Source organism: Zeus faber (assembly GCF_960531495.2).
Source record: "Zeus faber genome assembly, chromosome: 17".
Lineage (NCBI taxonomy): Eukaryota > Metazoa > Chordata > Actinopteri > Zeiformes > Zeidae > Zeus > Zeus faber.
Window position 1 is genome coordinate 23,254,215 of NC_137204.1, and position 72,089 is coordinate 23,326,303.

Genomic DNA, 72,089 nt, shown 5'->3' on the forward strand with positions numbered 1-72,089 from the left:
AAGCCTCTTCAGGAAACAAGCCGCCTCTGGCTCTTCCTGTAAAGGGCTTTTATGGCAAGTAGCACCGGCGACTCGGTCCAGTAACAGCCCGATTGTGCGAGCCGCAACTGATTTGATCGGGCTGCCGTCGTGTGCAGATATGGCTCTGCATCGTTTTCAGTTTGCATTCTTCCTTCCCCCTTCCGTGACACTACTCACAAAGTTAGGGATATTTGGCTTTAGGGTGAAATTTATGTGATATTATATCATGAAAGTACCACAACAAAAATGTCAATGTCTCAATAACTTGCCATGTGCCCTTGAGCATCAGTTACAGCTTGACAAGGACGTCTCATGCTGTTCACAAGTTGACTTATTGTCTACTGATGGCCCCCACTCTTCTTGAAGGGCAGCCCTCAGGTCATTGAGGTTCTGGGGTACAGAGTTACGAGCCTCTACACGGCGACTCAGCTGATCCCATAGGTTTTCTATGGGATTCAGGTCTGGAGAAAGTGCAGGCCACTCCATTTGAGGTGCCCCAGTCTCCAGCAGCCGTTCCCTAATGATGCCACCTCCATGAGCTGGAGCGTTGTCCTCCATGAAGATGAAATGAGGCCTGTGTTGTTCATGCAGGGGCACAATGACTGGATTAATGATGTTATTCAGGTAGTATGGGCTTGTCACTGTACCATTCACAAAGTTTAGGGCAGTTCTGTATTGACTAGACACACCTGCCCAGGCCTGTACCACCACCAAAGGCTCGTCTGGTGACAACAGTGGCTGATGCATAGCGCTCTCCTTGACGTCTCCCAACATCGTTGGCGTCCATCATTTCTGCTCAATGTGAATCGACTTTCATCAGAGAACAGCACTGAAGCCACTGGTCCCTCGTCCAGCGTAAACGCTGCCTGGCCCATGCAAGACAATGATGCCTGTGCCTGGTGGGTGGTCAGGTACCCTTGCAGGTCGTCTAGCACGCGGACCATGCTGATGTAAATGGTTTTGAATGGTCTGACGTGACACTTGGTGCCTCTCACCTCCCTTAAATGTGCCTGGAGTTGAGTGGCATCATCATCCAGTTCCGCAGGGCACAGGTCACAATGAAGCGCTCATCAGTGTGGGATGTGGCCAAAGGACGTCCACTTCTATGCCTTTCTGTGACTCTTCCAGTCTCTGTATCTCTGTTGCAAGCTGCTGATGACACTCTGTGAGACTCTTAGCTCAGTGGCCACTTCCCTCTGAGAACATCCTGTTTGAAGCCTCCCAATGGCGAGGTACTGTTGATCAGTTGTTAGGTGTCGTCTTGGTCTCATGAAGTCAAAACGTGAACAGCATGATGAAGAGGACTGTTTAAATACCAATTCTAATTGAACCAGGAAATGTATTGGTCGATTCATGGATCAAACACCTGTTGTGAATTTTTCCGTTCAGCTCCTTGTTAGAGAACAGCAGGTTGTGCAAAAAGTACTGAAGCGTTGAACAGTTGGACATGTGCATTAAAAAGTTTAGAGAAGGTCAAATTAAGTTCACCTCTAAAGGTTATAGTGCATTTTAGGTTCATCCTGAAAGTTCACCCAAAAGCCGAATATCCCTAACTTTTTGTGAGTAGTGTATGTACATTTGGACAAAGCTATACCTTAAGAATAATTTGACTTAGAATTAAATTTCTATATTAATTCTATAGGGATGATGCAGTACTCTTAACGCCCTTGTCCTATCAGTGGGACATTTGGTGGGGGGGGCGTGGCGAACTTCAAGGGAAAACAGGCCTTTTTATATTTATTTTTTATTATTATTATTCTATTATTAATATTATAATGTGAATTACCTCATAATCCTGTTACAAATAGCTCTTTTATGATCCATTTAAAAGGTGCAGTGTGTAGAATTTGTGGAACGGCCTACGTCATAAGTATGTTTTAATCACTGTATGATCCATGAAGATAAGAATTGTGTTTTCGTAACCTTAGAATGAGCCGTTTTTTGACATTGGGATGGATGGATGGATGGATAGATAGATGGACAGATCGAGAGACACAGATAGATAGAACAATAGAGAAAAAGTTCAAAATCTGTGGAAAAACATCCAAAAAACGGCATACTATACTACGTCGAAAAATGCCAAAATATAATATGCTGAAAAACAGACGTACTAACGACGTGTCAAAAAGTTAAAAATATACCACATTAAAAATTCCAAAAAGCAACATACTATATACTATGTCGAAAAAGTTCAAAATATACTACATGGAAAAATGTCAAAGCAACATACTACAGTCGACATACTATACTATGTCGAAAAATGTCAAAATATACTCTGCTGAAAAACGACATGTACACTGTGTCGAAAAAGTTCAAAGTATACTATGTCGAAAAACGCCCAAAAGTGACATGACGCAAAATGTCAAGATACACTGTGCCGAAAAATGACATACAATACTATTTTGAAAAAGTTCAAAATGTACTACATGGAAAAACATCCAAAAGTGACACCCTATACTATGTTGGAGAAGGTTCACAATATACTATGGGGAAAAACTCCAAAAAGCGACATACTATACTATGTCGAAAAATGTCAGGATATACTATGTCAAAAAAGTTCAAAATATACTACGTGGAAAAATGTCCAAACACTACATACTATATGATGTTGAAAAATGTCAAAACATAATATGCCAAAATACAGACATACTTAACTATGTCAAAAAAGTTCCAAATATACTACGTGGAAAAACATCCAAAAGTTACATACTATTTTGAAGAAGTTCAAAATATATTATGTGAAAAACATAAAAAAATGCCATATTATACTATGCTGATAAACATTGAACAATTTGAAAAATGACATACTATACTATGTCGAAAAATGCCAAGATAGAAGATGTCCCCGGCCCTCAGCCATTCCTGCTCAGAGGCCGTGAAGTGGCGTCTCCATCCAGAGGACGTTCCTCCCAGAGGACGTTCCTTCCGGAGGACACTTGACTCTGACATGTGGGGTCAGAGGGAAAACGTCCTCCCAGAGATTAAAATCAACTTCTTTTTAAATCTACCTTTTACAGTCCAGACCCCCACTGTCCCACTGTCCTACTGTCCCACTATCCCACTGTCCTACTGTCCCACTGTCCCTCTATCCCACTGTCCCACTGTCCTACTATCCCACTGTCCCACTGTCCTTCTATCCCACTGTCCCACTGTTCTACTATCCCACTGTCCCACTATCTTACTGTCCCACTGTCCTACTATCCCACTGTCCTACTGTCCCACTGTCCTTCTATCCCACTGTCCCACTGTTCTACTGTCCCACTGTCCCACTATCCCACTGTCCCACTATCTTACTATCCCACTGTCCCACTGTCCTACCATCCCACTGTCCTACCATCCCACTGTCCTACTGTCCCACTGTCCCACTATCCCACTGTCCCACTGTCCCACTGCGTTCACAGTAGAAAGAAGAGCTCAACTCAGCCCTGTTTTCCATAGTGTTTATCAGGGAGGGACAGGGGCCTGGTGCACTGAGGTTTGGCTTTCTCACACTGCGGGGCCCTGGATTCCACTCAGTCCATGGTGAAGGTTGTGTGTATATTTTGTATTTTAACTAAGCTTCACTCATTTGTATATACAGTATATCTGTTTTGACAGCAACATTTAAAATCTTCTGTTTTAATTTGACATTTCGCACATTTTCCCTTTTTTTTGTTTTTCCATTTGCTTTGGCAATGGGAACCTATGCCAACAAAGCGTTGTTCGTTCGGATTTAACTGATCTTCTGTGATTGCCATGTGGAATAATAATACACCAAACTGCACGTGCAATATTGAATTATTCCTTCGCAAATTTGCAAGAATGTCACACCACACAACCCCAAAGCTCCTCCAGGCAGGTAACCTCTTGTTCCGACCTTTAGGCAACACCCCGTTTCAAAAGGTGGAAGGGGGAGTTATGTGGCCCGGTCGTGATCAGACATGTTGTGCCGGCGCTTCACACTCCACGGCTCCCCACGCCCTAAAACCCCTCCTCCTCCTCCTCCCTCCTCCCTCCTCCTCCCTCCCTCCTCCCTCCTCCCTCCTCCCTCCTCCTCAGCGGATCAAGAGGCGGCGGCGGAATGCGACCGGGGAAGGCCCGTCCCCAGCCCTCTGTATCTCCTCTTACCTGCACCCGGGCTCCCCCCGCCAGGGGACGCCAGGGGACGACTCCTTGTCCTTCTCCAAACTCAGGCTCACCAACAACCAGAACGGACACGTGAGACGCCTCTTTATTCCGATTAAAAAACAAAACAAAACAAAAGAAACAAAAAAACACCCGATGTCACTCGAGTATCTTTAAACGGTTTGTTCGTTAAGATTCAATTTTAAGATGCCGGTTTGTTGTCCATGTTGCAGCATCAAAGACCAAGCAAATCAAGCGACACCAGCGCTGCGCACGTGACGTGAACGTCCGCCTGCAACACTGACAGGGGGGAAAAAAAAAAGCCGGCGTTCCTCCGAACAAAAACAATAACGACAGTTTGTTTTGGGCGACCCCGACCCCGATATTACTTGGTATCGGATGAAAACAGATTTTGCGGTAGCGCCCACACCCCGAGTGCTCTGCGTCGGAGCGGCCTGCACTGCGGAGGTCAGCGACTCGGCCGCCGAGCCCCGAAGCCCCGCCCCCGCCCCCCCCCCCCCCCGCCACCGCCCCTGCTGCTGCTGCTGCTGCACAGATCTGAGCAGCCGAGCTGTTCCCTTGTTTATTGACAGTTTATAAATATTACACGTTGCGCGTTCAAACTGGACGCTGCACGTCCTTGGTTCCCCGGTGATACACCCGCCAAGTGGGAAGTAGATCGGATGCACGGTTGTCGAGATAATCGACGGACATACATACAGAGATACGTATGTACTTCCATGTAATGTTATAATTGGATGGGAAGTATACCGTTTATAAAAATAAATATTTAAATAAATGGATACATTTTAAAAGGTAATAAATACACAAATAAACACAAATTATAAAATAAATGAACTGGAAATGTACACCTTTGTTGAAAAAAGTGTGTGTGTGTGTGTGTGTTTTTGCATTCCATGAATGCATTTGGTTTGTTTGATTTTCTAAGGTGTCATTCTAACAAGCATCCCAACAGCGATGAGAACGCAGCAAAACTGGCCCCAAAATAACCTCCAGGTAAGAAAATACACAAAATATCGTACGTATGTCCACAGTACGCAGGCGATCTGTGTTATTTTACACTCTGCCAGTATCATGTTTTAAAACCCTGCATTTCCCTCCCACGCCTCCAGAGGGAGACCTTTCCTAATTTGGAGAAGTTCCTGGAAGAGACCAAGAGCCTTATGGAGGAGCCCCAGTCCCCGGCTCTGCAGAGCAGGACCCCCCGCTGAGAGCCTCCACACTGACGGCCTGGAGCTCCACCTGCAGGGCCACGGCTGTGAGGAGCAGATGGTGCCGGCCTCCACCCACGACCCGCCCTCCAAGTATTTGCAGTGGATCTCCCAAATGTGAGGTTATCTTTGCTCGTTGCTTGTGGGAGCTTTAAAGTGATTAATGTTGTTGACATCATTTCTATTGGAGTATTACGATTACAATAAAATTTACTTTAATCATATAAACCAAAATAAAAACTCTTAAAATGTTCATGTAAATAGTAATAACAATAATAATAATATAATAAATATAGCTGCAGGCAGAGTCCAAAGTAGGCTGCTCTTCTTTAAAGTTCAATGGGAGGGTGTGCTTTGGTTCTCTGTTCCGGTGTGTTTTGTGCTGCGGAAGTTCATTCATCCCAGCCCGGGTACAGTGCATTTCTATGACAGAGCGGCGTTTGCAGTGTAGTCGCTTCCCTACGCCGCAACTAAAGGCGCTTATCATTCTGAAGTAGGGCTGCGTGATTATGGCTGGAGGATATTAATGACAATCACAATTGTTTTAGTCAATATTGTGAGCACTTTTTAAATCAACAGAAAACTGCCTTCACAATGATGATGTATTTTATAAACCTATAATTAAATAAACAAAGTTAAGTGGTTTGACTGACTTCAGGTGTAGAGGATATATAGCAAATTTTGCTTACTTCCTCCAACAGGCTGAGTTAACAAAAAGGTCACTTTTTTTGCCAATAAAAACATAAATTGATTTGCATCTGACAATTCACTAAAAACAGATATAAAACCGCTCCCATAACTTATAGTCAGTCAACATATCAGTAATAAAAGTTAATTTCTGGAATAACATAAAAAAAAAAAATTCTCAATACATCCAGCAACTGATAAAAAATATTGAGGAAAACGAAAGACAAAGAAAAAACAGAAAAGAAAAAGCAATACAATATAAGTAAAACAAATATACCATTTCCAAACTCCTCGTATCAAGAACAAAAAACAAAACAAACAAACAAAAATTAATAATAATCCAGGGACTCTTTCTCATAAGCTTTTTTTCACGGGTCTCTATTTTTGGCAGACCTTACTCTGATGCGTTCTGCAAAATAAAAACCCAATCACATCACTGTCAGAATTTCTAGATCTACCAGAGATATGAATGTATACAAACTTCCTTAATTATAATTACTGGTAACAATAACCATAAGCAATACATACATAATACATATGCAATTATATAATACAAGGATCATGTATTTATTGTGTATGTGTTTTGAAATATTTTTATTCTTTGTTTTTGGTGTAGCCCACTACACATCATATATATCATCATATATCCCCTACGCACCAGTTGTCCTCAGTAGCGTAAATACAGTATTTATGGCTTTTAATACGCTGCCCTTTGTTAAATCTGATTGTCTTCTGGTGATATTTGAACTTGTTTTCTTTTCAAACATGATAAAGGTAAATGGTAATAAGATAACACCTGTCACGTTGTAATAATACCTGTCACGTATGGTTAAGAGTGTGTATCTTATATTCCTTTAGTTGTATAAAACTATATCTGGGCCTCACAGTATCTCGGTATGGTTTGGGGTATTGACCGTCATGATCTGTGAGCTCCCTCAGCTTGCGCATGCAGGCAACGACTTCTCGGTTGTAGCATACGTCTGTGCGTGGCGCCATCTTGGTGAGGTTGCGATTGTTGATCGCACACTCCATCACACGGTACCGAACCGATCTGGGTGAAACTCGAACGGCGCCATGTTGGAACGGCCCCCGAATACAAATCTTATTCAGATTGTCTGTGCATTCGTCGGATCCATGACATCCGTAAAGCTGCCGCATGCCGCCATCTTGGTGAGGTCCCGGTTGTTGACAAATCATGAGACTGCAATGCTATCATGTACTGCACGGAGTCATTTGCTCATGAGCGCACGTGATAATGAGGCAATGATAGATTAATCGTTTTTCACTAAATGAATCCAAAATGATGGACCGATCTGGATCAAACTTGGATGAGGGCATGTTGGAACTGCCCCAAATACACATTTTATTCATCTTGCCTGTGAGTGCAGCGGATCCATCACATCCATGGACCACTGACGTCAGTTTTTCATTAACCAAAGCAAATTCGGGGCTGGACCCCTAAATGTAGCTGCAGGCAGCAATACACGGGGTCCAGGCTGGATGGTAATGATGTGCATGGCCTATTTGCAATGCTATAGGTGACATACAACCAAATAAAATGTTTGTAATGGAATACACACGTAGGTAATATTTTCACGACACAAACTGATATCCATCTGCTCTCTGGTTTGTTGTTAAGTGAACTTATGTGCTGGTGATACTTATTGTAATACTTAGAGATGTCTGAGGGATCGACTTGTAGCCACACTTATTATGGAAACCAGGATGGAACATGTCCCAGCAGCGTGAGACAAATTCCCGACCCAGGTTTTGGGCCCCTAGCTTAGGCCCCGACAGATGAGGTTTTTACGTTTTGCAGAACAAATGATAGTCTTCCTGGACAACTTTTTGGTGCATTTCAAATCTTTCCTGTAACAGTTTAGGTGCCCCCAGATTAGGCCAGGACAGGTGGGACTTTTACTTTGTTAAATGGGGGCTGCTCCACCTTTTCATTTTCAGTCTCGCTCGTGAATTAACTTTTTTTTTTTTTTTTTTAATCACTTATTGTGGCCCCAGCTTCTGTTAACCAGGTTAACCAGATAACCTGGAGGAGACGCTATCTGTCCCCCGGGGCGTGCCGAAACGCGCCCGGAGAGCAGGCGACGGCGGGAGCGTGAAGCCGACCCGGTGGCGCCATGGCTTCACGCACGTCGCCGTTTCCGTCTCAGGTACCGATTTCGCCAACGCAGTCACCGCGGAGGAGGTTCCTTTAATCAGACGATCGGAGCAGACGACGGCGCTTGCTGAGACCCGGCGGCTGGAAAAAAAAAGTTAAGCCTCCGGACGGCGACCTTGGCGTCACAGGTTCGAGGGTTCGACTCCCGAGCCGCCTTGCGGAAGCCGGCAAAGCCCAGGGCACGTTTAAAAAGCGCCCGGAGAACTTCTGACAAATTGTTAAAAAAATATATACGCGTTTGTGTTTTCACACAGCTGTTTCACTCAGTGTTGTTGAAATACCTGTCCCAGGTTTCGGGCCCTTTGGGCAAGTCATCTGAATTGGAGCAGGTCTGTGGATTCTGCTGCTGACCGATCGTCGGCAGGTGCCGGCCGGCGCACGTCTTTTAAGGAGGAATCCAAGGCGAACGTGCAACCTCCGAGCAGAGACGCTCCGCCGAGGCTCCGACACACAAATGTCTCGCTGTTGTGGGACGACAGCGCCGGGACGCCGACGCGCTCGGGGGCACCCTGTTACGCAGGCGTATTGCGTGTGTGTGTGTGTGTGTGTACTGCATGGGTGTGCACCTGCACGGCGGATCGGGCCCGAGCGCCCGCCGCCTCGCGGATGTGAACCTCAGCGGGGCGTTCACGCAGGACGCAGGGCGGGCAGAACAAAGCGAAACAGGAAGCCACTGTAGGAAGAAATATGCGTCACCGCTTGGCCTGGTTTCGCCGGCAGACGGCTGGGGGTGCGCGCTGTGAATGATTTAAAAGGGGAGGGAGGGAGGGAGGGAGCGAGCGAGGAAAAAAAAAATTTGGGCCATGGGTATGGTGCTACAGGAGACACGAGGAGATACAGTAATAGCACCCTAGTTTACATCACACCCGCAGTGAGGCTGGGCTGGTTCTACTGCAGTACCTGTACACGCTACACAACTGCAAGGACCCCGTTCAGCACATTATCATGACAGTTTTTCCCTCCTCGCACCCGGTGCTGACGACGTGTCTTGATGAACCACCAGGCTGCCACTCCCCATTTCAAGAGCCCCACACCAAAGACGGTGAACTCTTTTAGTTATTATCGTCTGACTCTAGCGCAAGGAAAAAGACGAGGAAGGACTTAATCCACTGAAACATCACATTTGATTGAACTGATATTGTCTTGCTGACGACTCCTGGATGGAGAAGCTCTCGTTTAGAGCCTTAGAGAGAGAATAACACATAATATATAGCAGTATATCGACTAAAAGCATTTGAATAAATGGACCATAGAAGCAGTTCTGTGCTCCTTCAAACATCACATTTTATATATTTATATATTTATATACTGTATGTGCTGCACTGTAGGTGACCCATTTTGTATATGTGCAGTTTGATACTGCATCCGTGATGCTAAATGAGGCAGAAATACATAAAGCAGAACGTAAATAGCTGAATATCCATTTCATTACGTCATGCGTCTCAGTTTCTAAAAGGGGAACAAACAGTCAGAGGTTTCCTCCATAATTTGCATGTTCAATATTATTATTATTACCCTCTATTATGATTCCCAGAACAAACACATTTCCTGCGACCAGGACAGAGAGCAGTAACGGGACAAACCAATATGGACCAAATGTACCATTACAACCGAAATGAAATGGATCCTACAATGATTTGAACCAAAATACGTATAACCACACACACACACACACACACACACACACACACACACACACACACACACACACACACACACACACACACACACACCAACCTCGTAAAGCCTGTTTATAAGATATTGAGTTACATACAATGGTTCTTTTTCACTCATATACTTGGACAAACATAACTAATTGACGTTAGCTGTGAACAGTACGCAACTGTTCCGACTTACCTACAGCTTGAAAAACGGAACCAATTCGGAACCCGGGGACTGCCAGTACTGGATATAAATATGTATCGAGGGAGATGAAAATATTAGGTAACGACCACTTTCTGGCTTTTATCAGCAGCAGTGAGGGGCCGCGGCAGCCACAGCACATCTAGCTCTAGGGCCCGAGCATTAATGGACTGTGGAGAGGCATCGACCAAGCACGGACACACGTTATACAGTATATCCACATGGCGACCACAGGCCCATGGTCACACATGCACCGAGGCAAACGTGGCGACAAACACACACCCACACACACACCTTAACATGCCACCCACCAAACACACATACACACTTTTTAACCAGAACACACACAGACACACACGTTATATGTCCACATGGTGACCACAGGCCTACGCTCACACATGAACCAAGGTAAAACATGTGACGCAAACACACGCACACACTTTTACAAAGACGTATTACTCCTACTCTCTCTGCAGCCACCAACACACATTGACTTAATGTTAATACAAGGACCCTTTAACCTGGTATAAGCGTATTGAGAAAAAAAATTGACTAAAGGGGATAAAAGAGACCGTGAAGATGGATTTTCAAACTCTTTAAAACAAATGATTCCCCCAGACGTTCTGTGGTGCATCTGAAGGGCTTATGATCTGCAGCAGCAGAGTAGGAGTGTCCTACTCACCAGACAGATGACACCACACCTACACACCGCTACGCAACTGGTCGTAATTATACCAGTGGCTGGGGGCGAACCAGCCAGTTTCCATGGTATTCCAAGTGGCTTGGCAATCCCCGCCCCAAAAAGATATATACATACACACAATATACATACATACATACATACATACGCCCTACAGTATTTACTGTATATAATTTAAATAAATAGGTATTTAATGCCATTAACATGCAAAAAAAAGAAACATGCCGATAGTGTAGACATGTCTTCTCTATCTGTGTCAACACACTGAGAAAAATAACAATATATAAAATTTACAGACGTGAACAAATTTGTTTGTACCCTTACTCACTGAAACAATGCTTCATTCCTTCTGAAAAGTGATGGAATTAAAAGCAATTTTCTCATGTATATCTGCATAACTTCCGTAGGTTAAGTAAAGCAAATAAACTGTGAAAAGAGATAAATTATTGCAAAAGAGATCAATTATATTGTAAAATGGCCTGGACAGATTTGTTGGTACCCCCTAGAAAACATTATAAATAATTGGATTATAGTGATATTTCAAACTGTTTTCGTTAATTGGTATCACACGTCTTCAATCTTATAATCAGTCATTCAGACTATTTGAATCGAGAAAAGTATCACTCTGCTGTTTGGTATCATCATGTGCACTACACTGAACATGGAGCAGAGAAAGCAAAGGAGAAAGTTGTCTGAGGAGATCAGAAAGAAAATGATGAAGCATGTTAAAGGTAGAGGCTATGAGAACATCTCCAAGCAGCTTGATGTTCCTGTGACTACCGCTGCAAATATTAAGAAGTTTAAGGTCCATGGGACTGAAGCCAACCCCCCTGGACGCGGCTGCAAGAGGAAAATCGACCCCAGATTGAACAGAAGGATAGTGCCAATGGTAGAAAAAGAGCCAAGGACAACTTCCGAAGATGTACAAGCTGAACTCCAAGGTCAGGGTACATCAGTCTGATCGCACCATCCGTTGCTTTTTGAGTGACGGTGGGCTCCATGGAAGAACACCCAGGAGGACTCCACTTTTGGAAAAAAAAGCCGGACTAGAATTTGCTTAAATGCATATTGACAAGCCACAACGCTTCTGGGAGAATGTCCTTTGGACAGATGGGTCAAAACTGGAGCTTTTTGGCAAGTCACATCAGCTCTATGTTCACAGACGAAAAAAAAGAAGCTTTCAAAGAAAATAACACCATCCCAACTGTGAAACATGTAGGAGGCTCGGTTATGTTTTTGGGGTGCCTTGAATCTGTGTAGGGCACAATGAAATCTCAAGACTATCAAGGCATTCTGGAGTGAACTGTAGTGCACAGTGTCAGAAAGCTCTGTCTCAGTGGCAGGTCATGGGCGCTCCAACAGGATAATGACCCAAAACACAGTTAAAAGCACCCTGAATCCTATCGAACATCTATGGAAAGAGCTGAAACATGCAGCCTGGAGAAGGCATCCTTCAAACCTGAGACAGCTGGAGCAGTTTGCTCAGGAAGAGTGGGACAAACTACCTGTTGACAGGTGCAGAAGTCTCACTGAGAGCTACAGAAATTGTTTGATTGCAGCGATTGCCTCTAAAGGTGGTGTAAGAAAACATTAGGATAAGGGTCCCATCACTTTTGTCCATTCCATTTTCATTTGTTTTAATATGTAAAATATTCTGTTGAATCAAAAGAAAAGTCTGATTTCAAGTAAGTATGGAATAAACAATTGTGGATGCCAATTACTTTTGTGAGTTTCAAGTTATTTCAGAGAAAATTGTGGGTTCTTCTTTCGTTAAAGGGTACCAACAAATTTATCCACCTCTGTAGCTGCAGTCAGCAGGGTCCAGTTTAGTTGCTGCAATTATACAAATTACCCAAATTTGTTTTCTGAGTTCTTGGAAATGCTATGAAAATGCTATTTCCGTTTTCAAAAACACGTTTCGTAAATCAAAGTCATGGTCAATCATTTCAAAAACACCAATGCCAATCAGTGGAACAATTGAAGACAGTTCAATCAATGTTAAATGCCCCCTAGAGCCACAACCTGCACTTATCATCCAATATGTTGTACAGTACAGTATATCATATTGGATGATGTCACAAAGCGACCCACTCCACCATCCCCTGTACCTTCGCTGCTCTATTTCTGCATTGGAAAAACGTTTTTGTTTTTTACCAACTACCCCTACAAATATAGACCAATTTGGATCAAATTTGGACCACGGTGTGCGTGGACTGCACTGAATACAAATCTTAGCCAGTCATCTCCGTGGGTGTGCAGTTTCTGAGAGCCAGGCCCTTTAAAATGTGATAATGGCCAGGAGAATAATACAAATCTGGAAAAAAAAAAAAAAAACAGGGTTCTCGCCACTCGGGCTGGACCCCTAAATATGAGTTATGGCTACTATTTAAGAGTTTAAGAATACATCATACGTGGCAGCCTACTTTAAATGAGTTGTTATTTTTGGCTGCTTTATAAGAAGGCCAGGTCTAACACCAAACCACTTTATTTGACATTAGGGGACCAGCACCAAGTAGGCTTTTGTCTATGGACGTTTGGGAACGGGGCGTCCTACCACCTCCAACTCGTTGCGGGTTGAGCAGGTGGACGCTGCATTTCATGTTAATTCATTCATTAATAGAGGAATACACTGTTTGGGAACCTGCACAACCGTGCGATGGAGTGGCGTCTCATGCTTTTAGTAAACTGGGTTAGGCTCCCACGACCTTGAACAGGAATAAAAAATAAAAGGAATATTTTTAGTGCTACATTTCAGGTACTCACATTTTTATATACAGCGTATTTAGTACCGGCCTGGGAAAGTACATGTTTGGTTTGTTATCTATAATCTTTGGGTTTGCGCGGCTCTGATTGCAGTAGAGTTAAAAGAAAAATAACAAAAAAAAAAAAAAAGACAAGAAATCTAAAACCTTGTCCTTGAAAAAGTTTTCCAGCGCCTGGCTCTGTAGGTCAGCGAGACGTCTGCCTTCTTTTATTAGCTCTTCATTAACATTCATTAATTGCTTCCCCTCTCTCCCGGGTGCAGCCCAAATCACAAGTAGAACTGATGGAAGTAAAAGATGGAGGCGCAGCCGTCCCGTGCTCCAGATAGAAGGGGGGAAGGGAACAGGCGTAAAGAAGACGTAAAGAAGTAGACGTAAATTTTATTTACTTGTTCTGTACATAAAGGGTCCATACCAGCACGGGTGTTAACCATGGGAAATATTAACACATAGAAATGGTATAAGAAAATAAAAAGGCACAATTTTTTTTCCATTCTTGAGTAAAAGGACAACACGGAGGCTTTTCCTAGAACGTGAGAAATGAGTACAGTAATACTGTTAATGTTCTGACCAATAAAATAAAAAATGAACTAAAGCACAACTAAAGCAAGTGCACCCGGAAAAAGAATGAAATGAGCTGTAAAGGGGGTGTGGTGTGTATTGCTTAATTCATTAGTCGGGATTCTCGAAAAGGTTTGACGGGGAAACCAAAACGGGTTTGATTTCACGGAGCGGGCGGCATTAAGAAAAAAAGTCATTTTATTTTAAATTTTTTACTAAAAAGGAGAAAAAAAAGAAAAAAAAAGACAAAATGAGAAAAAGCAGCATTTGAGGTGATGCACAGAGGCAACCAGCAGGCAGTTCTCCCTTTTCAAAGTCACCTTCGGTCTAAGTTTGTTTTTTTAATCAACATTTATATATAAAACAAAAACAAAGGAAAGAAATTTTATCAATAACCGGCTACGAAAAATAGGGATTTGACCATTGAAAGTTGCACAGCGGGGAGACGGGGCGAGGGGCATCTTTACAGCAGAGAACAGGGTTTGGGTGGCACACACAGTGAACATCCTCAGCTCATATTAAGGAGATTTAAGGAGACGGCGGAGAGGCGTAGTTTCCAAACTGTATTAGACACGGCTTCACTTTACTACGTCAGGTTGAGGAAGCACAAGGAAAATATAATAATTAAAATTAAATAGAAAATATCGCGGCAAGACATTTGCATCGACGCCATAACCGCCTTAGAGCCGACTGAAATTCTCACTACGCAAGGGCTTGGAAAAAATAAAGAAACCCAAACAGATAATTTGAAATGAAAATAACCCAGCAGGGCAATTGCAATGACGCCATAACCATCTTCGTCATTTCAAATCCTTACTCCAACAAAAAAAAAAAAAAAAAAAAGGTAACTAACCCGGCAAGACATTCACACTGATTCAGAAGTAGAAAAAAAATAAAATAAAATCGAAACAAAAAATAACTGAAGATAACCCAGCAAGACGATTGCACCGACGCCATAACTGCCCGAAATCCTTACTACACAGGAATCGCTTAAAAAAGGGGGAGGATTGCGTGTGGGAAACAGTCGCATTTCTGTGTGTGTGTGTGTGTGTGTGTGTGTGGGGGGGGGGGGCATTAATGGGACGTCATTGGCGTGGCCGAGTCAATCTCCCCTCCTACTCCTCCATCGTCACCGTCCAAGCCCTTCGCCCCGGCGCGTCTGTCTGTCTGACATGCTGGGACGGATGCATAGCAGCACCGCCTGTGTGAAAACCTGGCTTCTAGTCGAGAAACCTAAAAAGATAAAATGACCCCCCCCCCCCCTCAGAGCTACACCCTGCACGTCACCTCAGCAGGAAGTAGAAACTCTTCATCTCGAGGCTCCAATCCTTTCAGTCAACCTGAGCGGCCAAAATAACACATGCGTGTGTGTGTGTGGTTATGGTACAACAGTGAGCTGACCCAATCGAGTCGAAACCATCTGGCCGGCTCGGTCCCAACCCCCCACGCAGCACGCCCTCAGTGCTCGTCATCTCTGTTCTGGTCGTTAGGAGACACCCCCCCCTTCCCCCGCGCGCATTTGTACAAAGCCGGTCAGTTCCACAACAAACTTTGTGTCCCCCCCTCCAAAAAAAAAGTATTAAAAATGTAATAAGACAAAAAAATTAACCCAGTTATGACACAATGTGGTAATCTTGCGCACACGCACGCACACGCACACGCACGCACGCACACACACACACGCGCACACACACACACCAGAAATGAGAAGAACACTGACGCAAAAACAAAAAGCTCCTGGAGCTCAGTCCATGACGGGGTGGGGGGGCAGGAGGATCGGGGGTCTTATTTTTATTTTGATTTTTTTTTGTTGTTTTTTTTTTTTCCTTTTTGTTTGTTTTTTTCCAGTCCGGAGTTGTAAACAGTCAGAAAGCCTGGCGTGACAGTAGTGGGCGGGGAAGGGGGAGGGAGGGGCAAGCGCGTAACCATAGCAACGGCGCAAACAGCCAGCGGGGTATATTGAGGGTTTGTGTTTGGGGGGGGGGGGGGCCTCAGGGCCCGAGTCAGTCACTCTCGTCGGGGTTCTGGGGGTCCATGATTTTGACGTGCGTGAAGGGGAACAGGCCCCGGCGGCCGTTGACCTCCCCCTCCCACTGCCCGCTGATGTTCATCCTGGTCACCATCACCACGTCTCCCACCTGCCGAAAAAAAACAACACAAGGGTCAGGCCACGCGGCCCATCGCTTTTTCAATGTTCTGGATATTTGGCATGTTGGGTATTTTTTGTTGGCTATTTTTGTATATTTTTTTCTTTCGTGCCCCCCCCCCCCCCCGAAATATTTTTGATATACATCAGTGTTTCCTCTATAATTGTACAGGTCAAACCCACCAAGAACCCCTGGCAGGACAAAATACATCTTTATTTTTTAACACTAAATATTTATTCATTATCAGGTACCAGCTGGAGAGAGAGAGAGAGAGAGCGAGCGAGCGAGCGACAAGGTGCCCACGTAGCCCCGCCCCCTCTGACTCACAGTGCTCTCTTCCTCTCGTTGCGGGTGTGTGTTGCCGTGGGGCGAGGGGCCCCGCGTCCTGCACCCGGGGGGGCCACGTGCGGGGCTTTGGTCGCAGAGTGCGGGTTTGTGGAGGTCGATGTGGCTCTGTTAGCCGCTCTAGCCGCCCAGCCCGTAGGGAACAATAGGAAACCCATGCCAAAGCTAATGCTAGCTCGTGGGCCCTCTGGTTGAACTGAAACGATCACATTGAAATACTCAAGTACATTTAGTTTTTTTTATCAATTTGATTGAATTACAATTATCGTAAAAAAAAAAACCCAACTTTAATATTATAATTATTTTTTTATTTAAAATCAAATAGTTTGATATGGCCACAGAGGAATATCAAAACAAAGCTAAAACATAGTAAATATCAGATACTATCAGACCATAAATAATATATTTACAAAAGTAGAGATGTGAATGAGGCTGCACATATCAATGTCAAAAAGTTGTATTGTTAATGTTTACTACAGTCCTTCTGCTGTTCTCTGCTACGAGCCAGGAAAAGAAAAGTTGTACCTCGTCATGTTAGAGACTTAACTTTTAATCCAAAATGTTCTTCTGAACCTGTTTCTTTGGGCAGAGCAAAAATATATAATTATTTATTTCCTCAAGATTTTTATGGTGTTTTCATTATGCTACGGACAACTACAGAGTAAAGAAACAACTTTTTGATTTTTGGACAGTGGTGAAACCAAGTTAGTCTGTTGCCCTGAACCTCCGTGTCGTTGCCTGGGAAACTGCACATGATGCTGCTATCACAGTCACTTTAAATTACTATCCTTAAATACAAGAATTCACCAAATAAAGATGAATTTTCACTTTTTGTAGGTGAAAACACTTGGGAACAGGCGGCAGGGAGAGCACGGGGGGGGGCCTGCATGAACATTTCCATATGAGGAGGCCACGATGGAATTTTCTCAGAGTCAAAGAAGATAAAGTGCAGCAAGCAATCATGCACACTGTTCATGATGTGCTAATGTTTTGCAAAGGTCATTGGTTACAAAGCTTATTATTATGCGATAAATGCAGCTTATAAAGTCACCCTCTTAAGTCACCAAAAATTGGAATTTGGTAAATATATCATACTAATATACTGCCTGCTGCACCATCTGACTGCGTTAATGTGCCATTCCGCGCCCTACCAGGAGACACCACACACACACACACACACACACACACACACACACACACACACACACACACACACACACACACACACACACACACACACACACACACACACACACACACACACACACACACACACACACACACACACACAAAAATGGGCAAGCATAAGGATCTGAGCCACTCTGACAAGGACCAAATTGTGATGGCCAGACGACTGGGTCAGAGCATCTCCAACACAACAGGTCTAGTGGGGTGTTCCCGGTATGCAGTGGTTAGTACCAACCAAAAGTGGTCCAAGGAAGGACAACCAGTGAACCGGCGACAGGGTCATGGACGCCCAAGGCTCATTGATGCTCGTGGGGAGTGAAGTCTAACCCGTCTGGTTCGGTCCCACAGAAGAGCTATGAGCACATGAGCGTCAGAACTGGAACATGGAGCAAAGGAAGAAGGTGGCCTGGTCTGATGAGTCACGTTTTCTTCTACATCATGTGGATGGGTGGGGTTGGGGTCCGATCTCATGGAGCATCCGTGGGATGTTGTGGGACAACAAGCCTGATCCATGAGGGCCCCGCCTCAACTTCCAGGACTTTCAAGGTTCTGCTGCTGACGTCTTGGTGCCAGATACCACAGGACACCTTCAGAGGTCTTGTGGAGCCTCCACGGGTCAGAGCTGTTTTGGCAGAACGCGGGGGACCCTACTCTACGCTGTATCCGTTATTTTTTAGTTTTATTGGCCTATTTTATTTGCCGAAAATGTTTTTTTTTTTTTTTTGACTTTTGTAATGCTTAGTCTGTACAACAATTCACCATTCATTAAATGTAAGATGTTAAGTTATTTCAATACTATACATCTACATGTGAATCACAAAAAATGACTGATTTGTTGAAAGCTCATTTGAATTATACCTTATACCTTATGAAGCAAAAACTTTGATTTCAACTGCGCAGAGAACCGAGGAGAACCAGACGCTCTCCATCGGGATTAAAAAAGTGCAATCGTCCAGTACATGATTAAAAAGCACACTGCTTCAATTTACCCTCAATTGTCCTTCTTAACTTTTAGATATGCACAAAGATGTTATCTGACCCATAATCCCTTTAATCCCTTTCTGGAACCGAAAGAATAGGTGTGATAAGCCGCCCGGGAATAAGCCTGTTTGAAAATGCACAGTAAGGAACTTTAAAGTTAAATGTTATCATGTTGCGATAAGGGAAAACTGTGTTTAAGGTGAATGAAAGCAATAAACTGTTCAAAAGAACAACCTCTGTTAAGCACGTGATAACGAACCACCGGCTTGATCATTTGAACAACGACTTTGTTCAAATTTCCTGAATTTACCTAACGGGGTTAATACGTTTTTTCTTACACCTTAAAAAAATAAGAATGACACAAGCTTCATCGCTACATGTCTCTTCTTGGTAGAAAAAGCTCTTTACAATTCAAATACATAATATTATACAATCATTACATTTACATTTTAGTCATTTAGCAGACGCTTTTATCCAAAGCGACTTACAGTTGTTCAAACACCAACGGACGCAGCCATCAGGAGCAATTAGGGGTTAAGTGTCTTGCTCAAGGACACTACAGCATGCTAGCAGGAGGAGCTTGGGATCCAACCAGCAACCTTTAGATCACTAGACCACCAGCTCTACCGCCTGAGCCACCATCCCCAATAAACCCCCAATACAATATAAGTTGGACCCTATTTCAACAAAAACAAACACAGAAGAACTGAACTTAATTCCACCATCATGAATTTACTTATGAGACAAGCCCCAAAAATAGCCACCCTTAGAAAAATAAAAATAAATAAAAGAACCGCAGCGTTTCTGCTGTGGGGCGTGACCTACTCTGAGCAGGTGACGGAGAAAGATGCAGGAATTAGATAAAAGCTAGAAAGCAGTAAAAACAGGCTTTGAAACGAGCAAAAAATAATAATAAAAAATAAAAAATAAAATAAATAAATAAATCAGACCGACATGGTACATCCTGGTTGATGCTACCTGGTTAGGAAACAGGTTTCCAGCTTATTCCAAAATCTTCTGGGTCACAAATTCAATGTATAAACTGAGTCTATAGTACAGCAGTGTTTCCTACCATTTTTTTCTGCCACTTTCTCCAACTAAATAATTCCACGGCACGACTACACGACCCTGTTTCCCACTAAAAATATACTAAACATGTAGAAATGTGCTTGTTATTGCGGCCTACTTACTGTTCATCACACTAGACTCGCCAACGATTGGTTTGCATTGAACAAATCTTTTAAGGAGGTGTGGAGTAAATCCGGCGAAGGAGTGGCACAAACTGAAAAGACTTAGTGAGGATTACGCCGAAGCCCAAAAAAAAAACAGGTCAATGTACTCGCCACAATTCATATTCCATGTGACCAAATAACTCTTTGGATTCCACCGAAACAAATAATGTAGACGGAATTAAATAATTATTTCCCATTCACAACTGAGCCGAACAGACTTAAATTCTTCTTATTATTATTTATTTTTTTAACTAACTCGCCTTCACCGTTCCGGAAGTCCTCCTTCCTTCACCGTGCTTCACACCAACTGAACCGAACAAACAGAGTGTGAGAACGACTCTTTTGACCCAGTGACACGTCAAACAAAGAATAAAAACTTTCACAACTACCAATAGTTCTTACTTTGAGTGTGAAGCTCGTTCTGATGAACACAGCTGCTACGCTGTCTGGAACTGATGAACTACATTCATGAGTGCAGCCTCGCAACTTGCAGAGATTGTTTGTTGGAATAAAATGAGTCCCCTTAGTAAGAGTTTTTGCTGTTGGTGTCCAGTAAAACGCAGCATTCAAACCTCCTTCCATGTTTTCCTTTTTTTGGAGTCCAACTGTCATGATCCACCCCACAACCAAATACAAAAAGACAACAAAAAAAAAAACGGACTCAAACTCCAGAATGTTCCACGCTGAGCCAGAATGAATGTGTCCACATTTTAAATTCAGGGTCCTAAGAGAAGAACTGGAGTAAAAAGTGTGTGTGACTGAACAGGAAGTAAAAGATGTGGTCGGTCGTATGCACCCTATCCTCAAAAGAAAAACACTTGAACTGCAAAAGCCGGAAGTGGAGCTGGCGAGAGAAGACTCATTCTGCATGATCCGACCCCTGTTAAAACACATGATTCATCTGACATTTTGTTTTGTTAGGTACATAGCAATAATTTTTCATTTAAACCCTACAAACCCATACCAATAATTATGTTTTGTATTGTTTGGATAATTTATTAAAACTGTTAAGGTTCTTTTTTTTACGTTGAGTGTCGCACACCCTATCCTCACCAGGACAAATTCCTCATCAATGTAAAGGCACTTAAATGCGGAATAAAGTCATTCTGATTCTGATTGTTATTATTACCTTGCAAACAAGCACGGACGGTTAAGGAGTTTTTAAGATGCATTACATGATGAGAGCTTTTACCATTTTTGTTTTTGCATGCATGTTGACAGGAAACAAGCTACAGATGTTTCTACCGCCTACACTTTATACGCCACCTGCAGATATTTAAATACGACAACTAAAATTCCCCCCAGGATTTAATTTAAATTCCAATTCTCTGTAGAAGCTTCTACAGATTAAAGCCCCTTTAATGAAAGAAGACCGGTTACCGCTGTTTGGGGCTCAAAATAATATGGTGATAACTTAGACTAACGTTAAGAATTTTTTTACAGCTAATGGGTCATGAAAACTACTCTAAAGTCATTCCTCTTGATTTTCTATTTAAATAATACAGAAAAATATGATAAATGCATCAAGAACTGCCGATAAAAAGATAAATGTCATGACTGTTGCATTGTACATGTTATTAAGTCATGGAGGAGCTTTCAAATTTAACCTTAAAAACAGATTTCGCCATAGATGAGTTTCTGGATTAATAAACAGGGCAGGCTGCAGCGGATCATTCGTTCTGCAGAGAAGGTGATCGATCAACCTCCCTTCCCTCCAGGACCTTGAGGCGCCCGGGGAAGACTGCGACTGACCCTTCCCACTTTGGACACCACCTTTTAAGACTCTGCCATCTGGAAAGAGGTCGCCGTCCATCAGGCCCAAAACCTTGTGCCACAATAACAGTTTCCACCCCATGATAGTGGGGCTCCCCAACAGGACCCCTGCCCATGTCTCACACACACACACACACACACACACACACACACACACACACACACACACACACACACACACACACACACACACACACACACACACACACACACACACACAATGTACATTCAATAACACTGGTGTCACACTGTACATACTCTAATAAGATAGTAAGTCAAAGTAATAATTCATAATGTCATTTTTTATATATACCTATAACTATATTTTATCATGTGCATAGTAACGTATTTGTATAATTGTAGATCTTAAATATCCGATGACTTGTTGGCAATTTGTGTATATTTCTATTTTGATCTGAATTCATTATTATTATTCTCCCTTTTTCAGGACTGTAAAGCTCTTCATTTTTTAATGCTTATGGTCTGTACCGAAGTGCACCAGACCTCACCAGAAGAAATTCCAAGTATATGTAAATGTACCCGGCGGGTGATAAACTTTAAATCCAGTAAAAGAAACTGCACTTTTAAGGAACAAAATCCGAACCTTGCCTCTAAACTTTGAATTTAAAAAAATGCACCCAAACAGTCAGTGGCCAGAGAAAACATCAACGAACAGACTTTCAATGGCATCTCAGCCCCGACAGGCAGTGTGGTGATAAGCCCCGCCCAGATTCCAACTCCCGCCCTCCGATTGGTCCTTGATTCTTTTCAAACACACTGGCTCCGCTCAGCCACTGTGCGCTGGAGCGGAGACATTCATTTGAGGAAACCTTTGATGCAAATATTTTGAACTTGAAGGAAATGTAACGTTACTTTTTTTTCTTAACTTAAGTTTCATTTTTTGTATCATTCGGTTGCTCATTGGGCCCCTGACTACTTGTGAAGCACTTTGGAACAGTTTGTTTTAAAAATGCTGTATAAATGAAGACTTCTTTACCTACTGCACCCCTGACCAGTAAAAGACAAGAAAAAACAAAAACATGAGGAAATATCTTCCTCATTTAGTGGAAAGTAGTAAAGAGTATCACTTCCTTATTCTGACACCAGGTACATCTTTTTTTTTTTTTTTTTTTCTCCCTCTTACTGGGCGTGTTCTTACATTGGGCTCTGGAATGTGGCCATTTAGCGCCTATTTTCTGAAATCATTCAATCATCAATGGTGTCACAGCAAAGGGGAATTGTTCAGTAGAATAAGCGTAACAAGATGAACGTAGCCCTATCTGAACACAATTTATTTTAGATTGAATGGGTTCCAGCCGACCAGGAAAACCACCATGCGATTAGATAACGAATATTAGCGCAAAAAAAAAAAAAAAAAAAAAAAATTCATCTTGTGACTGCCTGATCCGCCTTTACTTTTAATACTAAAGTAATATACTATCATAAATGATGTCTCATTTTTTACTTTTACGATCTGTTTTTATTCGGTTGACCAGTGCTTTGAGTTCTGAGAAAACCGCTCAGAAAATGCATTTCTATTATAACTATTAATTTATATTATCCTCATCATTATTATCATTATAAATTGTCATAAGATTGTCATAAGTATTATTAACCAATAAAAGTAGGGATGAACCATTAATCGAATTCAAACCGCAATTTAACAAAATTGTGCGCAAAAATGTACCAGTTTGTGGTGCATTTTTGCGCACCCGTCTCCCTCTCCGACGTCACCAATGATGCATCTCCCAGCGATGCGGTGCCCACGATCACCGCGCCAGAACACTGTTTTTATTTTACGCCTCCTAATGGAAGGAAACCGTGCGTAGCGGGGAAACTTTCTCCGTGCCCCTCGCCGAGAGCGATTGTTTTAACCCGCCGCTGCTGGCAGAGCTCGGAGCGCCTGCAGAGTCCGACGGAGCCTCTTCCAGAACGTGTCCGTTCGTGAGCATGAAGCTGTCCCCAGAGCACGCGGAGCGCCGCTCTGCGTATGTGGACGTATGCATGCAACATGTTTATAAAAAAAGCAATACATTTCTGCTGAAACACTCCATATTATTTCAATATTAATTTTCAGATTCAACAATTACAAGGCTTGAAGATAAATCAATGAGGCAATATTCTGCTGTGATTGAAGGTTTTTCTTTTTACAATTCAATAGTTAACCAAAGATATGTTATTCATATCAATTTAGAGCAGTTGATATGTTGACTGTATCCAATGTTGTGTTGGTCATACTATATATAGAATATCTATTGCTTCTGTTTAGTGAATAATACAGAAGATAAGGAACTTAAGAAGACAATTGTAAACTAAATCGCAATATTGGTCTAAAAAAAGATCGCAATTAGATTTTCCCAAATGGTTCAGCCCTAAATGGAAGCAGTTGACATGAAAAGGAGTGCATTCTGGGAACTTGTGCCATTACGCTGATATTAACTTATGTGTCCCCTGTTTTATAATAAAAAGGGAGGCCGAGGCGAATCCTGACTTCGCCATTTGCTCTATACAGGGCTGCATTAGGCGTGCACAGTGCTGTTTGAACAGGCACACACTACATTATCCACGAGATTGAGTAATAACTGGATCTCCCATGTGCCTCATTTGGGACAATGCAAGATCTGTGAAAATTAGATATTGATGATTTAGAAATAGCACAATACACAACTTATTTTGGCACCGGCGTCTCAGTGGTTCTAAGTCAAAGGCCTTTTCACACACCGACATCAATCTCTCGCATTGAAATGATAGCACAGAACAGTAGCGGAATTTGCAATCAATCTCATAAATAGGATTACAATTCTAAAGTGTGTCTTACTTTTCAAGAAAATATTTCACAATACACAAAGCGACACATAAGGCAAGTGAACTTTCATGCCAGACTGTAATGAGATTCGCACAAGTGGCAATATGCATTGAATACTACCAAACAGCTATAAATTATTGTTATTGTCTTTTTTTTTTTTACATAAAAGTCATTTAACTATTATAATATAGTTAAATGACTTGTACATCTACAATAAAAACAATTTGTTTTCTTTGGAGAAGCGGTGAACTATGGGCAAACCTGCACATTGGGTGTTCACGTGCATGTGGAAAGGATCTCCCGTTCAGTGGCGGGCACCAAGCAAGCGCCACTGAGGAAATATATGCGTAGAATAAAAATAAATAAAGACATATTTTAAGACTTATTTTGGAATTCTCAGCGTGACAGATACAGGGTGTGGCGTGCGAGTGTGAACTGGTTGATATGCGTTGCTGATATGCTCACAGTCGAAGCATGACACTTTTCAGCTCAGTATAAACATTTGTCATGTAATTTTAGTAATGCAAGTAACCAGGAGCTAGGCTTGGGCCGATATTAGATAATATTGCAATATTTGCCATCATATGTCATATCATATCAATATTTTTACAGTATTGAATATCCCCCCCTTTCACCCGTCCGTGGGACCACGTGTTTAGATCTCCTTCACTGTGTGTGTCCAAATTTATAATCTACTAATGTAGTAGAATAAACCGTGTCATTTTTTTCAAGTGGGTTCTCTTTTCCCCAATCAGCCTGGTTTCCAGAAGGAGTAAGTGAATTACATAGTAGAATTGCTGCTGTTCCCAAATGCGTGGTGCTAGCAGCTAGGCTTGGGCCGGTATTCGATAACATTGCGATATTTGCCACCATATGCAATATTTTTACAGTATCGAATAACCCCCCCCCCCCGGCAGAGGTCATTCATTTCCACGCACAGAGAGGATAAGAGGATATACAGTGCGTTGATATAGGCGCGCAACACAACTGCAAGGAAGCAGATGGAGGATTTGGACGTGGTGGTGCGCGTGCCGTGGATGGTGGTGAAGTTGCAGCTCCGACGGCAGCGATGGGCTGCCTGCGCCCGGCGCTCCAAAACAGAACGGTATGGAACTAAACCGTGCGTAATGGCCACTTTCTCAACGACTCTCTCCCCCGTCACCCCCTCTCCATGTGCTTTGTGCAGAAAATAATCTTAACAACTCTACAAGTCGTTCCCCGTTCCTCCGTCCCAACACTGTTTTTATTTTTCTTTTGTTTGGAGGAACCGGGAACAGCCATCGGGTCGCACGGAGAATCGTGTTTGCGTGTCCGGACGATTCACATATAAAAATATATTTATGACTCCCCTTAATTATAATTCCTTATTGAAATGTTATCCCTGTGCATTTCTAGGCTTCCATCGGTTTCATCCTGTTTTTGTAATGCACACTGACTGGTGACGGCGAGATCCTTTCCGAACGCACGTTAGGTGAACGTCCACGCACAACCTGCGATCCGTTCTGTGATCCGGCATTTAAGGTTCACAGTCTCTCCAGAGAAGTGTTTTTATTGAAATTGAACGAAAACAAAAAAAACACGCAGAGCACAACCCAATCGTGTGTAATGGCCGTCACTGCCCCGCGTCAACAACGACAATTATGTTGTGTATCGCAGGACTATATTGCGGTATAAAAATGTGGATATCGCCCAAGCCAACAAGCAGCATTAACATAACCCCTCAAGTAGCCTGACAACCGTCAACAGTCAGTCATCTCGGTGGAGTGGGCAATTCAAAGGTCTGGACCCAGTCAAATGGAAAAGGCAACAGTAACACAAATCTGCAGCGGGGAGCTGCCATGCTGGATCTGTACTCACTTCCATATTCTCGGCAAGAACACGGAACACGGTGGGAGAACGAGCATGCTGTGATCTAGCAAGAACATCTGAGACCACAGCATGCTCCCCTCTCCCAGAGCATACTTGGCAGATTGTTTCATGTGAAATCGTATTATTTTAATTCTTATTAGCAATAAGTTACACATGAAATACAATAAATTATAAATCAATTATAAAATGTTTATAATTAAATGTTATATAAGGTTCAAAATGTACAAGCCCTGCCATGTTTTCCCTCCAGCCACCCACGGATCCAGCTGATTTCACTCTTTCACTTGTTTGACCTCTGATTTTGTGCTAATTAGCAAATCTACATGGTCGACTCAAAATCCCAGTATGGAATTTCTTTCTGAATACGAATTTTCCACCTCTGTTATTTGGGCCACTAGAGATGAGTTTTTAATGTAAAGTATTTTTTTTTGGCAATGCCCTTTCATGGAGCGTACTTGGATTAATGTTTAATGCCCAATTCTGCATTCTCCACCAATTAGTGCAGTCTTAATCCCACAATCAGGCTGCTGGAGTCCGTTATTGGTGATCTCTGGGATTGGGTTTGGCCAAAGAGCAGACCTTTCCTGTTGGGGTCGACGTGTACCAGATTATTACTCAGCATTTCTAACACTGGAGTTTCCCCCTGAGAAATCCAAATGGGGCTAAATGTGATGGAATCTTTCTTTTCCGTCCAAAGGAGGAGATTACAAAGATTGGCAGGTGGAAAGATGCTCTCCAGGGAAATAGACTGGTAGAGTAGTATTATCCAAACCCGTGTACTTTCCACCCAAACATTCAAGGTTATCGAGAGTTAAACATTTAAAATAGTACAGTGTTTTTCATTCTCATAAAATAGAAGTTTCTTCTAAATAGGCCATTTGGTCTGTAAAACCTATGATTATACCGATCCCGACTCTCAAACCAGTTCCCATCAAGGTAAATATTAACATAAATATACTAACTGATTAACAAATGGGACTGAATTGAAATGATATAATAGATAATAGACAAATATAGATTAATCAGAATTGTTGTGTGGGATAACATAATTGACATATGCAATTCATTTACACCTTAAAATGATCGTTGAGAGGGAGACCATTTATTTTACAAGCTGAGGTGCTTATCTGAACAAAGTTTCCAGTTAATTATTTTGGGTACCGTCTATTTTACTACTTTTTTTTAAATTGTTTTTCTGTTTTTTTAAGGGTATAGTTTGTTGTTTATAAGTAGGTTCTGTGTATATTCAGTCATATTTGATTGTGTTAAGTTGAGCATTGGTATTTATTGTATATTTCAAAGTACTTCCATTTTCTTTGGATATTGTTATACCAGTTCTTTATTAATTATTGCCTATTTTTTGGTGTGACATTGCAATGTCCCTTTGGGGATGAATAAAGTATCTTTCTACTCATCCCTCTATAAATACGAAATTGGTTGACTAATCAGTTCAACCCGACTGGTATGGTACTGAACTCAATTGAACAGGCCACTAAACCCAAAAACCCCCAAATCAGTACAATTTGAACCGTGGTACCTCTAGAGCCAGGGCCGTCTTGTCGTAGGCACAGGGCACTCGTCTCTGGATGGCCTTGGCCATGACAGGGCCATTCTGCATGGAGGGCAGCGGGGTAATGAGGGCCCCTGGGGTCCCGGGAGGCGGCATCGGCGACGGGGTCTGGGGCTGGGCGTAGGCGTGCGCGTGGGCCGGCTCGGGGATGCCATAGCTGTTGGAGTTGCGGGATCCGCGCAGCGGCGGCGGCTGCTGCTGCGGCATCTGCTGCATCTGTTGCTGGCCGCCGTGCGGGGAGGGCCGCAGCAGCTTCTCCACGTAGGGCACGGGGATCATGCCCACTCGGCCCTCCTTGCTCTTGGCGCTCCACCACTGCTCCTCCGGCTTCTCCAGGATCACCAGGATCTCGCCCTTGCGGAAGGGGAGGTCCTCTGCGTCGCTGCCCGTGAAGTCATACAGAGTCCGCACGTACTCCACGTTCTCGTCGCCGGTGACCGTGCTGGCGTACCTGTAAGAAGCAAGGGGGGTGGGGTTTGGAGGATGTTCAAATTCCACCTAAAAAACTTCCAGGCTGCACTACGTCATCCAATTCATAAGTTCCAGAACAGCTGCTGTGTTCTTCAGAACAATTTGTAGTGACGTATGGTTCGACTCCTTTTTGAGATTCGGTTCTTGACGACGTCACTCAGTAAAAAGCCTTAAGAGTCGCTCAATTTCCCCAACTCTGGCTGTGTATGAAACGCTTGGTCCGCTTGTCACGGTTTGTTAAAAATGCTAAATCTATTATTTCAGCAGGCATCAAGATTCTTAAATCAGAACCGTGAATCCAATTGACATTGGAATTTTGGAACAAGGTTGAAAACTAAGGAGATTGCAGAGTCAAAGATATGAGGCACATTTTAAAATTTACAAGCAGTGCGTTGGTAGTACCTCAAGGATGTGGGAGATATAGGGCTGGGCGATACATCCAGATAATACTAATAGTGTCATTCAAAACTAGATACCATCTGAAATTTAGGTTGTTATAATATTGTAATATAGTTAAACGTTGTAATTAAGGCTAAAGGTTAAAGCTTTCGGATTTCATAGACGGTTCCAGCTGTTCTAATCAACGCCACTGCCTTTTTGGTCATAATGTTCACATAAATAGTGAATGGTTCCTCAAACATTCCTTGTGCGTATATTGTAAATATCTTGTGAAGCAACAATAGAAGCCCAAAATAATTATCCTTGATTTTGTCGATATCTGCCCAACCCCAGGGGGAGGTGTCAGTGCCAGATGACTGATGGAAACTCTAGCAACAAATGCAGAAGTGCTGCAGTTTCTGCCGCTTGATTTAAATGTGTTTGAGCACAGTTTTGTGGCCATTACGTTCGTTACTTTAGGTAAATTTTAGTTCTCTGTCAATTACACTGTTAACTCTGGGTACGTTTAATTTATGTGGCCATTATGCTTGTTACTTTAAATACATGGGGATGTATGTAATGTAATCATAAGACAATTAAAGATAGTACTCTTTATGCCCCGAGGAACTTCAGGAGTTTTTGTAGGTACTTCACCTACATTTCATGTATCTGGCCACAACATTAGTTATTTCACCTACATTTAATTTATGTGGCCACTAAATTTGTCAGTTCACCTACACTTCATTCACTTTTTGGTTATTGTGGATTACATCTGGAGGGTCCAACATGAGCGAATAGTATGAACCAAAAACATATTGTGATGACCGACGCTGATATTGGTATGTTGATACAACATATCAAGTCCAGCTAATCTATTCCACTGTGTATTATCTGTGTTTACTATCGGATAATCGTCTATTTTATTGTATGACTGAATCAAGAACAATAAACACAGCTAGCCTGAGCGGCTTCGTCTTATTCTGGATGCAGACCTTTCATTACATGCCTATATATATACACACACACTTTTACAGTCCTAAAACAGGGCTCCCTACCTGGGGGCCGGCTCTATCAGCGTGGTGGTGTCCAGGTAGTGGATCTTGTAGAACTCCAGCAGGGCGGCGAGGTGCTCGAACTCCTGGTCGCCGATCTTGAACCTCTTGCTGGGCAGCGAGTTGATGATGTAGTGGGACACCTTGGAGTTCTCCGACACGGACAGCACGTAGTCGCCGGGGCAGGTCGACGAGTCGCGCACCAGGAACACGCCGTGCCGCTGGCCCTGCAGCCGGTTCTGGGCCTCCTGCCGCGACACGGGTCCGAAGTACCAGGCGGAGCGGTCGGACGAGTCGAACCGCGCGGTGGACATGGTTTCCAACACAATAAATAACGGCCTTCACCGAAAAAAAATAAAATACGCCGACGTTACAACGAGGCTAGGGAATTAAACAAAAAGAATGATCTGGGTGTCTCCGGTTGTTTTTTGTGTTTTTTTTTGAGGGGGGGGGGGCGGCGGTGGGGTGATCCACGGCAACCGGGGTGGAGGCACATCCGTCGCCCGCCGCCCGACGCGCTCTCTCGGGGGGGCGGCGGTGTTCCTCAGCCAAGAGCTGCAGGATCCACGGGCCTCCGGTTCGATGAGAGAATAAAACCCCGAGAAAATAAACTAATAAAGACGAGAGAGAGAGAGAGAGAGAGAGAGAGAGAGAGCCCCGAGCGGGCGTTCAGGGACAGGCAGCGACTGGCTCGACGTGCGTCCCCCTCCCTCTCCCCCTCTCTCCCCCGCCCCGCTCCGCTCCGCCCCGCCCCGCCGCGGGTTCGGTCAAACGCCAAACCTCCCCCCCGAAAGAGAACTCGGGAAAAAGTGACACATGGGAGCGGGCGTCCAAGCGGCGGAACGCCCGGCGGAGGTTCCTCCTTTTTCGGATACTCAAATAAAAGCAATAAAATGACCAGAAACAGAGCGTCCACCGGCCGGCGGCCAGCCGCGCTGCGCTCCGAGGGGAACCCGCGCGTCCGTCCAACGTGGAGCGAAGAAGGGCCGCGGCTCGCACGCTCTCCCCTCCCGGCTCCGACCACGCCGTCGATTACAGAAACAACAAAAAAAACCCAAAACAAAACCAAACCTCAAAACAAACAAAATGCCGTTGCCCGGGCGGCTGCAGAACCTCCCCGTTTCCCCTCCGTTCTCTCTTTTGTGTGTGGTTTTTTTTTTGGTGCGTGTTCTTCGCAGGCAGCGGCACAAAAATGGCGGCGGCCGCAACACGTCCTCACGCCGACGCGGCCACGCGCCTCCTCCCCCCGGCGCGCGTGCGGATCTTCTTTTCTTTTCCTTTTTTTTTTTTTTTTTTTTTTTAAGTCACAACATTTAAAAAACAAAAAAGGAGAGAGGAGGTGCCACGTTCGATCCCCACGGCTGCGTTTCGTGGTTATTGTTATGATTATTATAATTATGATTATAAAAAAAAATAAAAATATATATAAATAAATAAATAAACACTTTCCTGCTCGCTGGCCGCCCCGCCCCCTCCTCCTCCTCCGCCCCGCCCCCTCCTCCTCCGCCCCGCCCCCTCCTCCCGAGCCGCTGCGCTGAGGCTGCGAGGCGGGAAAAGATGGCGCCGGGAGGGCAGGGTCCCGCGCCGCGCCCCCGCTTTTCTTTTCTTTTTCTTTCTATTTTTTTATTTTATTATTATTATTTATTATTATTTATTATTATTATTATTATTATTTATTTTATTGTTATTATTTATTTTATTATTTATTTTATTATTCTTTTTTATTATTATTATTTATTTTATTATTATTATTTTTTATTTTATTTTATTATTATTATTATTATTTATTTTATTATCATTATTATTATTATTGTTTTTTATTTTATTACTATTATTATTATAATTTTTTTTTTCGTCACCTCCTGACAGAGCAGCGTCAGTCGCGCTGTAAAAACAAAACAAAAAAACAAAAAAACAAAAGACAAAACAGAAAATGAAAAACATAACGAAATGGATTTATTTTATTTAATTATTATTATTATTTATTATTATTTTATATTATTATTATTTATTTTATTGTTATTATTTATTCTATTATTCTTTTTTTAAATTATTATTTATTTTATTATTATTGTTTTTATTATTTATTTTATTATCATTATTTTTTTATTTTATTTTATTATTATAATTTTTTTTTAAATTATTTATTTTATTATCATTATTTATTTATTTTTAAATTTTATTATTATTATTATTAATTATTTTTTTTCGTCACCTCCTGACAGAGCAGCGTCAGTCGCGCTGTAAAAACAAAACAAAAAAACAAAAAAACAAAAGACAAAACAGAAAATGAAAAACATAACGAAATGGAAAACAAACGACCCAGACGATATTTTACTACTGTTGTTCATTTATTTTTGTATATATATATTTTTTTTAATTAACCGTTGTATTTACCTTGTATTTCTGATCTGGCATCAGAAGAAGAAGAACGATCTTTATTCGTCACACACACACACACACACACACACACACACACACACACACACACACACACACACACACACACACACACACACACACACACACACACACACACACACACACACACGCTTTGGATGGTGGCCGGTGAAATGAGGCCCCTGCGTTTAACCCATCCTGGCTTGTCCTTCCTCCAGGGGCCACAGCCAGGAGCAGTGGGCAGCATTCGTGGACGCGCCCGGGGACCTGGTGATGAGTGTCCATCGCTGGTCATTACTTCACCAATAAAGATTATTATTATTATAAGATTATTTAATTATTTGATTATTATTATTAATATTATTATTATTATTATTATTATCATGATCATGATCATTATCATTATTATTATTATAATAATAATAATAATCAAATAATCTAAATATATTTAGAGGCACCAGAACACTTTAAATCAAAACCTAAAATATATATTTCTATAGCCCAGGAAGCCTTGAATTCCATTGTGACGTCATGTTGAGAGATGGGAGCACGTAAGGTACAATGTGAGATCAGAGGAAATAGAATACGACCTGATATGGATATGGTCAGATTAGACCAGATAAGGATGGGTTCAGAGTCAGAGTCAGAATCAGAAATACTTTAATAATCCCAGGGGGAAATTACTTTTGTTACAGCTCCAAATCTACATACAACATATTTACATACAACATATGTACGTTATATCGTATATCAACGTTCAGATAGATAAGATAGGATAAAGAGAATTAGGATGAGATCAAGTAGGATAAATCAGGATAAAATAAGGATGGTGTAGGAGAGGATCCTTGACATGAAATCACATAAAATCAGATAAAACAACCCAGCATCGATTCCCTAATTGCGGTGTTAGAGTATCAGAGGTTGACAGAACGGGGCAAGTCAAAGAAAGGGATCAAAATAAACTATATGTAGGAAGTAGTAGGAACGGTTCAACACTAAAACATAAACCTCACCGGAAAACAACAATGGGCAACTGATGAAAGCAGCACCTTTAATAGATTGTGCGACTTAATCAATAGGTTTAATTCTAGGCCCCCGGTGCATGGGAACGCTATCAGACTCAGAGTGCTGCGGCTCTTGCATAAACTCTAATTTGGTGAAGCAGAAGCTTATTTGTCGAATCAACTTTATCCGTGGCCTCCAATGAAAGGCCTTTACACGTTTCCCCATTTTCAATTCCTGTTCTCCGACTTCCTTTCAAATACATCTCATCGTCAGCACCGCTCAGCGAAGCATTCCAGCAAATGAGCGGACGAGGTTTCCCAATCCAACAGAAGAATACCGATGGGGACAGATCCTGAGATTCAATTTCAGAGGACAGGGCTCTCCCAGGTCTGTTTATTCCTTTTTCCAAGGCTTAGGGTGGTCCTGCTCTTTGTTGGAAGATACAAACACATAAAGAAGTGGTTCTCTGTGTCTGTTTTTTTCTTTGGTTTTGGTTTTCGGTGGCCGTGCAGCTGGCAGCGGGCAGATCCCTGCACTGCAACACAGTGTGAATGTTAATGCTCTGCACACACTGGTCGGCAGGACACTTCCCACAGAGGCTGAGTGAGGCAACGCACGGGAGGGAAACAATCAGGGTTTCAGGGTTTACTTCTTCTTCCTTTCTGTGAAAGTTGTCGAGTTTCACGAATCATTCATGGACGTCATTGTGTATTTTTCCGCCGTTTGATGAAACAGCGGTGAGAATGAACTCATGATTCTCTCTGATTGTTCATGTGTCCTCTTCAACCAGGCCTTCAGACTCTCAATACCCTCACCCAGTCCCTTTTTATTAATTTATTTACATATTCATTTATTAATACTTTTCTTATTTTGTAGAGTGCTTGAAAGGATGCAATTCATTAGTTTGTATTATTATTTTTACTATAATTCTTCTTCTTATTATTATTATTATTATTATTTTTTTTTTTTAATTTTTATTTTGTAGTGTCATTTTGCTTGAAATGAGCAAATACATTTGTTATTATTTTATAGAGTGTCATTTTGCTTGAAATGGTCAAATAAATGAGTTATTATTATTATTATTATTATTATTATTAGGGGTCCAGCCCACCCCCCCCTGTTATTGCTGGGATTTTTATTATTATTATTCTCCTTGCCATTCTTTAGGCTAATAGTGTCCGGAACAGGCAATAGCTGAACCCAGGGACAGGGTTGAGGTCTAGTTAGAACCGGGACGTCTCCGACGTCGCTCGGTTCAATGTTGATCCATATCGAGCTACATTTGAAGCAGGCATTAGTGGAAAAAACTATGGAAATCTACCCGGAAGTTGCAGAACGTTCACGCATCGTCGATATGCCAAAGTTGAGAGGTGAGATAGGTTTGTGGAGCGGGGCTCTTTGTGACATCCTCATCCAATTCGTTATATATGTGCAGGTTGTGGCTCTGAGGGGGCATTCACATCGTGCGAGGTGCGTGGTGTGGACTCCATTGCTACAGCGGTTGCCTTGGGCAGTACCTGCGCTGGGTCGAGACCGCCCGAAACTACACACAGCTTATTATTATTATTATTATTATTATTATTATTATTATTATTATTATGATGTCTAATCTGAGTGTGGAATTTGACATGGAGAGGTGATCATCCTGTGTAGCAGGAAAATATTCAGTCAAAATAAAAGTAAATAATAAATAAATAAACAACATCAGCACAATTAAAGACTTGAAACTGTGGAAAAATGAAAAACAATTTCAGTGGTTTTTCAACCTGGAGATTTTATGATTGGTTGTGTGACGTGATACGTTTGCGCTAATGTTTAAAATACTGTTTCTTCACAGCCGGCGCCCCCTGGTGGGCGCGAGAGGGAGCTATCTTTTGGTTTTTATTTTATTTGAAAAGGACCCGTTTACTGTAAATACACGAGAAAATGGACATATTATATACTAAAACTAAGGCCTATGATATAATAACCAAGCCTGGATTCAACCTGGGGATAGATAAGTTATTTCTTTAGAGTTATCTTATTTTATTTTATTCTATATTCTTCTATTTACTTACTGCATTACGTTATTTGTGTTCAGTCTAGAACATATTGTGCATAATCACCGGGTGCGTTGCATTGACATTTCACTGCAGATATGTATGGATGTATGTATATGCATGTGACGAATAAACCTCTTGAATCTTGAATAAAGTAATAGCTACTAAAGGGGCAATAATTATTTCATGATAATTTATTTCGTATTATATAAATATAAGATAAAATGGGATAGTTATCTCACAAATCTGAAATAATAAGCAGCACATCATGATTTCACCCTTAATGTAAAATCACGATTTATCCATTGAATTTAATGGGGGAAAAAAAAAGTGTTGAACATGAACAACAGCCATAATTTTGGAAGTGCTGAGTGGAGGCGCTCCAGTGAGCTCGAAGGCCAAGATGTCCCCAGGAGGACTTGTAGAGAAATCAAAGTGCCTTTTTCAGCAAGCTCCGTATTTTCTTAAGATTTAAATACTACTGATTTTATACTGTAGGAATATATATATTTTTAATAGAAACACAGGAGTGCACGCTGTTGTTAAAAGCTGTTGTCTGAATGGATTGTTTGAGGCGAACTTTACAATGAATCCGAAAACGCATCTGATGGTGGCATTCTGTCCCCTAGTGGACAAATGAACTGCGTGGAGGCGCCGCATCAAGCTGCAGTGTTTAGTGTTTTGAAAAGAGCGGCCAAAACTATTTTCACATGTTTTTTACCCCCTTAAAAAGCATATTTATTGATGGCGAATATTGCAGCCTCCAACATTAATGTGATACGCATGTATATAAATAGTATATGTTACTTGCAGCTTAGTTTAGTTTAAACTGATCGAAACCTGTTGTAAAAGTTGAATAAGAATCGAATGGACTTCCGGTTTGTTCTTGTCGTTCGTCGGATTCAGTGTAAAGCTGGCTCCAATTTATACCACTTTACTAGAAAAACAATACATATGAACTACTTGTCGAGATACATGACAACAAAAACATTGGAGCCCTTTGAGCATTATCCATGAAATATTAACCACCCACAAAGCAGCACCAGGTAACTCTTGGTATTTGGGATTCGGCGCCAGTCGGTCGGGTGCCCGAAAATCCTATAATTCACCGGACAAATTTGAACCTTATCGGTCACGTTTCAATAAGTTACAAACGAAGAAGTAACGTACACCCAGGCTACAGCGCCGATTGCACGGACCTCGCCGCTGCAGCGAGCGCGAGGAGAACCGGCACGGGGAGGGACGGGGCCCCCTGCTCCTGGTGCAGGTGCCAGATGTGCTCGGCCTGGCAGATCGGCTCAGAGTGTGAGTTGTGAATCAAACCCCGCGGCGCAATGAGAGTCTCACCGTGCCGCAGCAGAAATGGTGCCGCTACGTTTTGCATGAGCATTATTAGCAGACATTTTGACCGGCAAGTATATCATTTATACATTTTTTAAAAATAAATGTTACCAGGCAAAAAAGAACGGCGATTACCAGAGCCAAACACCAAGGAAGTGTACTACCACACAGGAAGAGAGTCCCACTGTACCTGGTTACGCATACTGCTCGGGTCTGTCCTCCACTATTTTTCTTTCACGTTATTACAATAAAAATTTTAAACCTGGTAAAAAAAAGACGGGAAGTCAAGGAAGTGACATAGTGCCGTAAAGCGCAACACACTTTTCCCGCAGTTTCGTACCCGAACACAGAAGTTACATAGTGCAAGAACAGGTTTTGGGATGGGGTGAGAGGGAATGAAAGAGGTGCCATTCTCCATATACAAGTCAGTGTTCCATCGAAATGAATTTGAAGCTGTTTTTTTAGGGTAAAGAAAAAAAAAAAAAAAAAAAGTTATAGTGTCGCTGTACGTGAGCTTGAAATAAATGCACTTTTCAAGTGACGTCTGTGACATTAAAGCAGCACAAACTTCCTCCGAGATACATTCTGACAATCCCACTCATCTGGATTCGTCTGGATTCATGTGTCCTGCAGCTTTGAGGTAGAGGTTTTAGTATTTTCCTTTGTCCTTTTGTTTTTGTTCATTTTTATTTTTGCCCCCCCGCCCCCGCTCACGGTGCGTTACGCCAACCGAATCAAATGAACAACCAGGCAAAAAAAAAAAAGGAAAATCGAACCACTCGCTTTACAGAATGATTCGTCGGGAACCGAATCTCAAAAAAGAATCGAAAGTTTCATCACTTTGTGTGTTGTCACTTTCAGAGTGAAACTTGTTCTACAGGAGGTCACTTTCCGTCTGAAACTGGTTAGATGAATTAGTGCAGCCTTGCAATTTTGATCTTGCAGCACAACAGCTAATTTCCATTGTTCAGGTTTTTTTTTTGTGGAATTTGAAAACTTTTCACAGCACACGAGTGCTAGTCGTCAACAGAGTAGTTGTATTTTTGTTGTTGTTGTTGGTCCTCTATGAACAATCCTATCACCTCAAACTGACTGGGTTTTATTTCTGGTGATGATTCCAAACTATGGAACATAAATACTAACCCACGATAACGTATCTGCATCCGACATCAACTTCCTTCCAATGTTCAGATCCAGTCCGTTTCTCCTCTTTTGTTTTGTTTTTTTTGTTTCTTGGATGGCTGAGCGCCCGTCCTGAGGGGGAATGCAGCATCTTTTTTGGGGGAGGGTCCGCCCGCCTCAGGGTATCGTCCTTTTTAGACAGTTCCTCTGGAGCGCCTGGTTCCTCTTCTGTCGCTCTGTGATGGTGGAGCGCAGGGTCTGCTTCAGAGCCGGGAGGACCACGCCCCCCGTCGGCTCCGTAGGAGGCGCCGACCTGCGGGAGGAGGAGGCGCCGGGGTACAGAGTACTTCCTGAGATTTAAAAATATTGTGACGGCATACATTCTGTTCAAACACAAAATGTTTACCGAGACTTTGAAACGTGGAATCTTGCTCCGCACCGAGAACAGAGAGCAGGGGTTCCTTAACCTTTTTTGGCTCGTGAATCCATTTCGTTGGTCCCAAAATTACAGCAAAACCGCAATTAGGGACTAGAGACAAATGGTCTTATAATTTTGGAGCCAGCATCACTCATTTCATGGAATTGGAATCCACATTTAGGTCTATAGGCACCCGACTGAGGCTAAATAAGATTTTTGTCTGTGTGTACTCTCAAAACCGATCAAAGTTAATTAGAGTAGAAGTCAAAAGCTACTTTTATCATAACGAAGAGCCTTGGTTCTAGACGTGGGGTCCAGGGACCAAGCGGAGCTCCTGGAGGGGGTCCTTCACAGGTTCCACGGGGTCCCAAGTAAAATTATAGCATAAAAGTTTAAACTTCACTGTCATTTAACTGACAAGATATTCGAGAACGTTCATGAATGACTGTTTTGGTCTCAGTTTAACTGCTATCTGCCTAACTATAGTATAGACAATACATCATATCAAACAATTAAAATCATCTCAGATTGGGGTTCCCAGAGACTAGATCTTACAAAAAGGGGTCCGTCCCCCTGATGCGTATCAAATTGAGGGTCTCTGATGTGAAAAGGGCTGAGAATCATTGCAGGTATAACTAGAGCATGAAGGGAGCCTGGAATGGATTCATTTGAAATTATGATATAATTCAAACCCATTAAACTACATAATTTATTAAAAAATACATCAGTCAAATGACAATATATCAGTGCTCAAAAAAGTGAAAAGGTTGTGAATGTCTGTTGTGTACGTACGTTTTCTTTGACAGCTGTTTCAGTATCAGCTGTGGAAACTTATCACCAGAAGTCACAGGAACTTTCCTGAAAGAGGAGAAATTAAAAGATATACTGTGACACTACTCTGCTGCGCGCTCAGCGGATGAGACTGTTTGGCTTAGAAGACGTTACCGGGGCCCATCGGCGAGGTAGGCCTTGGTCAGGATGTAGTTTTCTGGCGTGATTTTCTTGTTGAACACAATGTCCCTCAGTACCGACTTCAAGCGGATAATCTGGAATGAAACACGGCGTTTGACGCACTTAATGGATTTGAAGGGTTTTTATAGGCCTATGGCGGATGAACATCAATGTTGATCAAACTTGGGCCACAAAATGTTTGAAACGTCCTGGTTCCAACAAGACCTCAAACATGGCTGCGCATACTGGGGTGGCCGTGTTTTTAGATACTTTCAGCCTGAAAAATGCCAAGAAGATTAAAAATAATAAAAATCAGAGAAAAACAATAGGGTTCCAGGGTTCCCTGCAGGCTAGAACCCTAATAATAATAATAATCAGGCCTGGGTAGGAAAAACAGCGGACCTATCTTGTTACTATAGAATGAATGATCATCCTAATATATATATACAATATATATATATATATATATATTATTTTTTTTTATATACAGTAAATACAAACAATTTCCACAAAAACGATCTGCACATGATACAATCTACTGCATACACAGTATACTAACAAAAGAACCCGACCTCCTGGCAGTGCATGCTGTTGGCGCTGTAGAGCTGCCGGATGATGATCTCGCACTCCTGCAGTGTGGGGGGCTGGGGCGGGTGGACCGGGCTGCGGTGGATCCGCAACGGCTGCAGCGAGGTGATGAGCGCCCCCCGCAGGTCGCTGCAGTGGTCCTGCGGCGGCGAGTCATGAGAGTCACTGCCATCTGTGGAGCTGCTGCTCCTCTGGGGTCTTTCGAGAGATAGTTAGTTAGAGATAATAAACAATAAATAAAAAAAAAATTATATATATATATATATATATATATATATATATATATATATATGTCGATATATACATACTTTTTTTTTCTCTCTAACTTACATTCCTCTTTTAAAAAGTAAGTAAGTGGTGCGACGTAAACAATATGGCCGGCTGCCAGGACACCAACCTGAGGCTCTCGCTGTTCTGCGAGGTCCTGGCGTCCACCACAGGCTGCTCCGGGTCGACCCTTGCACCGGCCTCGCCCCCCTGAGTGGGAGGTCGCACGGCCCGCCGACTCGGCGTCCACCCCGGAGCCGCTGGGAGAAAGGCCGAAGCTGGAATTTGATTTTTTTTTTAAATAGTAGATAAAATGATTCACGTTTGCGGTCGGGAACAATAGTACAGCCTGGCATTATACTCAAGCCTTTTAGAAGAGCCGAAATACAACTGTTGCGACCTAAAAAGGTGAAAAATAGAAAGCGCAAAAACCAAATGCCCCTATATGGTCAATGATGGCAGGACAACCCTGAGCCGGAACGCGCAACTTGTGCTCTCTAAAGCCTCGACACTAATACGACAAACGATTGATCCATTCGTTTCTGTGGAGGGTCGGATTCCGCAAGTAAAAAAGCTGCGACGTGTGGAATTTCCGCACGCGTTCGAGTTTCCGGGATGCGTTCACGTTTTCCAGGTTTTTTTTATTGGAACTGGGCTTAAAATAGAGCAAACAAGTCACGTACATACAATAATGATGTTATTGACGTTAAAGTACATCACCATATTCACAATCAATAAATAGATTTTGAGTAAGGCCGAGCTCCGTACGCGACCAACGACGTGCGCTGTGACGTACGTCGATTTGGTCGCTGTGTCGGTCGCTTGCATTTGTAACACGGCCACCAACACAGCGACCAAAAGCAGCCGGCCAAGCGACCAACACAACGATCAAAAGCAGCCGGCCAAGCGACCAACACAGCGACCAAAAGCAGCCGGCCAAGCGACCAACACAACGATCAAAAGCAGCCGGCCAAGCGACCAACCCAGCGACCAAATCGACGTACGTCATAACGCAGGTCGTTGCCCGCTCATGGAGCTCGGCCCTGCTGTATATTTTTATATAGGTCAATTGTGTGGGTTTTTTTGCACTGTGCAAACACTATGTAAAGGAAATTGTAAACTGTCATTCATGGAAAATGGTTCAAGGTTCAGCTGGGCAAACTACTCACCCTTGTACTGGAAAACTCTCCAATTTTCAAAGACATATTTTGTAACACGAAACCCAAATGCAGTTAATGTGACGACCACTGGGGGGGAAGGATCTGACGGTCGGATGCGTTTTCGGATACGGTGTGAAACCGGCTAGAAATAAAAAAAAAAAGTGTGCGTTCTGACATATTTTAAAGTACAATTTATATCAAGCTTGGTATATGCTTTTCTGGACAATAAACAAGGCACTCTCTATAAAGTAACTCAAAAGTCACGCAATGTATTGGCTTAGCCCCCCCCTTAGCACCGGCGGAGAACAAATCCTGTTTGCAGATAAATGTTCACGTCACATCTTACCTTTGTTGCTGTGCTTTGACGGGTCCATAATGAGTTTATACTGCAGCTCTGCAACACGGAAATCAGGGGAATTATTAATTAATGCATTAATAATGCACCGTGCTCTTCATCCTCATCCATTCTCCCACTAAACGAGCCTCGTGTGCCCTGGGACAAGGGCCACTGTGAGGAAAGACGACCCATGTGATTCAGAAAACTCTTTGGGGGGGCGGTGTCAGATGTGGAGGGGCTGTAGACATTTACCTATTGGGTGAAGTGACATTGGATCACTGCCCTACCGCCCACACAGAGAGAGAGAGGGAGTTGTCACCATCCACTTCCCCTGTAACTTTCCATGGAGCCAGTGAGGTTAAAATGGGTCTCGCTCGCTCTCTCTCTCGCTCTCTCTCTCTCTCTCTCTCGCGCTCTGATTTGATAATACTTTAATAGTAACAGTACTTTAATACAATCAAATAGTAATAATATCAATGATAATAATAATGAATGAATGAATGAATGAATAAAAATAACTACTACTACCACTATTATTATTATTATTATTATTATTATTAATAATAATAATAATAATAATAATAATAACTACAATAATAATAACTATAATAAAAATAATAATAATAATAATGATTATGATGCATCATTATTATAAACATTGGAGGATCATGATTATTTCTTGGGAATTCAAACAATAATGTAAAATAAACAACTGAAAATGTAATTAAAAATAAAACAACTGTATTTTCTAACATTATACTATATACTATTCAAGTAATGAGTATATCCCAAGTGTACCCAGCCCAGGTCACTCTCCCTGACCTCCGCCCCTCCGGTTATTTTCAGGGGACCTTCCTCACCTTTGTTGGCCCGACGCAGCTCCTCCACCTCGGCGTGCAGCTTCTCCAAGGTCTCCCGGTGCTGCTGCTGCAGGAAGCCGATGTTCTTCTGCAGGGAGGCGGCCCGGGGGTCCCTGTCCCCGGAGGGCCTCTCCTCCGCCGGCGGGGGTGGTGGGGGGGACCTCTCCGTGGCCTTGGCCTCCTCCGGCCCCGCCGCCCGGCGGCCCCTCCCGAGCAGCGCGGCGGGGGCGGGCGGCCTCTGGGAGACCGACAGGGGCTGCGGGGCGCAGGGCTTGCAGAGGAAGCCCACCCGGGACCAGTGCGGGAGGTTCCTCACCGGGGGGAGGTTACGGCTGGACATGGCGTGTTGTGGCTTTTCTTTGCCGTTCTTTAGTGTTGGTGTCGGGGTGAGGGGTCGCTGAGCAACGCACCCGGGACCCGTTGCCGACAACAACAACAACTATCTCTTCGAACTACATCGCCGGAGGAGGTTAAACAACGGGGGCCGCGGTTCGAGCCCCGTCCGCGGGTCATTTCTACCGTGAGACGCCCCCGTTCGAGCCGTTCAGTGACCGCCGGGAGCCGCTTCCGGGGAACTCGCGTCAACCCGGAACAGGCGTTAGTGACAACGTTGCCCTGGCAACGAGCTTCCGGCCGACCACAGTGTGATGGTGTCGGTGTCAGAAGGTTCCACGTTCCAGCGTCGGCGCAGGCAGGTCGGCTGCATATACACTATATATACCAACAGACAAAACAACAATAACAACAATAATGTTATATACATATTCATGATACATTATCATATTTCATTTGAATAAACGATGTGTTTACGAAATATTTTATTATGTATTCGTATTTATGAATGACTTATACTGCATTGAATAAAAAAAACCCCGATTTATCATAAACATATAATAAAATTAAACATAAAAACTACAACTAAATAAATAAATAAACAAATAAAAACAAAAATGCACATACATGTATTTATTGTTCTTTTATTGATGTCTATATATATATGTGTATATATATAGATATATATATATGAATAAATTTTACATTATTTAATTTAAATAAACAATTTCTTCTTTAGTATACATTATAATGTATTCATATAAAATACATATATTTATTGTTATTTGTTATATATACAGTTTATGACAAATATTGTGGTGTGGCTGGAGCAGCCATATCTGTCCTGGGTCTTGGTGATTGGGCCCAGGATGTGTGTGGCTGTATACCTGTTGCTGGTTGGTCAAACAAGCAACGGGCAAAACCCCCATCCCCCCCCCCCACACACACACACACACACACACACACACACAGGGGAGGAGCCCTTGTCATGACATGTTTCCATCTGCTCCTGGCTCGTTTCACCTAGCCCACTCTCGACAATAAACCTGTGTGTTTCCAACCGCATCGTCTGTCTGTGTCCGAGGGCCCTGAATACGCCACTTGGATGGCGGGTGGCAGGCGCCTCTGTCGCGGATGTGTGTGTGTGTGTGTGTGAATATATTATACATCATTTTATTAAATTAACAATTTATTTCACATGACAATGACATATTCGTTATTATTTTGTGAAACAGAATTATCCCCTGCTTAAAAGATTAAAATGACTCTAGGGAAATTACCCCATTGAGTGTATATATATACATTTTTTATTATTATTTATTTATTTATTTCTCCATAATCCAAATAAATTAAAGTGAACTGAAAATTGACAGTAAATTCTTTATGTTTGAAAATGCATTGTGCCATTTGGCCATATGCACACATTTGTTTTTGATGCCATGAAACTAGCCGGGAGACATCTTTGTTTACAATAGCTCTGAGAGACCTGTAATAGTATTTGGTTATTTTTCATTTTTTAACGGTAACCGTAAAATAACAACAGACCAAATGCAATTTTCTTTCCATTTTATTGATGTCAAATTCAACAATAAAGGAACATCACACAGAGACAGTAAGATGGTGTCTTTCATACGTTAGTGATGGGACAGTGTGGAAGATCTGCAGAGGCCTGTTGTTCTTTGGGAAGCTGCACGCCGTAGGGAATGTTCTCTCCATGCTTGCTGTGTCATATTTATATATACAATAAGAGAAATAACTTAATTTACAATATTTACACGCGATACCAAGAAGGGAAAGGAACGCAAAATGCAAAATTAAAACATTTAGGTAAACTCTTGGCAAAGAAACTTAAAAAATACTAATATTTCAAAACAAAACATATATCTATTGTTGGCGTGCACGTACATCTTTCTAGCAATGCGCTTACGCAAAAGATATTTGGAACGTGATGCTTTGTTATCCCAGGGGGGAAATGTCCTGTTTGCCTTCACAGGGATGGTGGTACTATTTGATTTCTACACAACAGACACATTTACATTTGTGTTTGTGTGACTGTGCGATATGCCTGTCACCGTGAACATGACAGTGATGATTGTTTATTTAAAAAAAAAAGTGTCAATGCTTCAGCTTAAGTTCAGAGGTCATTACCGCCGCTACAAGATGATCAGAAGGAATATAGGATATTGTCTTTTGTCCGTTTAGGATTGTCGTGGGATCATTTTGAGTTTATATCTGTGAAGGGAGGAATCACGGGTCTCATTGGGTACATCTGCTGTCCGTCATGACGCACGCGTCGCGTGATCTGATCGCTCTCACGTGATTGGCCCGCTGCACCTACGGTCCCGCCCCTAAGCCATGGCGCAAATCAGCGGCAGAACTGCTTCACGGCAATATTTTATCTGCACGTGGGGGCGAGTGTAAACAAACATGGATGGAGGATGCATGGAAATAGATGTGATAGAGGAACGTTGCGCTTCGAGAAATCACTCATTGGATGGATTATTACAACATTCACATCGACCCGTCTGCCGCCGCGACAACGTCAGGTCAAAGGGCTGACGGCCGCGCCGAACCCAGGCACCTTTTTGTTTGCCCATCGCGTTTCGGTGAATGTAGAGGACACGGGCTGCGTCAGTACAACTTAATTTGCCTTTTACTACCAGCGTTCCTTCCGGCAAAAATAACATCCGTGTTATTATTATTATTATTATTATTTTGGTGAGTAACTTAAAAGTAGTATAATAAGTAACTTATTACCTTACACAGAAAGTAAAAGTGGAAAGTAACTATTACCTTCAAATGAAAGTAACAAGTAATATATATATAAAACACACATAGAACAAAACAGAACATATACAGTATAATGCTCAAAGTGAATGTAATGTCCAAACTAAATCATAACATGAAATGTCATATTTAAGAAAAAAAGGCGGCAAAGCGTCCGACACACCTCACCTCAGATCCAATCATATCCGTGACCAAACCAACTTTTCCTTCGACTGCTGCTTTCTACAATGCTACAACAAGAGCTCCTTTTCTTTTCTATTATGGGCTGTCTTACTTTCTGCCCTCACGTTAAACACCAATCCCAAATGGTCTAAAAAGAAATAACATAAACAAGGCAGAGTTTGGGTTTGACACACAACACAGATTTCTGAAAAGTGAGAGTCGGCAAAAAAATACCAAACAAAACAATCAAAAAAAAAATAGTTTTGACTCCAAAATACGGGTTTAACACCGGAGAAAGAGAGTGTGTGCGCGAAGGAATTTGACATTCACGTCTGCCTACACTGCGGCCTCTTTGTTTTTTTAAGTTTTGGTAACTCAAACAAATCACATGGTCGATCGATGGCTCACACCACACACACGCACACACACACACGCACACACACACACACACACACGCACACGCACACACACACAGTTTCTTCCCCAAAGCAGAATAATAATAATAATTAAGGTCAAGGCTGGTCCACAACACAGAAATGAGAACATCATCATCGTCCCAACCTCCAAACCTCCAAGCAAGCCTCGCCCGCCCAAGTCCCAACGTAATCTTCACTACTCTGAAATAAACACAACACAATGAAAACATCGCAAATATTAAACTTTTTTTTAAATTTTTTGGTGTAAATCATTTTTTGCTTTTCCACTTTTTCTTTACCCACTAAAAAGGAACACAACACCTTTCAAACCATCGATAGGTTAACTCTAAAATCACTCTCGCCCAAAGCGCGCGTGCGCGCGCGCACGCACGCACACACACACACACACACCACCTTCTGCCGGCAGCTCAAACTGCACTAAAAGAGAAGGAAATTCTCAAGCAACCAAATTGAAATAAGATCCAAAAAATCCAAAATCCACTCCGTACAGTACTTCAACACAGTGCAAAAACACCCGTTCTTTTTCAGGAATTTGCCTTTAACGTGTACTTCTACCCGCTGGGATCCGACAGGGCTGCGTTAACTCCTACATTCAATAAATTGATTATAAATCGCATAAAAATCGAACACCATTGATTAATCAAACGATGGAGAAAATATATATACATATATATATATTCAGCCCCAAACTTCAGTGAAACCACTCCGCAAAAAACAAACCCATGAAAACTTCTACATTGTGATGACATAAAAAATAAAAATTAAAACTGCAAACGGTCTTGATTTGAAATGCGATACTTGACATTTGACAGCGTGAAAACACTTGGTCGATCGGTCCACTCTTTCACTTCCGGGTTCGGAGAGTTTCAAATTCCACTCCGGGATTTCGAGTCCACCACGCGGATTAGACTGAAATGGGATCAGATCAGAGCGGAATCAGCTCCATCGGTACGGGGCTGGAGCAAAAACCTGGCGTGGAATATTTTTTTACATCTTTTTTTAAACCAGTCTGGACCCGGAATTATCCACGTCGACAAATACGGCGTCGAATAAAACAAAAAGCATCGATAATAAAGTGACGATGAGAGGAATAACTTAAGAACAGAAGAAAACAAGATGATAGATGGTCCACAGCATGCAGATTTTATGGAAACAATGAGACCTGGCAGCGGATATAAAACCACACGAACCCACAAAGACTTTAAGAATATTATCCCCAACAAGAGACTGTGTTGCACTCCTCATTAAAGTATGCATATCAAGCTACTTGGCTCTGTGTGTTTGAGGAAAACTCGGCGTATTTATTTCTATTTTTCACCGAAAATCCTATTTTTCCATCATTGGGCTCACTCGCTCCGGTCGACTCCCGATGATCAAAAAAAAAAAAAAAAAAAAAAAGGTTTTAGCGTAACAAAAAAACACCAGAGTTTCTCCTCTAAGTAGCGTCCGTGTGACCACTTTGCTCAAGAATGCATCAGAACTGACGGGTGAAGGGGAATTTACGCCGAAAAACAAAAAAACAAAAAAACAAAAAAAACGCCAAACAAACAAACAAACAAACAAACCAACCAACAAACCCCAAAAACATCCGTTCTCGGGGGAAGTCGGTCGCTGACGTTCCTTCACCACATGAAATACTTAAAGCGGGAGATGTTTTCAGTTTTTGTATCCTGACATCAATTCCAGACGGTACCGGAACCCGACTGGCGTCCAGTTAAGAACTTGAAGCTTGAATTATGGGATGGATGCTGGGGGGGGGGCGGCCTCAGATACAGAGGCCCGACTGCAGAGCGGTGAGACGGCGCTCGATGCACTGCTTACCTGGAGAGAGAGAGAGAGGATATACATTTATATGAATACTTTTTGTTGACCTTTTTTTTTTTTTTACATGTGTACAGAAATAAAAAAAGTTCTTTCAATTTTAAATAAAAGTATTAACATCACATTTTGTTTTTAAGTAGCAGTAAATAAAAAAAGTATATGTATGTATATGTATGTATATATATATATATACACTGTGTGTGTACATATATACACACACATATATACATATATATATACACATACGTTTCTACATCACACACACACACACACACCTATATATAAAAAAAATCGACCTAAAAACAATCAGTAAACAATTAAAAGTAAAACCTTAATATTAAAGAAGTAAATAAATAAATAAACAAAATAAAACTTAAAAGACCAAACATGAAAACAACACTAAATTGGCATTCTGCTACGATGAACCGCAGGGACGTACAGCGGCTGACGCTGAGGATGTCGTCCTGCTCCGTCAGCAGCATGGACAGACCCTCCATCAGCAGCAGGGCCTTGTGGTAGCGCTGCGCCGACGACTCCCCCTGGTGGAACATCTCGTCCAGTGCAGCCGCTTGGACCTGCGGGGGAAACGGGGGGGGGGAGACCTCCTGGTCAGAAGACGATTGTTTTTTTTTTTTTGTTGTTTTTTATTATTATTATCAAACCATTCGAAGTCCCAACCGACCCAAGTCAATACTTGGCAAATATTTTAAAACAATAGGGCTGCCCCCTGAAAGCCGACGAGTGGAACCATCAAACGCAAACGGCTGACATCCTTCAAGTCAAGCGGTCGTGTTTTTTGTTTGTTTCTTTTTTTTTTTCAGACGCTGTGCATTACAATAACAGGCTAAAACAGAAGCTTACAAAATGAACAGTGATGACATTTCCATGAGGAATAATCGATAGGGGGATCATAAATACGTATATGTATTTATATACATATATACTGTATATACAGTATATATGTCTGAATGGAACACAGCTCTCCGTGCCCCTGATCGCCTCCGAACAAAGCAACTAAAAACAGTGCGGGGGCGGGGCACGACTCGTAGACTCGTTAAGATTGTTTTCTGCGCATAACGCATGGAGAGGGGGTTATCGGGGAGAGAGTGACGTAGAAAGTGTCCCCGTATCCTTCCATACCGTTCCATACGCACTTGTTTCCTTCCACAAGCACACGTGAAATAAAATAACCTCCAAATGCGCCCCAATGGCGCCCGAGGCAGCCTCCCATCTCGCCTATAGGAAGAGCCGCCCCACAAATAGTGGAATATTCGCATCGGACAGCCGAATCCGATCGGATTCACAGCCTTATAAAAATATATCCAAAATAATCCAAAAAAATAATAATTTATTTTTATCTTCATACAAGTTCTTCTGTTGTAAACTGAGGTCATTTTCTACTTTAAACCATTAATAACAATCTAACAGTGTTAATGTTTTAGTTTAAGTGTTAATATTATGAGAGAACAATTGTTTATACAACAAACCATATTTGTTTAACTTTTCATATAATTAGCAGCACTCCCCCCATATTCTCAATTCCTTTTTAAAATATAATTAATTTTATTATTATCTTGCCTCTTCCTGCGCTTTTACGTGTTTCAAATTGTATTGTCATCCAACACCGCATAGGTGTATGTCACGTATGAAAGGAGCTATAAAAATTAAATGCATTATTATTATTACTCATATTTACATGATTATTCATATAATAATAATAATAATAACAACAATAATGATTATTATTATTCATATTATTATTCATATAATAATAATAATAATAATAATAATAATAATAATAATAATAATAATAATAATAACAACAATTATTATTATTCATATTATTATTATTATTCATATTATTATTATTGTCAATATAAATAAATTATTAGGTAGGCCCGCGGAGGTGTGGTCCCACCATCTGCACAGTGTGGCTGAAGAGCAGCTTCTCCGCGGTGATGGAGGTGACGTGGTCCATCAGCCGGTGCTTCCTCGAGAAGAAGCGCTCCAGACGTGCGTTGAGGGCGCGGCACGACGCCACGCTGGCCTTGTACAGCTCGTTCAGCTTCTTCACCACTGCACACAAAGATTCACAAGACATGTACAGGAAAACTTTCACAGAGAAGCATGTGAGTATTAAAACGTACAGAAACGCACCACACCCCTTTCTTTCCGCTACTTTCTATTTGATTGCAGAGTCTCTTTTTCTTTATTGTTTTTTTTTAATGGTATATTGTGAATATAATGTGTGAGGACACGCTGCTCCGACGAGGAACAAACTCAAACTCAATGTATTGACTTAAAATAAGACACGTGCTCTACAAGGGTATTTTATTTTAAGCTTTTTTTCTCATCCTTTTTTCTAAAATATATATATTTGATAAAAGAAGGAGATAATTTTCAGGTAAAGGTTTATCAAGTGAGGTAAAATTTTTCCAAAACCTTAAACTAGTGAAAAATAATATATAAATATTGTTATAATATTATATAATATGATAAATAAAAGTCTAAAATAGACGAGGGACAATATTAAAGTAAAAAATGGTCGCTATCGTCAGGAAAATGGTCAATAATAAATAAAGTGTGTCAAATGTGGCCACGAAGAAATCCCTAAACCAGGAAGGAAGTACGCCGCGGCACCGCCGACAGAGTCGCTGGCGATGCTGTTGCCACGGCGACGCCCTACCTTGTTTGACGGTGGTGGAGGGGTACAGCGTGCCCTGCTTGACGCTGGCCATGGCCGTGTGCAGGGCAGAGGACAGCAGCTCCGCAGTCTTAAGGTAGAGGACCAGCTGCTCTGCATGGCTGGAGACGCACACGCACACACACACACACACACACACACACACACACACACACACACACACACACACACACACACACACCTGTTAGCAGAAACCGGCCTTCCAGTCGAACGCTCCCGAACACAGCTCCAATCTTTTTTGGCAAAAGTATAAATGGCCGTGACAAAGGGGTCCCTTGACGTCTCGCATCAAGATGTCTGAATGAAATTGGGCTCATTACAACCGCAAGAGTTGTCCCCTCCCCCTCCCCCAGTGCTTAATTTGTAGATCAGGATGGATGGATGGATTGATACTGTGATACTGTGGCAGCCCGCCACAATATCAATCAATCAATATGATTTTCTTTTTTTAATGTTTAAAATGGGTAAAATCGATTTCATTGCAGCGCTGCACCCTGCGCATTGATTCTCCTCTCCTTGAGCCCCTCCTTGCCCCAAACTCTCACCAACACATTGACAACGGACCCGCCTGTGAATAACCCCTCCACTGGGGGAGCGATCGCCCTCAGAGGTCTCCCTCTCCATGCGTAATGGAGACATTGGAGAGGGAGCTGTACCTCGAAATAAAGCCAATAAAATGCATTTCCTTTAACTCAATTTCCTAAGTGAACGAAATAAAAAAGCACAGTGCGTAACAGGGACACTCTCTCAGTCACTCTCCAACACTCCCCCTATCTTCACGGTTACTATCTAACCAGTTAGTATCTAACCAGTAACTACCTTAGCAGTAACTACCTAACCGGTAACTGTCTTAGTGGTAACTATCTAACCAGTTAGTATCTAACCAGTAACTATCTAACCGGTAACTATCGGTAACTATCAGCAACTATCTTAGTGGTAATTATCTAACCAGTAACTAGCTAACCGGTAAACATCAAAAAAGTAAACATCTAACCAGTATCTATCTAACCAGTAACTAACTGATAACTATCTAAACGGTTACTACCTAACCAGGAACTAACCAGTAACTGTCTTAGTGGTAACTATCTAACCAGTAACTGTCTTAGTGGTAACTATCTAACCAGTAACTATCTAACCAGTAACTGTCTTAGTGGTAACTATCTAACCAGTAACCATCTAACCGGTAACTATCTAAACAGTAACCATCTAACCAGTAACTAACCGGTAACTATCTAACCAGTAACTAGCTAACCGGTAAACATCAAAACAGTAAACATCAAACCAGTATCTATCTAACCTGTAACTATCTAACCTGCAACTATCTAACCAGTAACTGTCTTAGCGTGGTCCTACCTCCACTCCCGGCTGAAGGAGCTGATCTGGTCGGCCACCAGGCTCTGCTGCTGTAGCAGCAGGAAGGGGTGCGAGGCGTCGTCCTCGGCTGCTCCGGCGCCGCGAGACACCGCCACCTCCATCAGACAGAGGGTGAAGTCCATGGTGAAGCGTAAACTCTGCAACGTGTCTGTGTGCTCCTGCTGCACTCCCAAAGATAGAGGGGTGGAGAGATGGAGAGAGGGGTACATAGGGGAGGAACAAGGGATGGACATAGAGGGGATTAGTCATAGTATTGGTATGCATTGTAGGTTTTAATTCCCTTTTAATTAAAGGAATAATTAATATTACTTCATATAATTGATAGTATTAACACACTACAATACACCTTTTTAGTGCAGACACCAATTAAGGATGAATTATGTTTAGTGGACAGTATAGACCAAGGGTCTTAAACCACAGGCCCGGACAAAAGAATGTGGCCTGCTGCAAGTTAATAATATAATAATAAATCTAGCCCGCAAATTCACTTTAAAATCACAACATTTAATAAATACAAACAATTTTAAATAAAATGTTTTCAGAATATAAAAGAGAATAAAAAAGAATGACACAAAAAATATATATATTATTTGTTTTTAATATTACATTTAATTATTTATTTACTTACATTTATTTACATATTTACATTATTATTTTATTTTAAATAATTGCAATTATTTAATTTTCTAATTTAAAAAAAAGGTTGTTTTTGCCTTGATATTCAACATGGCCCCCCTAGGAAAGGATAAACTGGCCGGAAGCACCCTGGTACTTTTGAGTTTGAGACCCCTCATATAGACTTAAGACTGCTAGGTTTGGATCATAGCTCATAAAGGCAAAAAATTGAATTGCTTTTGATTATCAACTGACAACAGAACATTCCTTTTATATCTGAATATTGGTTTTCGAGGGCACCCCCAGTCGAACCTCCATCAGGGTCTCCTCAGGCAGCTCCGGGGCCTCGAAGGTCACCAGGCCGCCCATGTTGGCTGTGATGGGGTCGGTGAAGCTGTAGCGGGGGCTGGAGGGGATCTCGAAGGCGTCCAGGTAGGTCCCCATGTGGGGGCCGCGGCTGGTGAGGGAGCCAACCGGGCTGATGGAGCTGGAGGAGCCTGCAGGAGACATTTAGACATCAAGTCAGGATCAGTGAAATAACACATTCAAATTGATCTTATCTAAAAAGTCCACTTTTTGTTGTTTGTGTACTCTGATGCCGTACGTAAGGAATAATACCCAGCCACGTAAAGTCACAAGATGGCACCACAAGCTAATGTTAGCATTGGCGTGGAGGCAAAGTGAAATGAGGGATGTGAATACAAACTGGGAGAAGTGGCTGCCTGTGACAACGGTCATTATTAACAAACAGCGGCCATTGTTCAGAAATAACTCAAACGCTGATTGCCGCTATCCACTTATCAGAATCGAGTATTCCACAGAGCCGCGTAATAAAATTACGATAAAGTTGATTGAATTTAGTGTGCGCTACCTGAGCACTTCCGGTGTCGGGAGCTCTGAGGCGGCGTGCTGCTGCTGGGTGGAGATCCTACGGTGAACACCACCTGTGCTGGGCTGCTGGAGCCTGCAACTATACTTCCACCACCACCGCCAGGCGGCGCTAAAGGGTAAACCAAGGAGAATATGAAAGGAATACTTTGTTTAATGACGCAGGCGGAACGATAGATGGACAAAGAGCAGAAATTGAAACATCGAAGTGTGATTCATCACGCTAGAAAACGCAGTTCCACTGCTCCAGAGTCCAATGGCAGCGCGCTTTACACCACTCCAGCCGACGCTTGGCATTGCGCATGGTGATCTTAGGCTTGTGTGCAGCTGCTCAGCAATAGAAACCCACTTCCTGAAGCTCATGACGAACAGTCCTTGTGTGACATTGCCTCCAGAGGCAGGATTGGAACTCGGTAATGGGTGTTGCAACTGAGGACATCCCAATTTTATGTGCAATATGCACTCAGCTGTAATTAGAAGGCTGCATTCAACTATAGTATAGTGTATATAAACTGTATATGTGACCCACCGCAGAAAAACCCACTATCTCGTGCGTTTCTAAAATCGCCAGGAGCAGCCAAATAAGTTGAAAAAAAACCTTTCTAGAAGGATAATAAGATTTTTCCAGATTCGTGTTCCTTTGTGTTTTTTTTTATCTCTCAACGTATTTTCAAAACCGAGTTTGATTTAAAAACAGTAGAAGAATGTTAAACCGTGTAGTTAAATATTCCCGTTAGATTACATGGGAAAACACAGCTCTGTTACTGAGATGCTGAACAGTGCTAAACAACGCCAATCAATCATTTCCTTAAAAGCGACCGCCCAGGTGAAGATCATTCCTCCACATTCCCTGTGATGTGAAGTCACAATGTGAAACGGTTTTGATACAGTTCAACCTTTAAATCTTACTACTTTTACACACACACACACAGACATCATTGTGGAGGGGGCGTGTACCAACGTGTACCATCGAAGAAGAAAGGCTGACGTCACTTCCGTAAACAAGCCGAAGATCCGGTTTCACTTGTCTGTGAAAACCTCCGTCTCCGTGTTGTTATGGATTACGAGAAGCGGGTGGCCGAAGATCTAAATCATATCACGGACCTTAATCTGACCAGTGTGAAGTCAGTGTAAGCAGCGCGTACTGGACTTCATTTTCTGCGCCGATAGTCAGTTCTCCGACAGCGATTCTGAAACTGATACCGGCGTTATCTCAGACTTGGAGAACATTTCAAACAGGGGATTTCAACCTGAACGTGACCATGAAACACAATATTTTCAAGAACCACCAGAGGAGCCCAACGACACCAGAAGTTGATGATGTGATGAAGTCTGTTGAGGTTGGTGATGCGGATTATGACCAAGTAGTAATGCACAAGATTCTCAAGCTTACACGCAAACGCAGCCAGGGGGGGAAAAAAAAAGAATAAAAAGAGGCCCCAAACAGGCTCTCAAGAGTGTAGCTGGGGTGGGCGTGGCGTTAGTCCACATAATAACTCCAATAACTTTGAAAATATTTGGAATACGCACATTTATACAATATATTAAACGACACACCAAGGCTGATATAAAGAGACTCATATTATTGACAGATTCTACATGTTGTTGTGTTGTCCGCACTTTTAAACGCCTTAATAATTCCACTTTTAGAAAACATGTATATTCTTACTGTTAAATAAAAGCCTTTTTTAAAAACATTTGTGTCATTGTGTGTCGATGACGCTGTTCAAAATTCCCTCAAACAACACAAGAACAATGCAGAGATTGCCCCATTCAGCAGGGTGTCAAGTCCCCATTCAGCAGGGTGTCAAGTCCCCATTCAGCAGGGTGTCAAGTCCCCATTCAGCAGGCCATGCGGCTCTGTTGGTCCGCCAACCCATTTGCATTCTGGAAGCTGGCTGAACAAAGCCAAGTGTGGGGGAAAACTTTGAAGGTGATTATCTCAGAATCACAGTTTGCCACGCCCTTGTCATTAACAAGTCATGGCTTCAAAAATATTTGCTTGATTTGCACAAGTGACACCTTGTTTTGAAGCTCTGATTCTACATTTTCAGAACCAAAAAAAGAGAAAAAAGTCAAAAGCCACCAATTGTACCTAAAGTCTGTGGTGGGTCACATACATGCATAAATAAAACCACCAACCTGCTATGTCTATGGCTCTGTCAGAGGTGAGGTTCTCTGTGCTGCCTCCACCAACCCCGAATGCCGCCATCAGCAGCATGTCGGATAGACGGCCGGCACTCTGAGACCTGAGGCACAACACAATGTGACTGGCTTAGCACCTGTACCAAATATACACAGTACATCTCTCTACAACTACCGTGATAAAAAACATTAAATCATCTCTTATATAGAAATCCACATATTCCAGACTTGTCATTCACCTTCCAAAGCCCTTGGCGTTCTCAGTGAGCCTGTGGATGTAGTGGCCCTGGGATCCATGGTCCCGGGACTCTGTCGTCCTGCTGCCCGGGGAGCCCAGGACCAGACCCTGCTGAACCAGACCCTGCTGGACCAGACCCTGCTGGACCAGACCCTGCTGGACCAGACCCTGTGGGACCAGACCCTGTGGGACCAGACCCTGTGGGACCAGACCCTGCTGGACCAGACCCTGCTGGACCAGACCCTGCTGGACCAGACCCTGCTGGGCCAGGAAGGTCACCAGGTTGGGAGAGCTGGGAGGCTTGGGGAACTCAAATGGAGGGATGGTCTGTGGAGGAAGAGGAGGAGAATGTCACCATCATCCAATTTCTGATGCCAATTAATCACGATTAACAATTTCATTGTCCCTGATGTTCATTTTATGCCACTATCATAGTGTACTAGCACGTTTCGACCTCAGAAAGGAAAGCCATGAATATTGGAACACAGAAATTTGGTTAAAGAGTTCATTTCGCTTTTAAACTTTCTATTTTTTGCGACAAAATTCCCACAAAATTTGAATAGAAACGTATGACTGGATAATCATATCCAAATCATGTAGAGGATGTAGTAGGTTTGACTTTTATAATGTAATAAAACCCGTCATTTCGTAATAAACATTTTGAAAGCAATATGTAATATGCAGGTGGTTGCTCCATGTTGAAAGGGAAAAGGCAAAAGTAATTACATTTTGGCAAGTTATTCAAAATGCTGCGTTGTCATGTAATGCGATGTTACGCACTTTATTCTGATTAATGTGTTGTCCCACACCCACCCACCCACCCACATCCATCCCCAGCCCACTCACCCTAGAGGGGGAGCCCAGGATGGTGGGCAGCGGGCTTCGCTGCATCAGCTCGCTGAGCCGCGGCGACGGGTGCAGGGGCCGGAGGGCCACCAGGCCGGCCTGCGGGGGCGCCAGCGGGTCGGAGTACTGCTTCCTGATCTTCTGACTGCTACCGCCGCTCGCACACTCCAGCAGGCAGGGGGCGCTGTGGAGCCGTGTTCCCAGGCCGGACGCCGCCTCCTCTGCATGCTGCTGCTGCTGCTGCTGCTGCTGCTGCTGCTGCTGCTGCTGCTGCTGCTGCTGCTGCTGCTGGTGAGGGGGCGACCGGGGGTCAGCGTACTGGAGAGCTGCGGGGGTGAAAGGTGATAAATGATCGATACTCAGATGCGGTTCAGTTCTATTGTTGCTTTTTTGCTTGGAAGTCAGGCAACCATTTTTGCTTAAATTAAATAGGTTTTATTGCCCATGTACAATTAAACATACAAGGAAATTGACTCCAGTACGTACAGTACAAACAGAAAAAAATGTGAAAGCAAAAAAGCAAGGCAAAATTTAACATAAAATACAGGTAAGATCTAATCCAGTAATAAAAAAGTCAGAAATTAATTCAAATATTCAATTTCTGTATTAGACCGAATTTGAATATTTTCGTAATGCACGTCAGATGGTGCACAGAAAAGTTGGTAGCAATTCTCATTATGAACAAAGAGCCAGGTCTCGGCTTTAAAGTAAAGTAGCTAAACATGGACATGTGGGACCTTTAGGACTCAACGCACTCATACACATCACACACAAAAAACGACATCAACATAAGAACCGGTGTGAGGACCAAAATGGAGCCTTAAAAGTTCACCACAACCCGTGGGGACCATGAGCCATGTGTCTGGGAGGTGGGGCCGAACCTTGAGGAGGGAGCTGGGAGGGTCTGTGTCCACCCAGGGACAGTCTGCGGGAGGCGGGGGCCACTCCGTGGCTGAAGGGTGGAGACGGACCCATCCTGACGAAGCCCAGCGAGCCCCCGCTGCTGCAGCGGCGCACGGGGGCCGACGGCCTGAGGAGGAACAACAACAAGACGGTTCGGTTCAGTCATTTGAAAGGGGAGGACACTGAAGTCGTCACTAGTCGCAGTTTTTACACCGAAAGCGCCAAAAACAGAGCCAACCGTCAGAAGTTCCATTCTCAAAGTAAGGCTCCCTCTATAGTGTCCACATAGAATGCACAAATTAATAAATACCGATATGAACACAATTTAATTCATAATACAATGTCAATTAATAACCATTCATTCACAATATATATATATTTTTTTATCCATCGTCTATAGAGACCCCACGGACCCTACACTGCGTACTGCTGCCACGGGAGAAAAATACACAAAGAATTATACTTCATGCACGGACCCTCATCATGCTGTAAATATATACTATGTATCACGTTATAACTTAAAACATTTCAGGTTATAACGTTAAAAATGCTATATTGTTATAACAACAATAGTTTCTTGTTATAACGTGATAAGTGTATTTCATAGTAACGTGAAAATCTCTTAAATATCTTGTAAAAAGTATCTTATAGCTATAACAATAACCTTTTCACGTTATAACGTATGGCACTGATCCGTTTTTATTTTTCTGGCCTAAGACCCAACATTATTTTATACACATAGCTTAACTACATCGTTTTAAGCCCAGTTCCATAGTACTAGCTTTCCATACTTCAACTACAAACAGTGGCTTCCCGTCGTAGTGTTGGATCCAAATATTTGGCACTAGAGTTATTCAGGTGGCAGCGTTTTTCATGCGATTTCTGACTCTCCATGAGAAATGAATGAGACAAGCGTGAAGGTGCTTGAAATAGGAAAGAATTCAAATACTTAAATCATATTAAATGTCTGAATATACAATTATTGGTTGTCTGAATAATGATAATATTATTGACAACCGTGGAAAATCGACCATGCTTTTGCTCCACCCATTAATCTGGGTGGTTCTGATTTGTCTTGTTGGTGTGTGTGGGTGTGTGTGTGTGTGTGTGTGTGTGTGTGCTTGGTGTGTGTGTATGTGTGTGTTTGTGAGTGCGTGCATGCATGTGTGTGAGCGTGTGTGTTTGTGTTTGGGTGTGTGTGTGTGTGTGTGTGTGTGTGGGGTTTGCGTGCGTGCGTGCGATTGTGTGTTTGAGCGTGTGTGTGTGTATGTGTGTGTATATGCATATATCCAGACCGTGGCGAGCCGTCCTGTTTGGGGGAATGGAGGTTCTGCTCCAGGCGCTGGTAGTTGAGGACCTGAGTGGGGACAGGGATGGGCAGCGACTGGGCCTGGCTGGCAGAGCTGGCGCCGTGGCTACAGGGCGAGCGTTCACCGAGCCTGACGACCACACAGAGAGGAGGAAGGGTGAAGGGAGGACTCAGAAGGACGGACTTGCTTAAACAAATACGGCAAAATCAAGTCTTTTTTAACAGCGGGACCAGGAGATTTCGAGGTCGGTTTCTCACCATATCGTTGGAATTTTCCAAAAACCCGAAAATAGAGCCAGTATAACTGAATGTAAAAGTGTGAGCTAGGGACATCAGTATGGTGCTTCGAGATGGGTTAGAATTCAGTCTGCCAGGTCAATACATACCATCCAACTATTACAACTAATCTATTTTTGGTAATGTTACACAAATGTACAGGCTGAATAAAGGTAGATATGATCTTGGCCCAAAAACATCAATAAAAAAAACTGAAAAACAAGTCAATTGAAAACAGTAAGCAAAACAAGAAATAAAGCTGTTTGAGCCCCACATCAAAGTATGAATCACAATTTTTTTTTAATAAATTATAGAAAAAAAAAAAATTAAAATAAATTCTATAATATTGATGTCTTGCGTTAGTTGTTACCTGGTGGGGTTAGGAGAGCCGCTGTAGGAGGGCGAGGGCGGAGGAGACTTGGCTTGGCTGCACAGTCCAGCAGAGGCCAGCAGAGAGCTGACAGGAACAGACAGAATTTAAAGTTTTATTTTACTGTTCCTGACCAAAACTGCTTGATATTGCAACAGCTTTTCTCAAAATCTGCGATGCAATTACTAAAATTGAATGTTTTTATTTTGGTTAAATTGTGGGCATTGGCAGAAACTGCAATTCCCATCACTTCCTATGGTAATACACATTCTGATTATCACAGAAACAACAGGAAATATTTTAATACTCGTCTTATTTTATTTTCTAAACATAAAGAACCATGGGCTTGGGGTGACAAAAATAAAGAAAAGGCTGTGGAAATATTGCAGAGATGAATTTGCATTAATTATTGTGATCGCAAAATCGTAACATTTCTGAGAGGGCCTGTTTCTAGTTTAATCAAATATGATATTTAACTTCATAAAAATAATTTTTCAATGATGAGAAAGCAAAAAAAAAAAAAAAAAAAAAAAAAAAAGAAAATTCTCAATACTTGCAAATAGCGCTCTCACGATCATGAAACATAACTTTACAAATAATTGCAATTTCATTTTATGCCACTACCTTATGGGGACAGGCCAGTTATTGGCATTGGACAGCTGGGTGAATCATTGCGATTAGCTCAAGTTATTGTAATGGGGAGATTATGAAACACAGCTCCACTTGCTACTTACCCACTGTTCATCAAGCTGTCATGGAGGACTTTACTCTCACTGGTCAGCTCGCCTGCTGCAAAATGGGAGAAACAACAAACCTAAGCTGCTTTCACACATGAACTCTGGACAATTCCCAGATAATCCAGTCCCCACATTGTCCAGAGTTTCCCTTTCACACATGTAGCTCACAACCGGAGATTGTCCGTGTAAGATGCGTTGACACCTACTGGAAAAACTCAAGTTTGGTTGAGTGTGCAGGGGGCGGGATGTGATGCAATGAGGCTGCAGAATTTTGGCACACCCAAATTTGTGGACGAGGCTACTGACTTATCTTCTTTGGCGTTGATACTCCATGTATTTGGATGTAGTATAAACAAAAGAGTGCACTGAGAATTCTCCGGACAACTACCTGCTCTGTTCACACATTGCGCTCAATCGGACATTACACGTACTTTGTACTAGGGTGCTGTCCGGGTCAAATGATTTGGACATTTGCATTCACACATACAGCTTCTCTGGGTAATGTCTGGATAATTTCAGGGTTGCAGTGCATGTGTGAAAGCAGCTTTCAAGAAAAAAAAGAGAAAGTAATGGCAAAGACATATTTTCTGGTTTAAATGGATCTATTGAGCCTGTGCTAATTTTATTATAATCTAGTTCAGCAAAACACAACCTGTAAGGTAGAAAGTACTCTACAAAACAGAGAAAGAACTTCACAAATAACACAGAACTTCACAAATAACACATTGAACATGTACTTTTCTTGTCTCTTTATGCTAGAAAGGTTCAGTCTCGTCTTGAGTAATACGGCCTCCATCAGATTGTATCCTAAAAAGTGATTGAAAAGATGGCACTGACTTTGAGCCAGGCCAAGGCTCCAAGATCCAAAGGCTGGAATTACAAAAACTCCAATGCATTCAGATAAGGTCTTGGATTACGGGAATTATCTTCCCCATACAATGTTACCTAAATACTGTATATCTCCTATATCATCCATATATCTCTTATATACTATGCTGTTACCTATACATCCCTCACACATGATCAATATATCTCATATATACTATGCTCTCACATTTGATCCATATAGCGCTATATCTTTCCTATCTTTCGCAGACGCTATTTTACCGCAACCATATTCATCAAAGAACCATTGTACCTCTATGCGTTCTAAGCAGACAACTGAGAAGAGAACCAGTGAGGAAAACTCTGCCTCTTTGTTTGAGTTGCCTCAGTTTGTCCTTCGAGGTCGTTATCAGCCACTTTTCCCCTTTTTCTCCCAATTAAGAAAACTTCAGGAAGGTGCTCTCTGTACTTGTTATAAACCCAATGCTTCACCCACTTCGAGAAGGTTTCCGTCGTCTTTGGGAACCAGAAGCCTGCCATTAAGTGGAATTCTATGGGGTGGGCGATGTCAGGGGGACTTACTGGGGAAGTGCGCGGGCACCATGACGAAGTCGTCGGTGTCGCAGGAGGAGGAGTTCTTGCTGCTCCCGCCAACGCCGCCGCCGCCGCCGGACGAGTCCTTGAGGAAGAAGCCGGCGGCCTCCTGGGTCGGCGAGGCCAGAGGTTTGACACGCAGATGCTGCACCTCCGCTAGGGACTGCTGCAGGAGGAGAGAGAGAGAGAGAGAGAGAGAGAGAGAGAGAGAGAGAGAGAGAGTGGGGAAAGGGTGTTTTATCAGATATCAGAGGGCATAATCTAATACTTTTAAAGAACTGTTATCAAGCAGATTTTAACTAAATTTAGGACTTCCTTATTCAATAAAGAATCGCAATTGTCTACTGTATTTTTGGTACAGGGAAGAGGTCAGTATTAGGTAGAAACAGGGTAGGTAATGAACTAGACGATTTTATGAACCGTTTTGAGAACAGTTTCCTTTAGGTCAGATAGCAAGGGAAGTGATCAGGAACAGGAATACATCCAAATGTTTTATTATATTTTACTACTTATCCACAGAACTTGAGAAAGTTAAGTAAACTGATTTTCTTGTATTTCTCTCTCCAGGTGAGCATGAAGGTACAGTAAGTATTGTAGATTCAGGGGTAGGTTTTAGGGTTTCATAACTAATCGGAAATGTTAAGTGTGATGCAGAAGAATTTGACCTATTTTGACAAAAACAAACAAAGCAGACAAATTATTTATGTTGAAATGAAAACATCATACATAAAATGTAATACTATTTTATTGACTTTTAAGGCCGTATATTTATAAAACAAATTTTTAGACCTTTTAAGGGCCTGTGCACTCTGCAGTTTACAGAATATATTAAATTGATGATTTAATTGATTGCTGATCATCGTATTCATTTATACAGTAATGTCTAACTATGATCAGACTTAAACTAACGTATGTCTGATCCTACACACAATGTCTAAATGAACTTCAACTATTCAAAATAAAACCTGCTTAAATATTTTGCCTCTTATCCTGAAAAATATATTATGCATCATTTACCTTAGACCAAAACATACCAAAAATGCCTTCATTTCCTCATGCGCATGGAGGAAAATAAAAACGCACCGCGCTCCATTCGAGGCTTATTTATCTGCATGAGGAATGCAAAATCAAAGAGAAGATCGGCACACCAACGCCTTGCTACTGTAGAAGACATACCGGTGGAGAGGCCAGGTGCGACGTGGAGGAGCTGCTACAGGAGCTGGCCGAGGCAGAACTCGAGAAACACGTCATGGTCACGGTAGGAGCTGCTGCAATGAAAAAAGTAAAAAAAAAAAAAAACGCTTCATTAATTTTTGGGGGGAAATTCAGGCGTCACGGCAGCAAAAACAGTGCAGGTCAAGAAAGAGATTTAAAAAGTGAAATGACACGTGTACACGTGTGTTATGGGGAAATAGTACTAATGTGATGCTGTAATAATCTAGGACAACATTAGATTACTAAATTTGAATCTAGTTAGATAGGTACACATCTAGTACTAATAAGCATCATTGCTCCAGTTGACAGTTTTGACATTAATGGTTGCCCAGTTGCCCTAAGCAACGAGCAAGGATTGGGCCATTGTCATCCATCTCTTGCAGTCTGGTTTAGCTATTGTCAACCACTTTTCATATGTTATATACAAAATAATTGCAGGAATTGGTTTAGAAACTTCCTCCATGGAAAATAAGTTAGAAAAAGTATTGAAATATGGGTTTTAACTATATAGGATCATCATCACTCATTTACAAAATGATTACCATTCACTGAAGAATGGTTGCCAACATGGCAACCACATCTAAAAGTTGAGTGTTGGGGCCTGAAAAAATGAACTCCAGACCAGTGGGTCTCAACGAGTGGCTCCCGGTCCAAAACTGGGTCACAGGTCAATCACTAGTGGACCGTGGGTGTATATGTCCACTTCTCAAAATATCAATATGAATATTTTATGAAGCGTACCCGTTTCCAACTGCGGCATGTTACTGCCATGAACTCATATCACAAATGTCCCATGCCATCATATAAATGTTGTTAGCGAGTTCAAATGAAAACAAAGTGAGTTTTTATCGGATCATCACTTCCCCCACTCAAGCTTTCCACATCAACGCTCACCATGCACTGTTTAACAATACACAAGGTTCATTTATTGTGTGAACTAAATTAGAATGCGTCAAATCTTACATTTTTTTATGAAAACTACAGCTTCAGATAATGAGCGGCAAACCAACACATCTATCGTAGTTTAAGTTGTTTCAGAGCTCTGTGGAATGTCAGCTGTATCTAACTATCATAACTATATAACTGTAAAGGAAGGAATCTCTGTCTGTCTACTATCTTACGATCTTCTAATCTAACAAATGTATCGGACCAAGGGGCGTGGTTAAGCCGTGGCTGCAGACATCAGCCGCAGCCGCACAGCTGCCCCTAATGGTCTGATCCAGGGCAGGGAGTTTTCTTAATGGTTGTCCCTCTAGCAGAGGGGATCAGCATAGTCAGCCAACCAGGGGCCAGTGAAGCCATCCTTCCTCCCGCTCTACTCATTTTTGTTTATCCCTTTGGCCAGCGAGCCTTTCTGTTTGAATTTATTTAATAAAACTCACGCCATGTCGGTGCCCCAGTGCCAGAAAGACTCTGTCTCCCTCCCTAAACCCTTACTAGCGAGCAGAGATGCCAACAAGTGGCACCCAAACAGGGACACAGGAGGGCCAGGACACGAATGAAAGGTGCTCAGGAGCTGATTCGCTGACTGCGGAAGCGGCTCGCCGACCTGGAGGAGCAGTGTGACTTCCTGCTTCAGCTGGAGCACGTCCTCCCCAGCGGGAGCTCCTGGGGGGATGGGATGGACCCGCTGCAGGTGGTAAATCTCTGGGCCCCTGGCGCAGGTTTCCCACTCCGTCTCCCAGAAGGAGGGGGAGGGGCCTACCAAGTATCGATAAGGCTACAAGGGGGTAGACATCGGGCTTTGCTGGACTCTGGCTGAGGGCTTTGGTGGAGGCATCATGGGTGGAAATTTGTTGCGTGCATGGGGATATTCACACGTATCTGGTGGTTGCGCTCAAAATTCATCACAAGGGGAAAGAAGCATATGGTGAAGGCTGCGGTTAGTTCCCGCCTGTGGCACTCGCTGATTTTCGGCACAGAGTGGCCAGGCTTTGACGCGTCGATGAGAGAGGCTGGGGGAGTGGGCTCACGGTCGGTAGGGAGATGTGAGTGTTGCGTGGCGACGCGGAGGGGTTGTGGGTGGGTGCGACGGCAAGGGAATCACAAGTGGGATCTTCCCCAGTCCCATCGGCCTTCCCATGGACGATTTTCCGCTGAAGCAGAAAACCCTGCACGTAGCCTTTGAGCGGGTCGTTATAAATGGATAATGGCCTGCTTCTACTGGCCGGGCATTTGGGCAGATATACGCAAGTAGTGCTGCGCATGTCCTGAGTGACAATTAGTCAACCCCCCCCCCGACTACGTCAAGAGCGCTGTTGAGTCCCCTCCCGTTCCAAAGACTCAGTTAGACCGCAGTTAGGCCGCCGTGCTCGCCGGTATCGGTTTGTATCACGGCCAAGAATGCGGCGCAGGCGCTGATTCAGGTAGTCTCCCGAGTCGGGATTCCAAAGGAAATCCTGACCGACAAGGGCCCCAAGGGAACCTTGGGCATCGGTCTTGGCCAGCGAAGCCGTCCTTCCTCCTGCGCCCTGACTCACTGTCCATCCTTTCGGCCAGTGAGCCTTTCTGTTTGAAGTAATTTATTAAAACTCACACCACGTCAGTGCCCCAGTGCCAGAAAGACTCCGTCTCCCTCCCTTAACCCGTTCGGGTGGGCAGAGATGCCCATATTGTCTAACTATAAAGGAATCTTACTAACTATAAAGGAAGTCTGTCTGTCTGTCTGTCTGTCTGTCTATCTGTATATGTCCTTCAATTATCTTGACAACCGTTCATCCAATCTACTTCGCAGTGACGAATTTGGTGCAATTTGGACACATGAGATGTGTTAATAAAGTTTCAATAAACAGCGAATATCAAGCCAGCCCGGGGCAGGCAGGGCATTGACTGAGTCACAACGAGTGTCTTTCCCCGGTGTGTGACTTTTACCGGCAGCTTCATCTTCCACTGTGGAACACAGGACCGATTCATTGACATTTTGTTTACTTGTGCCATTAAAATGTCTGAGAAAGTCTGGGCATGTACTAGTTATTACAAAAAAAAATCTGATTTCACTGAAGTGTAGAACCCTCCCGTCAGGTTTAAAGGTCCTGTGAAATGTTTTAGATTAAAAGGTCCGTGTCATAAGCTCCCACAAAACAGAAATGCAGCAAACTGTGGAACTTTGCAAAATGCAGTTTCATGGTGTTTAAATCACCCAAAACAGATTCTGTAATATATCTCACACAAATTTCCACAATATAAATCCATACTTTGTTTGTTTTCACTTTTGCTGTGATCTGTCTTATAACTTTGCCTTTCTTGTGAAGCACTTTGTAGCTCATGCGGTGAAAAGTGCAATCTGAATAGTTTATTATTATTCAATCACAAGACGACCCAAAACCAACAGCGTTACTCACTCTTTTTCATGGATGCACTGGCCTCCAGGAATGGGTGAGAAAAAAACTCATCTGCAAAGACAAGGGAGAGATGAAGTTGGAGAAGTTGTAGGAAGGGAGCGCTAAAAGACACTTTCACAATAATTCACTTTCCTGTAACCGTTTGATGATAGTTTTCGCATTTTAAACTTTGTCAAATTTCAGTATTCCTCTCATATTGTGTTGTCTTGCTGTTTGATCTGATCCAATTTGACTTGTTATACTTTAGAAAAAAATGTTTTGAGTTTAGCCTTTATTTATGATTGATTTTGATCATATTGGGTCAAATAGGTTAAATATTCATGTTTCGTACCATTTTGAGCACACAGTATAAAATTGCACTCACACATGACAATATGAGAAAGTCGTGTGATTTTACATATACAATACAAAAAAATTGTACAACACGTGTGCCAAGCTGAAACCAGGTTGGCCACCACTTTACAAATATAATAATGCTTTCTGATTTGAATATGTCGGCGAGGCCATTTTGCCCTCAGGGGCGTGACGGACTAAAGAGTGACTAAAGAGTTTCTTATTCCATGTTTGCACTCGACCCAAACAAGATTGGACAACATCTTTTTTTTTTTTTTTTTTTTTTTACCAAAATCCAAGCGGTCCTTGTGGTTGCGCTGCAGCAGGCCGAGCAACAGGTTTCTCAGGTGGAGCGAGGTTTCTCTGGGAATGCTGTGAAAAGCACAGAAACACAAATAGTAGCGCGTTACTGCACGAAAAAGCTGAAATAATATTACGTTTGCATTTCTGCAGTTTCAGTGATTTTCATGTTTCATTTGAATAATCCTAGTGCAACATATCCACAATATGCATCATGGCAACTCTTACATAAGCACGATTATAAGCCCCAAAAAGCTGACTGTTTGAAACAAATCCAAAAGGTTTTCTGTTAGTTTTTCTAACGGTAAGCAACAAAAAAATTAAGATTAAGATGAATAAAAGTGGATAAATGTAAGAAAACCTCCGGGGAAACGGCTCGCAGTCCCTCATCTCCTTGTGAAAGTTTGGGAAATCAATAAATCTATTCTATGACATAACTTTCCCTGGAAGTTCAAGTAATCTTACTCCCCGTAGTCGCCTTCCTCTACCGCACTCCAAAATGTCAGAGAAGTCATGTGGTTCCAACTCTGCTTTTCAAACAGCTTGCTCTTTGTGACTCCTTGAGACATTGTATTGTAAATTCAGGAAAGTTGAATGAAAGAAGAGTGCTCCGAAACCAAGGGATTCTATAAAGAGGAGTCACGGAGTCCATTCTAATTATGTTATTGTGAACATTTCTAAAAATATTTCTTTAAAACTTTTTTTTTTTTTTTTCTTTCTTCCCCCACCCAACATCAGAGTTTACCCTCGTCGTCACTCTAATACTCTAAGACAGTCACTTTGTTTTTTGTCAAAGATGTATTTGTATTTGTTTAACAAAATGAGCTTACGCATTATCTCTTTAACAGTAAATACTCACTTGGGGCTTAGATTCTTATTCTTCTCATAGAACAGCCGGAGGTCTTGAGGACTGCTGGCCTACGAGGACACAGAAGCCAAAAGGCAAACTTTTGAACAAGCGTACATATACAAGTAAGTTGTGTGTGGTGTGAGGTGAGGTGAGGTGTGAATCTCTGTGTGAATAATGAATTGATATCAACAGGGATGCCGCAAAATAGTCAACCTGATGTCAGCTGACGAGAAGAGTCTTAGTTGACCAAGTTCGTTTTTATTGGTCGGTTGGTAGCAGACATTTAAAAAAAAAAAATATATATATAGATAAATAAAAACTCCATTCGGGAGCTGTGCCTTGTCAAAATTAACCCTAAAACCTATATGGCCGGACCCATGTGTGAAACTAGGGTTTGGCCCCAACAATCTGTGGTTGGGGGCGGGGCAGATCGCTGGCGCCCTGATGCGCCTCCCCATGCGGCCCTGTCTCCCTCTGCTATCCTATACGGGATTATTTTGGACGCGACCGGCAAACCAAAGGGCATAAAATAAGTAATTTGCCGTGTTTGTAAACGCGGCCGCTGCCCGGCGGTTCGGTTAAAACAATCGCTTAACCAGGCCTTTTTTTTTTTTTTTTTTGGTAAAAAGTCCCGGAGAAAGCCCCTCCCAGCCTGCGTCCCAGGGCTGCACCGCCGCGCTGTTCCTCCAATATCTGAACCGAACTGAACCAAAGGAAGAAAGAAAGAAAGAGAGGAAGCCTGTTTCAGAATGACCTGGAAAAGGCTTTTTCGTGGTTAAAGCGGCGAGGCGGAATGCCAGTTCGTATTTGCGCTCTGTATTTCGCTTTACAAGTCTTAAATGAGCTAATATCGGGGGCAGGCCCTCGATATTAATGCAGGTTTTCATGGTATTCGGGGGAAAACCGCATTGTGAAACCCCTTAAATACTCTGGGTGCATGAATCCATATTATGAACTGTGATATCGTACTATAGAAATTGTTACACATTGTTTTTGTTGGATCCTCGGGCCCATTTTGGTGTTTTTTTATATTAACTTATTCATTTATTTTTTCCACTGTTGTTATTATGTTGCTCTATTTTGTTGTCTCTTGTCAGGAGTCAGTTTTACAGTTTTTTTCCCTTCTCATTTGTTTGTTTGTATTGAAAACTGAAAACCTAATAAACCGTAAATCATAATGAAAACTTGTTTTTGAGGTTTATTGTCAACATTCTCTTTTACTGCTCAAACATTTGTTCAGGTTTATTTTCCATTATCCTGCCATATGTTATTGTGTAGAATTAACTGAGTTTAATTGTATATTTTCCCCATAAATTGCCTCATTTTCACATTTTTATTCTCTTGTTATAATTACTGCCTACCTACTGTCTGTATGTCCTAATGTGAGCTGCTGGACATTGCAATTTTACCAATCTCCGGGGATGAACAAAGTATCTATCTATCTATCTATCTATCTACCTATCTAGGCTACATGCAAGAGGCAGGATGTGACGCATGGCGCTGCCGAGTTTTGGCACACCAAAGATGGCAGACGAGGCTACCGACATATCTTTTTTGGCATCGATACTCCTCGTGGATTATGCACATTTTAGTATTTTTATCCGTTTTATATCACTATGTCTGCCAAAAACTCATTGGCAGTGATCTCCTACGGCTGCGATGCACCCGTGGATCTAAAGATTTACCCCCACTTTGAATTATCTTTTTGAGTCTTGTTTCATTTTTATTTTATTTTATTTATATTATTCTATTCACTAACTGCATTACGTTTTAGGAATCAGTTAGTTTCAGTTAGTTGCTGGGTAGGAATTTGGTTAGCTATTATGTTTGGTTTAGTAACTATTGTGGATAATCTCCAGGTGCGTTGCAAAGACATTTCACTGCATATGTGTATGAAATTATGTATATGTGACAAATAATAAACCTATTGAATCTTGAATCTTACTCTATGTATTTAGACAAAATATAAATGAAAGAGTGGAAAGCATAAAGGAGTACGAAGCAGCTACGCTCCATGCACCAAGATCCGCACAAGGGTAAATAACTGGCGCATGATAAGAGACGTCATCAACGCGTGACATGCCCACTCGCTCACTGTGAATGAGCCGGACAATTACCTGCTCCGTTCACGCACGCACGCACGCACGCACGCACGCACGCACGCACGCACGCACGCACACGCACACGCACACACACACACACACACACACACACACACACACACACACACACACACACACACACACACAAATTGGACATTACGCAGACTTTGTACGAGGGTGCTGGCTGATAAAGTCCAGGTAATTAATGTCCGGTCCAACTGATTCAGACATTTGTGTTCAAACATACAGCTCCTCCAGGTAATGTCTGGATAATTTCAGGGTTGCAGTGCATGTGTGAAAGCAGCTAATAAAAGGAAATTGTACCAAAATTCCAGGCATCCCTCATATTATGATAAACTCCTGGAATTGAACATCATGGACAAACAATTGAACAAAAAAACAGTCTCCAAACGTTTTGACGAAGGAGAATACTGTCGGTCCAGTTTGGAGATGAAACTGAGTCTCTCTCAAACTCACGTCTCTGATAAGCTGAGTAAACAGATCTGCTGAGATACCACACGCACTGCAACGGATTCTGGGAAAGCTGGAGCCACGGAGGCTTCTAGACAGACATCAAGATGTCAATTTGCACTCAACCAGAATGCAAGAGTCAACAGTCAACTTTTTCAGCTGAAGGACCCCTTGGTGGATAGAGAAACAGGGCAGGAACCCTCTAGATTTTTTTAAATAAAATGTTGTGTTGCACTTTAAGTCTGGTCACTAATAACATATTACATTTTGCCTTATTGACCAGATCTAGATTTATTTCCATGAATTGAATCCGTTAGTAGTGGAAAGAATACAGTGAAATCCACCTCTTCTCTATTTTCACACATAGAATAAAGGCTTCAAAATATCAAATAGGGTTTGAAATGCTGTTTAGGCTTATAATTAAAAGCTTGTCTGGGTTTGACCACTGTAAGTACAGTAGTTGTTAAATGGGATGTGTGTAGAAAAAAACAATGAAATCCACCTCTTCTCTATTTTCACAAACAAAATAGGTTTTCGCAAATCTGAAATTGGCTTTAATATCAATACAACAATAAAAAAAACATTGAACCATGCGTTTTTTAGTGAAGTTCAGCCATGCACCAGTTGAGTCTGTCAGAGGCACAGCATGTTACGAGGTTTTCAAATGCGCCGCAACACCAGAAGTCGCAAACCAGCTCGCTTTCAGACGATTAAGTAGAAAAAGCTCCACCGTTCCCGTGTTAAATGGTTATGTGTTTACACAGTATTACCCCCAGCTGAAGACTACTGGTCTGGACACACATGATCCTCATTTCTAAAGATAAATAGTGACACGAGAAGACCTGCTGTCTACATTGGATTAAATGACAAGAGCGTCTGCAACCTGGATCAAGTTCTTATTGCCTCATTTTTAAACGACAAGTAAGAACCAAAAGTGTTAGAACACTACATTAACTCACACTTTGTGAGTTTATAGTATATATGACTTTGAACAACAGCATTTGTTTGTCAAGCCTCCAGTAGCAATACGTCCACCCAGCTCACCTGGAAAGGAGCCTTTCCAGTGAGACACTGGAACACGATGGTTCCGATGCTCCAGAGGTCGGCTTTGGCATCGTAGTTTTGGGACATGATGACCTCGGGGGCCTGGATAAAGGAGAGAGAATGATTTTAAAGGCGCTGATTGATTTTAAATTATGATCGTTTATTCCATCGGATGTAGGGGTTGCCAGAGATACGGCAGCTGAATAGATTTCAGTTTAGTTGAAGTCTCTCAAGATATTTAGAGGCAGTCTGGTTTGTAAACTGAAACAAAATCCATAAAATTATAAACACTTAGTAGTTAATAGCAGAGATGTGAGCGCAAATGGAAAAAAAACTCTAAAGAGAATCCGTGCGGGCGAGTTTGACACCGCATGTTGTGGCAACAAAATGAAGGCATTTCGACAGTCATGATATTTGGTGTAAACCACGTGTGTGGTCAAGGCCAGACTGGACTGGGACAAATAATTGGCCCTGGCATCTTTTGGCCAGACGGCCTAGCAGCGGGGGGGGGGGGGGGGTAAGATAGTGTCTGATGAAGTCTCCCCGTTATAAATAACTCTGATCGTGCTGTGGAGATCCAAGCGGCACCTGAAACGAGAAATAGAGGACAGAGGGCGAGGGGCGGGGCCTAGTAAGAGATGTGAAGTGTCAGTATAGAAAATG

At 42.4% G+C, this 72,089-nt stretch overlaps 3 protein-coding genes across 3 annotated transcripts in view; all 3 read right to left on the reverse strand.

The window, feature by feature from the left end:
• Positions 1 to 15,648: 15,648 nt before the first annotated feature.
• On the reverse strand, positions 15,649 to 30,535 carry crkl (v-crk avian sarcoma virus CT10 oncogene homolog-like). The gene is made up of 3 exons (XM_080018233.1): positions 29,922 to 30,535; positions 27,985 to 28,468; positions 15,649 to 16,244 (listed from the first exon to the last, which is right to left on the reverse strand). The coding sequence occupies exons 1-3, from the start codon at positions 30,230 to 30,232 to the stop codon at positions 16,110 to 16,112; spliced, it is 930 nt and encodes a 309-aa protein (XP_079874359.1). The 5' UTR covers positions 30,233 to 30,535; the 3' UTR covers positions 15,649 to 16,109.
• A 7,467-nt stretch (positions 30,536 to 38,002) lies between these two features.
• Positions 38,003 to 42,746, reverse strand: ccdc74b (coiled-coil domain containing 74B; the record flags this gene model as incomplete). The annotated part of the gene is made up of 7 exons (XM_080017691.1): positions 38,003 to 38,138; positions 39,036 to 39,101; positions 39,189 to 39,289; positions 39,767 to 39,980; positions 40,180 to 40,309; positions 41,556 to 41,603; positions 42,407 to 42,746. The coding sequence occupies 7 exons, from the start codon at positions 42,744 to 42,746 to the stop codon at positions 38,003 to 38,005; spliced, it is 1,035 nt and encodes a 344-aa protein (XP_079873817.1).
• A 5,062-nt stretch (positions 42,747 to 47,808) lies between these two features.
• Positions 47,809 to 72,089, reverse strand: part of ulk1b (unc-51 like autophagy activating kinase 1) — a gene marked incomplete at its 5' end in the record, with an annotated part of 40,867 nt that continues 16,586 nt past the window's right edge. Inside the window, 20 exons of the mRNA XM_080017460.1 lie at positions 47,809 to 47,946; positions 48,386 to 48,521; positions 49,865 to 50,022; positions 50,633 to 50,751; positions 52,004 to 52,185; positions 52,952 to 53,136; positions 53,511 to 53,639; positions 55,670 to 55,776; positions 55,912 to 56,237; positions 56,757 to 57,082; positions 57,638 to 57,786; positions 58,955 to 59,098; positions 59,615 to 59,701; positions 60,349 to 60,403; positions 61,759 to 61,936; positions 62,947 to 63,038; positions 66,327 to 66,377; positions 66,949 to 67,031; positions 67,819 to 67,877; positions 71,427 to 71,528. Of these exons, the coding sequence (XP_079873586.1) occupies positions 47,891 to 47,946; positions 48,386 to 48,521; positions 49,865 to 50,022; positions 50,633 to 50,751; positions 52,004 to 52,185; positions 52,952 to 53,136; positions 53,511 to 53,639; positions 55,670 to 55,776; positions 55,912 to 56,237; positions 56,757 to 57,082; positions 57,638 to 57,786; positions 58,955 to 59,098; positions 59,615 to 59,701; positions 60,349 to 60,403; positions 61,759 to 61,936; positions 62,947 to 63,038; positions 66,327 to 66,377; positions 66,949 to 67,031; positions 67,819 to 67,877; positions 71,427 to 71,528 (2,724 nt within the window). The 3' untranslated portion in view covers positions 47,809 to 47,890. The remainder of the gene's footprint in view (positions 47,947 to 48,385; positions 48,522 to 49,864; positions 50,023 to 50,632; positions 50,752 to 52,003; positions 52,186 to 52,951; positions 53,137 to 53,510; positions 53,640 to 55,669; positions 55,777 to 55,911; positions 56,238 to 56,756; positions 57,083 to 57,637; positions 57,787 to 58,954; positions 59,099 to 59,614; positions 59,702 to 60,348; positions 60,404 to 61,758; positions 61,937 to 62,946; positions 63,039 to 66,326; positions 66,378 to 66,948; positions 67,032 to 67,818; positions 67,878 to 71,426; positions 71,529 to 72,089) is intronic.

Bases quoted from the DNA above. Each gene is read 5' to 3' on its own strand.
- crkl (XM_080018233.1), bottom strand. From the start codon at position 30,232: ATGTCCACCGCGCGGTTCGACTCGTCCGACCGCTCCGCCTGGTACTTC. The intron at 28,469-29,921 runs GTAGGGAGCCCT...TGCTTCTTACAG, and splicing joins CTGATAGAGCCGGCCCCCAG to GTACGCCAGCACGGTCACCG. The intron at 16,245-27,984 runs GTACCACGGTTC...TTTTTTCGGCAG, and splicing joins AGACGGCCCTGGCTCTAGAG to GTGGGAGACGTGGTGATGGT.